The sequence below is a fragment of the Bufo bufo genome, chromosome 5 (genome assembly GCF_905171765.1).
Source record: "Bufo bufo chromosome 5, aBufBuf1.1, whole genome shotgun sequence".
Taxonomy (NCBI): domain Eukaryota; kingdom Metazoa; phylum Chordata; class Amphibia; order Anura; family Bufonidae; genus Bufo; species Bufo bufo.
The window spans coordinates 261,076,006-261,148,094 of NC_053393.1; the positions used below are offsets into that span (position 1 = coordinate 261,076,006).

The 72,089-nt window shown below is 44.8% G+C and overlaps 1 long non-coding RNA gene across 1 annotated transcript; it reads left to right on the forward strand.

The window, feature by feature from the left end:
- Positions 1–26,381: 26,381 nt before the first annotated feature.
- Positions 26,382–47,113, forward strand: LOC121002059. The gene is made up of 3 exons (XR_005779205.1): positions 26,382–26,569; positions 33,416–33,421; positions 47,101–47,113. It is a non-coding gene; the product is annotated as an uncharacterized LOC121002059 (long non-coding RNA).
- The last annotated feature ends 24,976 nt before the right edge of the window (positions 47,114–72,089 follow it).

A 72,089-nucleotide genomic window follows, 5' to 3' on the forward strand; every position in this document is an offset into this window, starting at 1 on the left:
GCAGTGTAGGTGGAAGCGGCGGTGGATGAGGAGGAGGTAGCCTACACTGCTTTTAGGTTTCAAATTTATTTTTTTAATTAGGGTACACCCCAAAAAATTGGGAAATATAACCTGTGATAACCCCCTCCAGTCGTGCTAAACACACGTTCAGACAATACACTGGCTGCAAGGCAGGCCAGCACCTCCAAGGCGTAAAGGACAGGCTCAGGTCAAGTGCCCAATTTGGAGCCCCAGAAGTTGCAGGGGGCAGAACCATCAGTCAGTTCGTGTAGGCGTGTGCAAACATACTGCCCCACCATGTCGCACATCCCAGTGATGATCACGATCCAATTGGATATCTGCTCTATCAACTTTTGATGTTCTTTTCTGCGCCTACCATGTTGATCACGGTTAGCGGCGAATCAGGGTTCCACCCCGGAGAGGGAGCGTGAGAAAGAGAGACCACATCCAAGGGAGATCAATAGATGAAATTGAATTGTGATCAAGCGGAAATGTGGGAGAAGCTATTAAAACTGAAGAATTGAAGGAAAGGAGGGGGCGCGCGGCAATTACCCACTCCCGACTCGGGGAGGTAGTGACAATAAATAACAATACAGGACTCTTAAAATGCCCTGTTATTTGAATGATTAATTAAAAATTACAGGAAATGTCACTGTATTTTGGATTAGGAAACATTAGACAGGAGAGGCCCTGCTGCCGCTTTGTTGACTTTAGATTACTTCTGCCTGATCGCACATCCCTTTGATGTCCACCATCCATTTGGATATCTTCTCTATCAACTTTCGATGTTCTTTTCTGAGCCTACCATGTTGATCGCGGTAGAGGGAGCTGTCACGACCATGGTCATGGTCGCGACTCCTTGAGCCGCATGCAGTTGCCCGCGGTCTGCTCTTGTTCTCAACCACAGGTGAGGGCTGTTAGTATGTTGCCTCACGTGTAGTTGCCATTGGGAACATGAGGTTGTTGGCAGTGGAGCAGCCTGAGCTGGTTGCTAGGCGGTCCGCTGTCTATGCATGCAGTTGCATCAGGCAACGTGTGTTTGTATGTGTGCACTTTCTTTGTTTGGTATTCACGGGATTAAGTTGTATGTGCACTTCCCCTTTAAGTGGCTACCTTACCTTGTCTGGTGTTGGAAGGGTTAACTCCCTTCCTAGTGTGTGTCTGTGTGGGTGTGGCTACTTGGGCTATTTAGCTTCTGCTGGATGCCTGAAGCAGAGGGGTACTCCAGCCATGCTGTATGCTGGAGTCATCCTCCTGGTCTTCTTATGCCATCTATCCAGTGAGGGCCACCCTTGTGGTCATAGACGTTAAGATGTTAAGAATATGTTAAGATGTTAACTTTATGCTCTTGTGGTGTCTCACCTTTTGAAGCTATGGTTTCCTGGGTTCCTGTGTGAAGTGTGCTGTGTCCTTTTATGTTGGTGTGGACATAAGCACTTGTGCAAGGGTTCCAGGCTGTGTCTGTGGCAGCTAGGTGTGGTACTAGTTTCACTTACCTGCCATTGCCATATGCTGTATATGTTCCTGTTTCCTTGCAGCTTGGCCAGTGAGACTCCTGTTCGTCCGTGTCTAGGAGGAACAGGTTGTCTTACCCTGCTCCTAGTCCATGGATCTCCTGAGGGCTAGTAGGGACCCGAGGTTACGGAGTATGAGCCCTCCTACCATCTGGGTTGGCTTATACGGTTAGGAGTCAGGGTCAGAGTTAGGGATGCATTAGGAGGTGACCTGCTCCCTGATTCCTGTCCTGGCCTAGCAGCTTCCCACTATCCCTTTAACATTGCACGGCGGGGAGTTTCCCCAACTCCCCGCCATGACAGGAGCATGAGAAAGTGAGACCTCATCCAAGGGAGGTCAATGGCTGCAATGGGATGAAGCGGAAATGTGGAACAAATTATTAAAGCAGTAGGATCGAAGGAAAGGGCCAATTAAAGACGAATTTTAGAAATTTAGGTCCTTGTCACCTATGCAGAGTAGGGGTTTTTCATCGCCATAAATGGGTTTATGTCACCCACCAATGGAACAGATTATTTTAAAGAATTTTGGTCCCTGTCACCTATGCAGAGCAGGGGTTTATCGACGTCAAAAATTGTAAAATGTCAACCCAAGAATGTAACAGAAAAATTTGTGAAATTTATTAACCTGTTTACTAGGTAGAGCAGGGATCTATCACAGCCAAAAATGTATGAATTTCACGCAAAAATTTAACAGACAAATTAGTGATTTTTTTTTTACCTGTCTACTAGGTAAAGCAGTGGTATATCGCACCCAAAAATTGGTGAATTTCACCCAAAAATGTAACAGACAAATTAGGGACATGACATAAAATAAAATACGTACAAATTAAAAAAACTAATAATTGATTTATGAGGTAGAGGTACATATGGAGTAGGAGTTTGAGGAGGCGGTGGACGTAGCGGTGTAGGTGTCAGAACAGAGGGGAAAAAGGAGCTCAAAAAGCCAAATAAATAAATATAACAGATATTTTATTGAGACATAAATAAACATAAAAGATACATACAAAAAATGCACTGGGACAGGGAACAAAAAAGGAGCAGGGGAAGGAGAAAACGGCACCACCCTGGAAGGAACACTCCGGTCAGAAGTAATAGTGTGTACAGTCAGCAGGAAAAATACATAATAAAAGAATAATTCAACTGCGAATACACAAAGGATATAATGGGAGCGGTGAGTCCAAAACATGAGCATATATGCCCGGCCTACAGGTGAATACCTGACAATAAATAAAGAACCAAATAGAGGGAGGCCGGGATAGGGAAAATTGGGACAAGACTCACCGGAAATCAGACCAGGAGGGAACCAACCAGGATGGCGCTACCTCAACGCGCGTTTTGGCGTGCCTTCGTCAGGGGGTAACGCCATCACTGCAGATCAGACATTTTAAAATCAATACCAGCCAATCACACACCAGCACTTACTTGTCCCCAGGTGCGTATGTCTCTGGGCGCGCAATCACTCCGGAACTCAACCACATCCGGACGCCCCGAACCCGGCGTCAGGTCAAACATCCGCCCACTCACGTGACAAAGCACATGATCGGGCGGGGATGACGTATAGACGCACAGGCTAGGGGTGCCGGAGGCGGCGCCAGATGACGCGCGCACGCATCGCACCGGGGAGGAACAACAGACGGCCGTCTGACAGAATCAAAATCAAAACTCAGGACACCAAAAATAATAAGGCGGGAGGGTAGAAAGAGCGGGAGGAACGAGAAAAATAATACATATAGATAAATAAATACCATAATAATAAAACCGCATATATCTATATTGACCCATATGGGTGACCTCCACATATTTTATCCAGCTCAAATATACAGGGAAACCATGTGGTCAAATACATAGAATAAGTATCCAAATAAATAAATAAATATAATATAATACAACAAATAAATACATATATCCATACATCCGATAATTTGTACATGTGTATATAACCGTGTATAAAAATACAATATAATAAATAGGTAAAAAATACAAAGTATACAATACATAAAATACAAATGCATATATGTATACACACAGTGCGCCAAATAATTTATAAAATAGGCTACAAAATTAATTGATGTATATGAGCACAATGTCAGAATCCCCTATATGCAAGAAACATATACATCAAAGAGTGCATAATTAATTGTAGGCAACCAGTAAAGAAGGATAATAGAAAAAATAATAATGATAATGAATAGAGAAATGGCAATAAAGGAGAAAACACTGAGACTAATGAATGAAAGAAAGAAAATGAATATGAAAATAATAATGATAACAATGAAAAAATTAGTATAATAATATAATAATATATAAATAAAATGGTAATAATGATAATGATAATGATGATGATAAAAATGAACATAAAAAATAATAATGATGAATGAAAGAATAAACAATCAAACAAGCTACAGGGTATATGTGAATAAGTGTAAGTGCACTTGTGTTAAAGGGGAAGGAAGTTGTGTAAAAGTGAGGTCTGTTAGAAAAGACAGTGATAACACTGTCAAGAATGATGAGATGCTAGAATAAGGACATCAATTGTGATGGTTGCAGGATGAGCCTGCATGTACGTAAGAAACATAAGTGTAAGACCCTCAATGGGGAAAAGGGAGGGGAGAAAAAGGAGAAAGAAGGGGGAAGGAAGAGATCTAGTGTGACCAGGAGGTGTTACCAACCTGAGAAGGAATATGTAAAAATGTGAGAAAAAAGTGAAAAATGTGCACGCCCTCTAGATGGAGGGTGTAGGTGGAAGCAGGAGGAGGACGAGGAAGCCAACACTGGTTTTTGTTTTAAATTATTTTTTATTTTTTATTAGGGTACACTCCAAAAGAGTGTGAAATATCCAAAATACAAAAGTAAGCAATTGCTCTGTAGTATAACAATGGCTGGTTAAGGGCGGTATACATGTCTATTCTGCACAAGGTACGGACAAGTCCTGTGGGATCCATCCCTGGTTCATTTTAATTGGCTGTGGACAGGCGGCTGCGCTTGTCTGTGCTAACGCCCCCAGCCGTGCTAAACACACGTTCAGATAATGCACATACTGCTCCACCATGTTGGTGAAATGCTGCCTCCCGCTAAGACGATCCATATAAGCTGGTGGTGCTGGTTGTTGTGGTGTGCTGACAAAGCTTTTCCACATTTCGGCCATGCTAACCCTGCCTTCTGAGGTGCTGGCACTGTGCCCCCGCTGTCAGGTGGGAATGCCACCAGCAGCGTGTCTACTAGCGTGTGCTTGTACTCTCGCATCTTTTGATCACGCTCTAGTGACGGAATTTAGGATGATACGTTGTCCTTGTAACGGGGATCCAGCAGCGTGGCCACCCAGTAATCAGCACAAGTTAGAATGTGGGCAACTCTGCGGTCGTTGCGGAGACACTGCAGCATGTAATTGCTCATGTGTGCCAGGCTGCCCAGAGGCAACGAAAAGCTGTCCTCTGTGGGAGGTGTATCGTCTGTGTCCTCTGTATTCCCCCCCAGCCACCAGTGATGGCCATGAGCTGGTCTGGGTGGCACCCTGCTGTTAACAAGGTTCCTCCTAGTTCTCCATCTCCTCCTCCTCATCCTCCACCTCTTCATCCTCCATAACTGTGCCCTGGCTGGACAATTGTGTACCTGGCGTTTGTGGGTGCAGGAACCCACCCTCGGAGCCACTTGTGAATGACTGGCCGGAAACCCTACGAAATGATCCCTCTTCCCCCTCCTCCTCCTCCTGTGCCACATCCTTTTCCATCATCGTCAGCAAAGTTTTTTCAAGGAGGCATAGAAGTGGGAGTGTAACGCTGAGAACGGCGTTATTGGCACTGGCCATGTTGGTGGAGTACTCGAAACAGTGCAACAAGGAACACAGGTCTAGCATGGAGGCCCAGTCATTGGTGGTAAAGTGGAGCTGTTCCGCAGAGCGACTCACCCGTGCGTGCTGCAGCTGAAACTCCACTATCGCCTGCTGCTGCCTGCTCCCTAGGCAAGGGATGTGCTTCAAACCGGCTAGTCCCAGAGCTGCTATGAGATTTCGCCCATTATCGCACACCACCAGGCCGGGCTTGAGGCTCACTGGCACCAACCACTCATTGGTCTGTTGTTCAAGGCCTGTCCACAACTCCTGCGAGGTGTGGGGTTTGTCCCCCAAACAAATGCATTTTAAAACTGCCTGCTGTCATTTACCCCTGGCTGTGCTGAAGTTGGTGGTGAAGGTGTTACGCTGACCGGATGAGGAGCCGGTAGAGGATGAGGAAGTGGAGTAGGAGGAGGAAGCAACAGGAGGCAAAGAGAGGTGCCCTGCAATCCTCTGTGGTGGAAGGAGATGCGCCAAACTGTTATCCGCCTCAGGCCCAGCCGCCACTGTATTTACCCAGTGTGCTGTTATGGAGATAGAACGGCCCTGACCGTGCTTACTGGTCCACGTAATCGTAGTGAGGTACACCTTGCAACAGATGGTGTTGCGCAGTGCACACCTGATTTTGTCCCCCACTTGTTTGTGCAGGGAAGGGATGGCACGCCTGGAAAAGTAGTGGCGGCTGGGCACGACGTACTGTGGGACAGCCACTGCCATAAGGCTTTTAAAACTCTCCGTCTCTACCAGACGGAGTGACAGCATTTCAAAGGACAGTAATTTTGAAAAGCTGGCATTCAAGGCCAGGGATCGCAGGTGGGTAGATGGGTACTTCCTCTTCCGTTCCAGTGTTTGGGAGATAGAGAGCTGAACGCTTCCGTGGGACATTGTGGAGATACTTGGTGACCCAGGTGGTGGTGTTGCTGGCAGATCCTCTGTTTGCGGGTGGCAGGTCGCACTGTCACTCCAGAGGTGGATGAAGAGGCCGAGACTGCAGCAGAAGAGGAAGCAGGAGGAGCCAAAGACCTTTCTTGGTTTTTGAGGTGTCTACTCCACTGCAGCTCGTGCTTTGCACTTGGGTGCCTGGTCATGCAGGTTGTGTTCAGGTTGAGAACGTTTATGCCTCGCTTCAAGCTTGCACAGCGTGCAAACCACTTGTCATCAGCACATTGTCTGAAGAACTGCCACGCCAGGGAACTCTTTGGAGCTGGCTTTGGTGTGCTCGGTCCCTTGCTGTGATTGGCCGTAGCAGGCATACTGTCTAGGGGACGGCCACTCCGCTTTTGCACCCTGCTCCCTTTTCTGCTGTGCTGGTGGCTCTGTGCGACCACCGCCTCTTCCTCCGAACTACACAGGTCACTCGCATGACCTTGATTCCATGTGGGGTCGAGGACCTCATCGTCCTCCAGATCATCTTTCACCCAGTCTTCACCCCTGCCCTCCTTGTCAGTCTGCACACTTTCGAAAGCCCCAGCAGTTGGCACCTGTGTTTCATCATCATCCGACACATGCTGCGATGGTCCTCCCATGTACTCATCTTGAAAGATAAGTGGTTGGGCAGCGGTGCACTCAATCTCTTCCACTTCTGGGGCAGGGCTAGGTGGATGGACCTGGGAAACCCTGCTAACAGAGTCATCAAAAAGCAGAAGAGACTGCTGCGTGACTTGGGGCTCAGACTGCTTGGCTGATTTGCAAGGGGGTGAGATGAAAGACTCACAGATGCATCAAGGGCTGCAATATTAAGTATTTTGCCAAAAAAGGGTGTTTTTTTACTAACAGAATTTGAAAGCTGTATATAACGCTTGAATTTCACGCGTGCAGATGCAGCAAGGGCTGTAAAATTGTGTATTTTGCCAAAAAAGGGTGTTTTTAAAAACCCAGAAAATGGTAGCTGTATTTCTAGCTTAAATTGCACACTGACTAATCCTGCAAAGGCACCAGATGTTGGATATTGCCAAAAATGGGCGTTTTTTTTAAAACCAGATTATTATTGCAGTATTTCAAGCTTGGATTTGAATGTCACAAAAGCACAGATGCTGTGCTGGTGCACTAAGCTTGCATAAAATGGCCGCCGCTGCCCACCTAACTAACAGACGGATAAAAGTTATTTTTCTCTGTCACTGGGCTCAGGGCAGGGTAAAAAAATTGTGCACTGCACCCACACAACTAAATCTATGTAGATCGCTGAGTTCAATTTGAGTTCTAATAACAGATTCTGTCCTATTCTTTCCCTCACAGCAGCATCCTCTCCCTACACTAAGCACAGCAGAGTGACGTGCAGCGCTACGTGACTCCAGCTTATATAGAGGCTGGGTCACATGCTGCACTGGCCTATCACAGCCATGCCATTAGTAGGCATGGCTGTGATGGCTTCTAAGGTCACACAGTTAAACTCTTGTTGATTGGCTGCTCTGCAGCCTTTTAAGAAGCGCTAAGAAATCACAGAACCCAAACTTTTACTGAAATGTTCGGGTTCGGGGTCCAAAAATCCTAAAGTTCGGTACGAGTCCGAACTTTACAGTTCGGGTTTGCTCAATCCTAGTCATAAGGTGTTTTTAAGGAACCTCACTGTATGGTTCTTACGGGACACCCTGGGAGTAGATCCACTGCCGACCTCATCTCTTGTAGATTCTTGCTAATTCTATGGGGCAGACAGGCTAATCAGAGGTGCACGATTCGCTGGAGTGCCACACCTCCAGCGCTGTAAATCTGCAAAAAAAGGGAGTTAGTCAGCACATCCCAATGCGCAGGTGCAAGCTAGAAACTTAGAGAAAGAAGACAATGCAACAGCACTCTGCAAACCAGATAAAGTATAATACTGCCATAGTCTCAAAAAACATTCAAGTGCTAATGCTACGCTTATTTATAAAGTGAGATGCTTGGCAAATGCATTTTGTACAAAACTATTTGAGCCCGTCTGCCAAACGTCAAGGCGATCTATGGAAGACGAAAACCTAACACTAAATACTACCTGTTATAGTTTTGTCTTTGAGAACCAGGAGGAGTGGTCCTCGTTTATTTCCCTGGCAGAGTTTGCCATAAACAATCGTAGACAGGAGTCCACTTGTAAGTCACCATTTTTTGAGGCATATGGGTTTCAACCACAATTTGGCACATTCTCTGGTTCGGATTCTTCCGTTATCCCTGAGGAGAAACGTTTTTCGTCATCATTGTCTTCTATATGGCAGAAAATTCACAATAACTTGATGAATATGGGCAACAAGTATAAACGTGTGGCTGACAGTAAACATATGAATGGTCTGGACCTAAGTGTGGGTGATTTTGTGTGGCTGTCTACAAAAAATATTAAGTTGAAGGATCCTTCTTGGAAGTTGGGTCCAAGGTTTATTGGTCCATACAAGATCACTGCCATTATTAATTCTGTAGCTTTTCGTCTTTAACTTCCTCAGGCTCTTAAAATTCATAATGTGTTTCACAAATCTTTGTTGAAGAGATATGTTGAGCCTTTGGAGTCATCCCCCTTGCACCCACTCCTGTCATGGTGGACGGCAGTTTGGAATTCCAGATCTATTATTATTGACTCTCAAGTTCTCCACAGATTTCTTCAGTATCTTGTTCAATAGAAGGGTTATGGACCAGAGGAGAGGATGTGGGTACCAGCATCTGACGTGAATGCCAGTTGTTTAGTGAAAGTCTTTTACAGGTCTCATCCGGATAAGGTTGGCCCTGGGTGTCAGCAGGTCACCCGTGAAAGGTACTGTCACAGACGTTCCCGCTAGAGGTGGCAGGAGATCGGTGAGACTGGCAACACATGGTTTGATTTGACATGTTTTCCGTTTGGATCAAATGATGTCTGTGTTGTTTCTGGTGCATGCCACACCTTCTTTCCCCAGGTGTGTCTCTTATGGTCATTAACCTTCTCTATTTATTGTTTCTCCCACTATGCTATGCGGTTTATAGTTTCAGTTTGAGTTGTGGATAGCTGATGTGTGGATCTCGGCTGAGTTCCTGGTTCTGCCATAGCCACTTGAAGTTAAGAGTTTTCTTTCCCTTTTTGTATTTTGTTTGGTTATTTTGTGTGCTGCATTTCCCTGTAATTTGCATTAAGGCCTGAGGGAGACTTCTGTTTGTCCTTCCTTTTGGAGGAACAGGTTGTATCAGTCCTGACATTAGTACCAGGGTCCTATAGGGTGAGTTAGAACACTAGCTATTCCTGTGTAAGAACTCACCTACCTGGCGTCGGTTCATACTGGTAGTTAGTCAGGACTTTGGGTGGCAGCATCAGAATAGTAGCTGAAGCAGGTAGCCAGAAGAAAGAGGTCTCTTTTGTCAAAGTATAGGTGTGGCACCATGGCTGATCTAGACTGATGCATCAGGCACTGGTGTTTGAAAATCCTCGCTGATCCACGCCTGATTCATCTTCACAAAGGTCAGTTTCTTCACATTTTGGGTGGACAGGCAAGTTTTCATTGGGGTAACTAAGCACCCACTCTGATGCCACACTGCTGGCTGGGTAGGAAAGCTAGTCCAGGGCAAACTTGGCCAGTTGCAGCCACAAATCGAGTTTGGCCTCCCAGTAGTCCAGTAGATATTCAATGTGACTCGGAGGGAATCCCTGCTTCTATCTCCACTGCATACTTCCACGGTGTGTCTAAGTCATCTGCCTCATCTTCCTCATCGCCCTATAGCTCCTCTAGCTGCTCCTCCTCCTACTACTTCTCCTCCTCTCCTGTCACTTGTGTAGAAAAAACACCCATTCCTCTACTCATTGCTTGTGCTCGAATGTCCTCCTCCTCTAGTTCAGCCCCGACAGGGCTCATGTGGCCATAAGTTGTAGTCGTCACGTCCTCTGTCACCTGGTGAGCCAGATTTAGCAGCATCTGCTCCAGGACATGAATCAGTGGAATGACGTTCATCTCGTAGTCCTGGCGACTTACAAATAAAGTGGTCTACTCAAAGGAACCAAGCAAACGGCAAGTGTCACACATGAGCAGCCTCTAACATCAAGAAATCATTTATGGCCTTTCTCTGTTCATATAATCGGTTTTACAAATTGATGGGGGGAAACGTCGCGTATATGCCTATGTTGGGGGACGCCATTCTGCAGCTCAAGAAGGGTGTGCTTTGCATTGTACGAGTGGCTGAAGTGCATGCAAATACATTTTCAGGATGTCTTGCAGATGGGGCGAAGACTGCAGGAACCTCTTTACTACTAGATTGAACATGTGCGCCGTGCAGGGTGCATGGCTCAGCCCTCCTTGATGCAGCACCGACACCATGGTCTTCCCATTATTGGTCACCATGGTTCCGATTTTGAGTTGTCGAGGAGAAAGACAGGATTCAATTTCTTGATATAGGACACGGAGCAGTTCCTCCCCTGTGTGATTCCGCTCTCCCAGGCAAACTAGGTGCAGAACAGCGTGACACCGCTATGCCCTGCTTATGTGAAACATAGAAACATAGAATGTGTCGGCAGATAAGAACCATTTGGCCCATCTAGTCTGCCCAATATACCGAATACTATGGATAGCCCCCGGCCCTATCTTATATGAAGGATGGCCTTATGCCTATCCCATGCATGCTTAAACCCCTTCACTGTATTTGCAGCTACCACTTCTGCAGGAAGGCTATTCCATGCATCCACTACTCTCTCAGTAAAGTAATACTTCCTTATATTACTTTTAAACCTTTGCCCCTCTAATTTAAAACTGTGTCCTCTTGTGGTAGTTTTTCTTCTTTTAAATATGCTCTCTTCCTTTACCGAGTTGATTCCCTTTATGTATTTAAAAGTTTCTATCATATCCCCTCTGTCTCTTCTTTCTTCCAAGCTATACATATTAAGGTCCTTTAACCTTTCCTGGTAAGTTTTATCCTGCAATCCATGTACTAGTTTAGTAGCTCTTCTCTGAACTCTCTCTAGAGTATCTATATCCTTCTGGAGATATGGCCTCCAGTACTGCGCACAGTACTCCAAGTGAGGTCTCACCAGTGTTCTGTACAGCGGCATAAGCACTTCACTCTTTCTACTGCTTATACCTCTCCCTATACATCCAAGCATTCTGCTGGCATTTCGTGCTGCTCTATTACATTGTCTTCCCACCTTTAAGTCTTCTGAAATAATTACTCCTAAATCCCTTTCCTCAGATACTGAGGTCAGGACTGTGTCAAATATTCTATATTCTGCCCTTGGGTTTTTACGCCCCAGGTGCATTATCTTGCACTTATCCACATTAAATTTCAGTTTCCAGAGTTCTGACCATTCTTCTAGTTTTCCTAAATCCTTTTCCATTTGGCGTTTCCCTCCAGGAACATCAACCCTGTTACATATCTTTGTGTCATCAGCAAAAAGACAAACCTTACCAGCGAGGCCTTTTGCAATATCACTTATGAAGATATTAAACAAAATCGGTCCCAGTACAGATCCCTGTGGAACCCCACTGGTAACATGACCTTGTTTTGAATGTTCTCCATTGACTACAACCCTCTGTTGTCTGTCACTCAGCCACTGCCTAATCCACTCAACAATATGGGAGTCCATGCTCAATGACTGCAGTTTATTGATAAGTCTTCTATGTGGGACAGTGTCAAAAGCCTTACTAAAATCTAGATATGCGATGTCTACTGCACCTCCACCGTCTATTATTTTATTCACCCAGTCAAAAAAATCCATAAGATTTGTTTGACATGATCTCCCTGAAGTAAACCCATGTTGTTTTTCATCTTGCAATCCATGGGATTTTAGATGTTCCACAATCCTATCCTTTAATACGGTTTCCATTAATTTGCCTACTATTGATGTCAGACTCGCTGGTCTATAGTTGCTCGATTCCTCCCTACTACCTTTCTTGTGAATGGGCACGACATTTGCCAATTTCCAATCTTCCGGGACGACTCCTGTTACTAATGATTGGTTAAATAAATCTGTTAACGGTTTTGCCAGCTCACCACTAAGCTCTTTTAATAATTTTGGGTGTATCTCATCAGGCCCCTGTGACTTATTTGTCTTCACCTTAGACAGCAAACTTAGAACATCTTCCTCTGTAAAGATACATGCATCAAACGATTTATTAGTCATTCTTTCTAGTGGAGGTCCTTCTCCTTTTTCTTTTGTAAAAACTGAACAGAAGTATTCATTAAGGCAGTCGGCTAGCCCTTTATTCTCTTCTACATACCTTCCGTCCTTTGTTTTTAATTTAGTTATTCCTTGTTTTAATTTCCTTTTTTCATTTATATATCTGAAGAATGTCTTATCCCCTTTTTTCATAGACTGAGCTAGTTTTTCTTCTGCCTGCGCTTTAGAAGTTCTTATAACTTGCTTGGCCTCTCTCTGCCTAATCTTGTAGATTTCCTTATCTTCATTGCTCTGTTTTTTTTTATAATTACAAAATGCTAGCTTTTTATTTTTAATGATTTGGGCCACTTCTGCTGAGTACCACAGTGGTCTCCTCCTTTTTTTGCTTTTACTGACAAGTCTAATGCAATTTTCTGTTGCCTTCAATAATGCACCTTTTAAGTAGTCCCATTTCTCCTGGACTCCATGTAATCCGTTCCAGTCTGATAAGGACTCATTTATGACTAATTTCATTTTTGAAAAGTCTGTTTTTCTAAAATCTAAAACTTTTGTTTTTGTGTGGTGGGACTCTTTCACAGTTCTTATATTAAACCACACTGACTGGTGATCACTAGATCCCAAGGTTTCGCCTACAATGACATCATATACCGAATCCCCGTTTGTGAATACCAAATCCAAAATGGCCTCCCTCCGGGTTGGCTCCTCAACCACTTGTTGTAGAGATAACCCCAGTAGGGAATTTAGAATATCTGTACTCCTGGTAGAACTTGCTATTTTGGTTTTCCAGTTTATATCTGGAAGATTGAAATCTCCCATAATGATAACTTCTCCTTTCATTGTCATTTTAGCTATTTCTTCAACTAGTAGATCATCTGGTATGCTGGAGGAGCACTGTGAATTGTTCCTGCAGTGGAGGCTAAGGACACGGTGGAGGATGAGGAGGCAGAGGCGGACATTGTCGCAGGATCAATGCCGTGAGAACCTGGAGGCGGAAGTGGCATCATCTGGCCAAGTTGCTGATGTGGCTGGGCAGGAACCACATTTACCCAGTGGCCTGTAAAAAGGACATATATTGTCGGTGCTGCCGTGCACTTTGGCAGACACCAACAGGCTCAAGGACTGGCCCACTTTCTGTTCTACATATGTCTGCAGGGCTGGTACTGCCTTTTTGGCAAAGAAATTATGGCTTGGGACTCTCCACCTCTGCTCGGCACAAGCCATCAGTTCTCTGAAAGGTACAGAGTCCACTACTTGGAAAGGGAGGGACTGCAGCACCAGCAACTTGGCCAGGATTGCATTCAGCTTGTGTGCATGCATACCGTTGTCTCCTGGCAATCGCTTTGGTGATCAATTGCTGACTAAATGACTGACGATGAGTAGGTGGACGAGGAGCAGGAGCATCAGGACCAGTAGATGATGGGAAGGACAGACAGCTCCCTTTGGCACAGTTGGCGGAGCCTTGTCTGCCTGAAATTGGGTGCGTGCCACTGGGTGATGCAGCATTTGCTGCGGCAGGCTTGACCACCAAATTGGAGCCACAGTTCTCCCAGGCCACTTTATGGTGAAGCTGCATGGGTTGACACAGGGCGGTGGTGCCAACATTGGCACCCTGGCCACCCTTCACCTACTGCCAACAGTAGTCTGCAAATCACCTACTGTCTGCAAATCACTAATGTCCCCCTCAATGGCCTCAGGGCCAGGAGCCTGACCGCTCGCAACATCTGCTTCCACGCCACTCTCATCATCACTACTTGCCCGCCTACCAGAGGAATCGGTGGATCTCTCTTACAGATCTTTGCTGGGCAGTAGCTGCTGACTGTCCTCTAGTAGCTCGTCCTTGCTGAAAAGTGTAGCCGAGCCTACGGCATATAATACTTCTCACATTAAGGGAACAGAAAATGACAGAGGCAGGTTGACGACAGGTGGGGGCACAGGGCCTGCTCCCGGGCCATGGCAACTAATCATTGTGTCAGAGGAACCAACTGACTCTTGGCTGGGAGTGTCTGATGTCACTTGCAATGACGTCGATGGCTGGGTCAACCATTCAAGCACCGCTGGGTTGCTGGTCAAGACATGACCGATAGATGACACTGGGAGCTCAGTCCTCTCGCTGCGACTCCTGCTGCCACCCCCCCCCCTTCTGCTGCTACTTCTGCCTGTTACAAACATTTTGGCCACTGCCCGTTCCTTTTGAAGGGCCTGTCACTTGTCTGTCTGACATACTGTATAATAAAATAATTAAATGTAAAATTAAAATAATGCACCCCAAAAAAGGCTGTAGTTTAATGTTACTTCACCGCAGAACGGCAATTAAGACATATTCTTTTTCCTATTACTACACCCCTCACAAAAAGTATAACAATCAACACTCACTGCAGAACATCTAATAGGATGTATGCATCTTTCCTATCAATACACCCCGTAAATGGCTGTAGTACAATGTAACTTCACTGCAGAACGGCAATTAAAACGTATTCTTTTTCCTATTAATACACCCCGTAAATGGCTGTATCACACAGCACTTGCACCCCAATAACAAGCAAGGATTGCTGGAATTACTGAGCTATTATTTAGTGCAATTTGGATCCCCAGTTAAATGGCTGTAGTACAATGTAATTTCACTGCAGAACGACAATTAAGACCTATTCTTCTTCCTGTTAATACACCTCCCCCAAAAAAATCTGACAATGAAAATTCACCTAAGAATGGCTAATAGGACGTATGTATTTTTCCTAATAATATACCCCGTAAAAGGCTGTAGTACAATGTAACTTTACCGCCAGTGGCGTACCTACCATATAGGCAGACCACGCAGCTGCTATTGGGCCCGTGAGAAAGAGGGGCCCGAAGTGGAGGAGAGGCCCCGCCCCCTAATTGCTCCTGTTTATCTTTCTAAAGCTAAAGGACCTTTGATGATGTCATCAGAGGTCCTGTAAGGGAACTGCACAGTGTAAAGTGTAGTTCCCAGGTTAGAACAGTGCATCTGCCAGGACCTGTGATGACATCATCTTCAACATCACAGGTCCTGCAGAATCTAGCAAAGGAACTGCACCAAAAATTGTGAAGTTCCTAGGTTTCAAAGGTATATCTGCCAGGACCTGTGATGACATCATCACAGGTCCTTCAACCCCTAACAGCAAGTATTAGAAGTTCACAAGCAGCTCTGCATTGATCCATACAGACTGGAATGGAGTGGTAAGAGGAGGTCCTCCACTTTTCATCATTTACACCCCCTCCATGCCCTGTTTTTACTCATTGCTCACTCATGTATAATACTTCAGACAGTTACAGTGACCACTACCTCATGTACCTCACACACACAGTGACCATAATGTATAACTGACCACATATTTCTGTAAACACTGCATCTACAGTATTATACCTTCTATGTCTCACATCAATACACTGCTCTGTGTGTATGTGTGTGTATATATATATATATATATATATATATATACACACTGCATATATTACACAGTATTATACATGCAATATGTACAGATATATAGTATATACCGCAGTGCACTGATATGTGAGGTACAAGGTATAATAGATGCAGTGTGTACAGATATATAGTATATACAGCAGTGTACTGATATGTGAGGTACGAGGTATAATAGATGCAGTGTGTACAGATATATAGTATATACAGCGGTGTACTGATATGTGAGGTACGAGGTGTCAATACACTGCTGTATTTACTATATACCTGTACACACTGCATCTATTATACCTCGTACCTCACATATTACACTACTGTATATCTGTATACACTGCATATATTATACCCCGTACCTCACATATCAGTACACTGCTGTATATACTATATACCTGTACACACTGCATATATTATACCCTGTACCTCACATATCAGAACACTAGGGAATATACTATATATCTGTACACACTGCATCTATTATACCTCTTTTGTGTGCCAGGGCTGTTTTGTAATCCCAATCCGGCCCTGATGGCATAAATTATAAAACGCAGCAGCAAGAATAGTTAATGGAACAAAAGGAGGGGCTATAAAAGGGGAATGGGGGCCCAATTTAGATTCCTGCTATGGGGCCCAGTGATTTTTATGTACGCCCCTGTTTACCGCAGAACTACAATTAAGACGTATTCTTTTTCCTATTACTACACGCCCCCTCAATAAAATATAACAATCAAAATTCACCACAGAATGGGTAATAAGACTTACATATATTTCCTATTAATACACCCCGTAAATGGCTGTATCACACAGCACTTGCACTCTAATAACATGCAAGGTATGCTGGATTTACCGAGCTATCTAGTGTAATTTGGATCCCCAGTTAGTGCAGCAAGGTGTAAAAGAATCGCTCATATTAACCATGCTGTACACTCCCTTATTGGACCCTGTTATCCTTTTTTATAGTGTAGATAATGCCTACCTATCCTTTCCCTACGGAATTAATAATCTTTCCTTGAACTTATAAATAGTTTTTTTTTAGCACAATAAACTCTTTCCTACACTGGAAAATGGAAGCCACAGGGGCTGGTTGGCTGCTGATTGGCTGCATGCATGGCATTGTGGGTGTTCCCTTATTCCCAGAGTTTTTTGCTCCATGTCCTAACATGTGCAGCAGCCATTTTAGGAAAAAAAATTGATTCGTTACCATGAAGCATGAGGAAATTCGGCTTCGGTGAGAATCAAATTTTTCCTGAAATTCGGATCAAATTCCACTTCGTCAACCTCGATTCGCTCATCTCTATTTACGACCACCCTGCAATCCATCAATGGTGCTCATGCTTTCACACTATAGGAAAAAATGTTGGCCTCTCTGGTGACCGGGACCGTGGGAGCTCACATAGGCTGGTGTTTTTTTATAGTATGCAATCACAACTACCACTGATGGATTGCATGGTGGCCATAACCATGGAAACAAGCAGTGTGTAATGTGATAGAAAAATTAATTTAGCCAGCAAAGGAAGCAATATGGATATACAGTCAGGTCCATAAATATTGGGACATCAACACAATTCTAAAATTTCTGGCTTTATACACCACCACAATGGATTTGAAATGAAACAAACTAGATGTGCTTTAACTGCAGACTGACAGCTTTAATTTGAGGGTATTTACATTCAAATCAGGTGATCGGTGTAGGAATTACAACAGTTTGCATATGTGCCTCCCACTTGTTAAGTGACCAAAAGTAATGGGACAATTGGCTTCTCAGCTGTTCCATGGCTGGGTGGGTGTTATTCCCTCATTATCCCAATTACAATGAGCAGATAAAAGGTCCAGAGTTCATTTCAAGTGTGCTATTTGCATTTGGAATCTGTTGCTGTCAACTCTCAAGATGAGATCCAAAGAGCTGTCACTATCAGTGAATCAAGCCATCACATTAGGCTGAAAAAACACAACAAACCCATCAGAGATAGCAGAAACATTAGGCGCGGCCAAAACAACAGTGGAAAATTCTCAAAAAGAAGGAACGCACCGGTGAGCTCAGCAACACCAAAAGACCCGGAAGACCACGGAAAACAACTGTGGTGGATGCCCAAAGAATTCTTTCCCTGGTGAAGAAAACACCCTTCACAACAGTTGGCCAAATGAAGAACACTCTCCAAGAGGTAGGTGTATGTGTGTCAAAGTCAACAATCAAGAGATGACTTCACCAGAGTGAATACAGAGGGTTCACCACAAGATGTAAACCATTGGTGAGCCTCAAAAACAGGAAGGCCAGATTAGAGTTTGCCAAACGACATTTAAAAAAGCCTTCACAGTTCTGGAACAACATCCTATGGACAGATGAGACCAAGATCAACTTGTACCAGAGTGATGGGAAGAGAAGAGTATGGAGAAGGAAAGAAACTGCTCATGATCCTAAGCATACCACCTCATCAGTGAAGCATGGTGGTGGTAGTGTCATGGCGTGGGCATGTATGGCTGCCAATGGAACTGGTTCTCTTGTATTTATTGATGATGTGACTCCTGACAAAAGCAGCAGGATGAATTCTGAAGTGTTTCGGGCAATATTATCTGCTCATATTCAGCCAAATGCTTCAGAACTCATTGGACGGCGCTTCACAGTGCAGATGGACAATGACCCAAAGCATACTGCAAAAGCAACCAGAGAGTTTTTTAAGGGAAAGAAGTGGAATGTTATGCAAGTCAATCACCTGACCTGAATCTGATTGAGCATGCATTTCACTTGCTGAAGACAAAACTGAAGGGAAAATGCCCCAAGAACAAGCAGGAACTGAAGACAGTTGAAGTAGAGGCCTGGCAGAGCATCACCAGGGATGAAACCCACCGTCTGGTGATGTCTATGCGTTCCAGACTTCAGGCTCTAATTGACTGCAAAGGATTTGCAACCAATTATTAAAAAGTGAAAGTTTGATTTATGATTATTATTCTGTCCCATTACTTTTGGTCCCTTAACAAGTGGGAGGCACATATGCAAACTGTTGTAATTCCTACACCGTTCACCTGATTTGGATGTAAATACCCTCAAAATAAAGCTGTCAGTCTGCAGTTAAAGCACATCTAGTTTGTTTCATTTCAAATCCATTGTGGTCGTGTATAGAGCCAAACATTTTAGAATTGTGTCGATGTCCCAATATTTATGGACCTGACTGTATATACCGTATTTATAATAAAATACAACATTAGTAAGTGTATTGTATTAACTTTCTCTACATTATAAATGCTATTTGCTGAAGTGACAGACCCCATTTAAGGTGGATTTAGATGGGACAATTTTGCAGCCAATTCATGGTTTCTGAGCAGCATATCGCTGATTAGACCATGCAATCTGCTGCCCAGAAACTATGATCAGTGGTGCCTGCATGAACGACAGGATCACTCGATCAATCGATCAATAAGCTTTTCACTTGTTCATCGGGTGATCGGCAGCACATTTACATGAGCAGATTAGCAGAAATGGTCATTCCCGATAATCTGGATGATTATTGGCTCATGTAAATGCAGCTTTAGTGGTATATCTATACCTTTTTATCAGATTATGTACCTTGTTCCCTCTAATGACAGAGCTACAATCTTAACATTATAGAAATGTGACTATTAAAAATTGGCATGTAACAATTGGTTGGCTGAAGATTTACCTTTTTATATGCAACAAGCCCAGGAGCGGAGAAGAGTGATAGTAGCAAAAATAGTGGTTGTAGTTACTCACTCTGAAAGTCCTCTGGGTCATGCAGAGATAGGAAGGATGCAACTTTCTTCCCTTTGGAGCACACCCTGGTTCTGAGGTTTTTCATACCTGATGGTGGTCTGGGGTACCCTTGGTGATGTTGAATTTTGAGGTGCAAGACAGGTTTCCCTGTAGTGTTGGAGTAGGCTATGATGAGGTTGATTTAACAGTAGAGCATTTGTTTAATGGCAGCGCAAGTTCAAGTGCGAGAGTACAGTTCTTAGCATGCATGAAATTGCAATTCTTGCACCAAGATACAATATGCACAGGTCTCACAGGTTTATGGCTGCAGTGCAGAGTTAACAGGCACTTCTCTTTCTCACACTTGAGCATCCAGAAATAGAGGGTGCAACACATATTTTTCATTCAACAACCATGGGGGGCCCCCAAGGTCAGACTAAGTTTTGCACCTTTTTCACAGGTTGCCTGCTCACAGGTGGTGCTACGGATTTCCACAGTGGGATATAGTATAGTGGGCATATCTGGATTCTGCCTTTTTAAGTCAGTCTAGGTGCTGGAGCCTTTCACCTTCTGGACAATATCTGGTATGAAGTATATACGTTTCTTTAGGCACAGGGCTGTGTGCTTCTGTATATTCTCACTTTACAGTTGAGACATCCACTGTCTCACACTACTTTTCTTCTCTGATTTTTTCCCCTCCCTATGGGGAAGGTACTGTAGCCACCTAGTTAAGGCTTCTAAGGCCCATTAAATTGGTTAGCAGAATACATAAATGAAATGCAGATGTCGCCTTAAAACATTTTTAACCCCTTTTTGGAGTGTACCACTACCATAATTGTGGGACATTCTATATTCACAGACCTTGAGGTGATATTAATATTTGGGATCCCAAGCTAACATATCCTAATACTTCCCGAATACCTGTTGAATCATATTAAAATGAAGATAATAATGTATGTGCGAACTGGCAAAGTTTTCACATCTGTTTTATGTGGATTTTATCAATTCTTGAAGCTATACCTTTTAGAATCCGATCCCTTGAATATACACATTGGACAAATCTTTATAAAATATTCCCAAGAATTGCCAAAAATTATCCAGGCCCTTGAAAATTGGCCTTAACAGATCCCTTTATAAATCTGTGTGACATGATAGCTGTCATGTTTCAATATAACTATGTAACTATGTACATCTTTCATAATCACCACATCAAAATAATGAAAAGTAATAGCATATTTCTCTATGCAAACTTAAATCACTGATTTATATGTACAATTAATTGTTGAACTAGCTAAATGTTCTTCTGGAACAGAATAGGTTTAACAAATCTGGTACATTCATTTCATTTATTTAAGACATCAGTGATCTCTAGGTGTTCAAACAAATTAAATATGTTAGATGTAATTTCAAAGGTGAATTTTCGCAAACTTCTTAAAGACCTGGGTATTTCATCAGCTGCAGGGCATTTATCCTATTTCAGATTATAGAAACACAATCTCAACCTTAAAGAGGACCTATCACCTCTCTTGACTGACTTGTTTTAGTAGCTACTTGCATTTCCCATGCAATGACAATCCTGGAGAGTTGTTTCTTATGACACTGTGTTGTGCCGTTTTTCTCTTATTTCTGCTATTAATTTATTGATAAAGGTACAGATGGGTGGTATTAGTTGGGTGTGTGTCCCTGCGCAGTCTTTCACTGGCAGCACTGATTGGACAGTTCCATACTGTGCAGGGACACTCCTCCAACTGAAAATTCCTATCTGTACCTTTATCCATAAAATTCTAGCATTATTTACTAAAACAGACATGTCAGGAGAAATGACAGGCCGTCTTTAACCACCTAAAAGTTTTACCTGAGCTCAGATCGGGCAGTGGGAAAAGTACTTAACTGTTCTAGATCTGCCCGAGCTGGACTTGGGCAGAAAGTGTGTGTGTGTGTGTGTGTGTGTGTGGGGGGGGGGGGGGGGGGGGGGTGCTGCTTTAGATGCTGCTTTCTTCTGAATGGTAGAAGCTAGAAATATGCAACTGGTGTTGTTTGAAAGCTGACCTTCCAGGTTGGCATTCCAAAATGACAGCTAAAGTGTATGCAACAGAGGAGAAATCACTGTTAAGTGTCCTCTACAGATCCCCCTGTAAGTGTCCTCTACAGATCCCCCTGTAAGTGTCCTCTACAGATCCCCCTGTAAGTGTCCTCTACAGATCCCCCTGTAAGTGTCCTCTACAGATCCCCCATAAGAGTGCGCCATCCACAGACCTCCCATTAGTTCAAAACCCACCAAAAGAATACATTTTGGTTCAAAATATTTTATTTTCTTAATTTCCTCCACAAAAACCTAGGTGTGTCTTATCAGGTGCATCTTATAAAGCAAAAAATATGGTAGCTGGTACAAAACCACAGATATGAGCAGTTAAAGCAGAACCCCCCCCCCCTTCCTGTCAGTCTGGAGGAGAATGAGGGAGCAGCTGCAGAGCTGATGTTGTAGTAAAAATATTAATAGTTGTAATCCACTCGCATCAAAGTTTGTGTAAGGAAAAAGGTGAATCCCCTCTCTCAGCCCCAGTCCGAGACAAATCCAGGCATTACCATCTTGATTGAAAATTCTGAGCAACTCCTCCTTCCTCCTCAGTCTGCTCACCTTTATTTACTAACAAAAGGTGTAAAAGGGGCTGGCCCAAGACAAGGGAACAGGAAGTGATGACATAGGAAGACAAAACACCATCATTTAGAATAACCTAGCTAACAAACACATGTATACTATAATCTACCATTACCACTGGAGCTAATTTTATCCAGCCTTGCTCAGTGATCAATGCCAGATAAAATTACTATGATCCTCATGCATGTTTATTTACAGGACAATGTCATTATCTCCAGCGGCTGATCAGGCGCACTAGAGACAACAAACGCACGTTCCTTTCGTTATATTGTTCTCTTAACAAATGCATCCACGCCAACAAAACACTGCTCTGCTGAACATATCAGTCTCCCCCGGCCCACAGCCCAGTGCTTAGCACATGGACCATTCGCCGACGGAGACCTCTGCGCCCAGCAGCTGTGACAGGACATACACGGGAAGATATCCACTCCAATGGTTTACCCTGACACTGAGAGACATGATAACAATACACAATATATTAAATACACATCCTAATAAAATTTCCACAACAGTCCCTCCTCTTTGTCATATGCTCCCCAGTGTCTCTCGACGAATCTCAATCTTCTTCTTTGAAAAAAACAGTCTTGTCTACGAAAAGTCCTGAATCCATAAAACAAAACAGATGATGGAAAACAGAAAGTCAATCTTGACACGTAGCTTAAAACAAATCTTGACTCGGAGATTTGTCTTTTCTTCGAGAGCTGACTCAGGAGGTGGTGTTTCGCGCTGGTCGCCGGCTGGTTTGGAATCCTCTGCATCTGGTCCTTGGTCTTCAGGGTATCTTGTCTGTTCGGGTTTAGACATCAGGAACATCTCACTCCGGTGTATAGAAGGAAAGGAAACAAAAAACATAAGTACATGTCCTATTTCCTTTTGCCCGGATCCAATGGAAAACCAGTGAGCCCCAAGACCTCCCAAAGCTTTAAAAAGGATTCCAACCCTCACTAGTCATAGCTCTGCCTCTGCCCTGCTCCTGTCAGTATGGGCCTGACCCTTGTCAATGGTGTCTGCAAGCCAGGCATAACAGTCATCTAATTCACAGAAACCCTCCTCTGGACGCTCTACTGATGTTTCTCGGTGATCTCTCTCACGGCCTCAACGGTTTCTTTGAACATCTCATCCACTATGGACGAGAAATTGTTCAATCGCTTCATAAGTCCAACTCCCCATCCCGTCCAGCCAGAAAACAAATCCCTTCCAGCTCTACCTGCCCTTCTTACCTCCTTCCACACCATCAGTTTCTCCCAATTGGCTGCAACGTAAGATGCAGGGACAAGCTTCACCAGGACACATGAACCTCTGGCATTAGGGGGAATTACATTATAAGCGGCTAAACCGCATAGGAAATAGTACGGACCCGTCAACTCCACACAAGAACTTCTGACGGTCATGGGCTTCCAGTAATAACTGAATATACTGAGAGATCGCTCCCTGAGTCTGAACGTCACACTCTTCTTTCCAGCAGATATAATCTGGTCTATGGGTGTTATTAAAGAGATCGAGGGTTTCATTAGTAAGGTTGTCCGTTATACCTTCCTCACAACTGGAGGATCCCACAAACTTATGCCCTTTACCACATCTACGGGCCGCCTAGCTGCCCGGGCACCCATACAGGATTAACAAGCGAGGAGCCAGAGCCAGAGCTAATATTAAACCTATAGCTGATATTACGCTATAGGAATGTAAAACCAGTGCTATCAACAAATTTCTCCTTATGGCCTTTGCTAGTTTGAGGTGCGTTTCCCTCCCTAAACAAATAAACAAAAGTGATACTCTTCATTCTTTGACGTAGTTGAGCAGCTTCTTGCAGTGACCCGTGTTGATCCAGTTGTCTCGTCCCTCTAACTTCAGAGAGGTTGGCATCATCAGCAGCACCTGGAATGGCCCAAGATATCTCGGCTCTAGTCCCATCCTCGGATGTTTCTTTAGCATGACCCAATCACCTGGTTGACTAGAATGAACACTGGTTATTGAGTCTGGGTCCGGGAGAGAGTCCCGAACCCGGTGGTGGACATCGGGTGATAACCCGTGGGGCTGCCTGTGGGCATACCTGATGGAATAAAGGGTTACAGCTAAACATTCAGGCCATGGATCGGCCATGATTTTTACCTTCTTTGCAAAAATCTGACCCAAGTACCGTCAAAGAAAAGGCAGTTGTGATGGTTCTCGACGTAATTCTCTACTAGGTTAGAAAAATTATTGACATTTGAGAGGTTAGAAAGTTTGAAGATCGTTGTTTTCTGCACCACTTTCCCCCCTTCTCATCGTCCTTAAAACCAGGATGAAGAGAAGTTGGATTAAACATGGTGCATCGTCTCAAGGTTAGATAGAGGGATGAGGGAGGGATGAGAGAGAGAGAGAGAGATAGAGAAAGAGAAAAGCGACCCTTTCAGTTGTGGAGGTGGAAGTGACAGTTAGGAACTCACTTACCTCGGGTACTGTTTGTTTCAGTAGGCCCGGGTTTAGTGGATCCGGCCTGTTTCAGCAAAGTCAGCCCAGACAGAGCCTCCTCTGCTTCCTGCATCGGATCCCTAAACTCAGTTTACCCCTCAGGCCAGGCGTACATCACTCGGTTCTTCCGGATTAAAACTGGGTTCTGTACATCCTGCTTAATTACCATGATTGACTTTTGCAGCCACAATTGCGCTACCTAACTTCCAGAGGGATACTTCAATTAGTTTCCTTGGACCACCTACTCCATTCTTTAAGGGGCTTTGTGGCCTTCACCACATAACTAGATCTCATGTACTGAGCAGCCGTCTGACCCCACGAGGGGAACTATGTTTTCCCCCCCGAAAATGGATCTACCACAACCCATCCTTGGTTAACCAAGCCTTACCAGTGTTGCCTACGTCCAGGGACACGCTTTTGACCATACATGGAGGGTACCGCCCGGCTCATTCTTACGGTACGTCTGTCCAACCCCGACTTTTACACAGCCTATGTCGGACAGCTAGAAATCTCTTGCACTGAAGGCGGCCTATTGCTACTCTCAATGCTATTTCCACTCCCACAGGGCATTTAAGCCAAAGCTCCTCCTAAAGGGCTATACACACAGCTGAGCTACGCCTGCGTTTGGTCAGCAACAACTAGCCAATAATTGAGACCCGCTTTTCTCCAGCTCAATGTGTCTCCTCCAGTCAATCTCCGGCTGATAAAGTAAAAATAAATACGGGGTTAACCTCTGGTTGTTAAAGAGAGAAGAGTCCTGGAGTGTAGAACCGTTACTTGGAAAAGAGTAATGGAAGGAAAAAAGTATGCTAAGATTGAGTATAGAACTGCAGAAACTGAAAAAAACTTGATTACATCAATAAAAACCTAAAAAATTAAAATGGATTAAAAAGGAAAAAAATAATTATCAATAGACTAGAAATAAAAATGGGTTGGTAAATAAGGAAAAACTGAAAGAAACTTCAATAAAAACCTAAAAAATAAAAATGGATTAGTAAAAGAAGAAAAATGTAAATTAATCAAAGAAATACCCAAACGAAAATAGACAAAAATAACTGAAAAATAAAAAAGGAAAAAACTTGATTACAACAATAAAACCTAAAAATAAAAATGGATTCATAGAAGACCACCTGTAAACAGGAGAGAAAAACAAACATAGCAAACTTCAGTTACAGACAGTCCTGCTATATACATGGAGATTCAGTAAAAAGTTAATTTTAAATTAAAACCCAAAACTCATACAAAAACTAAACCCTTAGGAACACATACAATTGTGTAGGACTGAATTAACAAATCAATGTCTTGGAGGGTTCCCCTGAAACCGTACAGGAGAATTTCTACCCACCCAGCCATTGAAATGTTAATTTGCTCAGCTCCAAACAGCTTCAGATTAATTTTACCAGAGAAGCAGGATTTAACATTTCAATGTCCCAAAACCGGTTTTTCCTAGGGGAAGGGGTTCTATTCAAAATTCCAGGAACCGATCTCTTTCCTCTCTGAGCTTCACATTTTCACATCTTAACCGTTCATATTGTGATTTAAAATCTGCTTCATTGATCAATGACCTTGGCTGTCCCTTTGCAAAGAACCATGTCTGGGACCATTACCCCACCTTGCTGAATAAACCACTTCACTTCTAGGTGTGGTTCTGGGGTACTTAACATGCCTGTGTCTGTTGCCAATAGCAACGTCACAATATCGTGCAATGTGCCCAGATTTCCTGCATGCAAAACAACGAATAGCTTGTCTCCCTGCATAATACCTTGTCTGGGCACATGGTGATTTGACTTGGCGCACAACATTAACCATCCCAGCATGACTAGATCCCACACTACTATCTGTATTGAGTCCACTTACCACGGACTCATTTGAGGAAACTTCTGGCATTGTGTTAACACTTCCAACTCCAGGGTCAGACACATTGTCCATCTCCATCCCTGAGTCGGTTCCCCTATCTGAACCACAGTCCTCAGATGTCCATGCTTACAGCTCATACATTGCCTCTAACCCCAGACACATTACTCTCCAACGGTTGTTTCAATAACTCTGGCAATTCCCTTACAGCACCCTGTGCATGCGTCAGGCTTTCAGACAACCATTCATTTTCCTTGCGCAGCTCAGTATTACACCTCACAGTACATTCATAATCATTCATTCTGAGCCTGCAACCATGGATCAGTAGATCCCTGCATAGCCTGAAGAATGGCCGCCGTGTCCTTCAATTTTGCTACTTCTTTAAAAATACTTTCCATTGCACAAAAAAACAAACACCACAATGGTTGCTACAAAAAACAAAACACTAGTACCAATTTCTAGGAGTTGTCCCAATACTTTTGGCACAGAACCTTTCTACACTGTAGTACCCGTATTAATTATGCCAAACAAGTCTACAATTCAGTGTAACAGCCACAGATATACAAACATTAAGCAGAATCATCAACTATAGGATGATTTCACCACTAAACTGCCACTAATGCTCACACAGTGATTCCTGTATCAGACTGGTCACTGAGCTATACCATAACCGAACAATCAACCGATATCCAGCACAAAACTTACCAAAACAATATCAAACTGTACATAGAAAGGTTACAAAAAAACAAGATAATTATTTGTCAAAACTAACATTTCAGGCAAAAACAATCAATCGCTTTCCATAGTAAACTGACTAAGATGGCCGACATACTTAAGGATGGCCGACAAGCACATGGTCATAAAGATGGTCGACAAGCACATGGTCATAAAGATGGCCGACAAGCACATGGTCATAAAGATGGCCGACAAGCACATGGTCATCACACAGAGGAAATCAAGATAGTGTCTACAAAATCCAGCAATAAAAACTGTTTCTATATTTCCTGTTCCCTACCGCCGAAACCAGAGCAAAACCTCCAATCTGTGGGTGATTTACAGGTTAACAATATAAAAATACTCTCTAAATGCTGTCTCTAATGTACAAACACTAAAACCAATTGCTGCCTCTATAAACCTCTATAAAATTGCCTCTTACAAAATCAAAGTAACATAAAAGTTAAGAAGTTACAAAAAACACAATACCCTGTACTACTCATCATACAATCTCATTATACAACCTCTGTACAATCAACTCAGATCCATCAAAAATTACACAAGGGAAAAGATTCCCACCTTATCCTTAACACAAATAGAGCGAAAAATGTTCTTTTAACAAGCAGAAATTTTCTCTGACACAGCAGACAAAACTACAGTTTACTATTCCCCTCCCTTTTACCTGCTGTGCAGAGAAAAAAATCAGTTGAATCCTTCCTAGCCATCTGTTGTAGTAAAAATATTAATAGTTGTAATCCACTCGCATCAAAGTTTGTGTAAGGAAAAAGGTGAATCCCCTCTCTCTGCCCCAGTCAGAGACAAACCCAGGCGTTACCATCTTGATTGAAAAAAAGACAAGGGAACAGGAAGTGATGACATAGGAAGACAAGACACCATCATTTAGAATAACCTAGCTAACAAACACATGTATACTATAATCTACCATTACCACTGGAGCTAATTTTATCCAGCCTTGCTCAGTGATCAATGCCAGATAAAATTACTATGATCCTCATGCATGTTTATTTACAGGACAACGTCATTATCTCCAGCGGCTGATCAACAAACGCACGTTCCTTTCGTTATATTGTTCTCTTAACAAATGCATCCACGCCAACAAAAAACTGCTCTGCTGAACACATCAGTCTACCCCGGCCCACAGCCCAGTGCTTAGCACATGGACCATTCGCCGATGGAGACCTCTGCGCCCAGCAGCTGTGACAGGACATACACGGGAAGATATCCACTCCAATGGTTTACCCTGACACTGAGAGACATGATGACAATACACAATATATTAAATACACATCCTAATAAAATTTCCACAACACTGACAGGCTGCAGGAGGATAGACAAAACAGTAAAAATATATAGAAATGTGACATTATCATCACTGTATGGACCCACTTAATAAAATGATGTTGTTTTTACCACACAGTGAATGCCATTAAAAAAATCCACAAAATGTAAAAATTGCAGTTTTTTTTTCTTTCCCCCTAAAAATAGTTATTTAATAGTCTATAAATATATTATTTTTAGTTAATCTATATATACCCCAAAATGGTTCCTAAAAACCTGCAACTAATCCAGAAAAGTTATAACTGCTAGAACACAATGGGGAAAAATATTATTGGTCCTTAAGGCCAATTAATGATGTCACTAAGGGGTTAAAATGCAATAGTGTCCCCTGAGTTGTACGCCAAAAAGATTTACTGCAGACACACATTAAAAATCTACAATACAAAAAGTTACATTTTTGGGAAGGTTTTCCCAATTTTAACGTGACAGTTAAAGGGAACCTGTCACCAGGATTTTGTGCATAGAGCTGGGGACATGGGCTGCTAGATGGCCGCTAGCACATCTGCAATACCCAGTCCCCATAGCTCTCTGCTCTTTTATTGTGTTAAAAAACCTTTTTGATCAATATGCAAATGACCTGATATGTGTCCTGTGTCCGGAGATGAGTCAAGCGGAAAGGAGCCCAGCACCGCCCCACGTCCTCCGAATCTCCTCCTTGCTGGCTGACGTCACAGAGCTGGAGCGCCGAAATCTCGCGCATGCGTAGTTCGTTCCCTGTGCTGATGCCAGCACAGGGAATGAACATGATGCCGACACTGCGCATGCGCTAGCTCGCGCATCGCGAGATTTCGGCGCTCCAGCTCTGTGACGTCAGCCAGCAAGGAGGAGATTCGGAGGACGCGGGGCGGTGCTGGGCTCCTTTCCGCTTGACTCATCTCCGGACACAGGACTCATATCAGGTCATTTGCATATTGATCAAAAAAGTTTTTTAACACAATAAAAGAGCAGAGAGCTGTGGGGACTGGGTATTGCAGATGTGCTAGCGGCCATCTAGCAGTCCACATGTCCCCAGCTCTATGCACAAAATCCTGGTGACAGGTTTCCTTTAACCCCTTAAGGACACAGCCTTTTTACACCTTAGGACCAGGCCATTTTTTGAAAATCTGACCAGAGTCCCTTTAAGTACTGATAACTTTAAAACGGTTTGACTTATCCAGGCCGTTCTGAGATTGTTTTTTCGTCACATATTGTACTTCATGACACTGGTAAAATGGAGTCAAAAAAAAAATTTTTTTTGCACCAAAAAATACCTAATTTAACAAAAATTTGAAAAAAATTAGCAAATTTCAAAGTTTCAGTTTCTCTACTTCTGTAATACATAGTAATACCCCCAAAAATTGTGATGACTTTACATTCCCCATATGTCTACTTCATGTTTGAATTGTTTTGGGAATGATATTTTATTTTTTGGGGATGTTATAAGGCTTAGAAGTTTAGAAGCAAATCTTGAAATTTTTCCGAAATTTACAAAAACTCAATTTCTAGGGACCAGTTCAGGTCTCAAGTCACTTTGCGAGGCTTACATTATAGAAACCACCCAAAAATGACCCCATCTAAGAAACTACACCCCTCAAGGTATTCAAAACTGATTTTGCATACGTTGTTAACCCTTTAGGTGTTGCACAAGAGTTATTGGCAAATAGGGAGGAAATTTGAGAATTTCATTTTTTTGTCTAATTTTATTCTAACCCATTTAATCTAATTCATTTTAACCCATTTTTTCCACTAACAAACCAAGGGTTAACAGCCAAACAAGACTGTATCTTTATTGCCCTGACTCTGCCATTTACAGAAACACCCAATATGTGGCCGTAAACTACTGTACGGCCACACAGCGGGGCGTAGAGTGAAAGGTGCGCCGTTTGGTTTTTGGAAGGCTGATTTTTATGGACTGGTTTATTTACACCATGTCCCATTTGAAGCCCCCTGATGCACCCCTAGAGGAGAAACTCCCTAAAAGTGACCCCATCTAAGAAACTACACCCCTCAAGGTATTCAAAACTGATTTTACATACGTCGTTAACCCTTTAGGTGTTGCACAAGAGTTATTGGCAAATGGCGATGAAATTTGAGAATTTCATTTTTTTGCCTAATTTTCCATTTTAACCCATTTTTTCCACTAACAAAGCAAGGGTTAACAGCCAAACAAGACTGTATCTTTATTGCCCTGACTCTGCTGTTTACAGAAACACCCCATATGTGGCCGTAAACTACTGTACGGGCACACAGCGGGGCGTAGAGTGAAAGGTGCGCCGTTTGGTTTTTGGAGGGCTGATTTTGCTGGACTGTTTTTTTGGCACCATGTCCCATTTGAAGCCCCCCTGATGCACCCCTAGATTATAAACTCCATAAAAGTGACCCCATCTAAGAAACTACACCCCTCAAGGTATTCAAAACTGATTTTACAAACTTTGTTAACCCTTTAGGTGTTGCACAAGATTTAATGGAAAATAGAGATACAATTTCAAAATTTCACTTTTTTGGCAGATTTTCCATTTTAATATTTTTTTTCCAGTTACAAAGCAAGGGTTAACAGCCAAACAAAACTCATTATTTATGGCCCTAATTCTGTAGTTTACAGAAACACCTCATATGTGGTCGTAAACAGCTGTACGGGCACACGGCAGGGTGCAGAAGGAAAGGAACACCATATGGTTTTTGGAAGGCATATTTTGCTGGACTGGTTTTTTTGACACCATGTCCCATTTGAAGCCCCCCTGATGCACCCCTAGAGTAGAAACTCCAAAAAAGTGACCCCATTTTAGAAACTACGGGATAGGGTGGCAGTTTTGTTGGTACTAGTTTAGGGTACATATGATTTTTGGTTGCTCTATATTACACTTTTTGTGCGGCAAGGTAACAAGAAATAGCTTTTTTGGCACCGTTTTTTTTTTGTTATTTACAACATTCATCTGACAGGTTAGATCATGTGGTAATTTTATAGAGCAGGTTGTCACGGACGCGGAGATACCTAATATGTATACAATTTTTTTTATTTATGTAAGTTTTACACAATGATTTCATTTTTAAAACCAAAAAAATGTTTTAGTGTCTCCATAGTCTAAGAGCCATAGTTTTTTCAGTTTTTGGGCGATTATCTTAAGTAGGGTCTTATTTTTTGCGGGATGAGATGACGGTTTGATTGGCATCTATTTTGGGGTGCATATGACTTTTTGATTGCTTGCTATTACACTTTTTGTGACGTAAGATGACAAAAAATGGCTTTTTTTACACCGTTTTTATTTTTATTTTTTTACGGTGGTCATCTGAGGGGTTAGATCATGTGATATTTTTATAGAGCCGGGCGATACGGACGCGGCGATACCTAATATGTATACTTTTTATTTATTTATGTAAGTTTTACACAATGATTTCATTTTTGAAACAAAAAAAATCATGTTTTAGTGTTTCCATAGTCTAAGAGCCATAGTTTTTTCAGTTTTTGGGCGATTATCTTGGGTAGGGTATGATTTTTGCGGGATGAGATGACGGTTTGATTGTTACAATTTTGGCGTACATGCGACTTTTTTGATCACTTTTATTACCTTTTTTGGGAAGTAAGGTGGGCAAAATTTCAATTTCATCATAGTTTTTTATTTTTTATTTTTATGGTGTTCACCGTTTGGGTAAAGTAACATGACCGTTTTATAGATCATGTCGTTACGGACGCGGCGATACCAAACATGTGTAGGGAATTTTATTTTTTTCATTTTTTATCAGTGATAAATGGGTTTTTTGATTTTTACTTTTTTTTCACTTTTATTCACTTTTTTTTGACCCAGACCCACTTGGTTCTTGAAGATCCAGTGGGTCTGATGTCTGTATAATACAGTACAGTACAATATATATTGTTCTGTACTGTATTTTACTTACACTGAACAGATCTATGCCTTTCAGCACAGATCTGTTCAGCACCATGGACAGCAGGACGCCTGAGAGGCGTCCTGTTGCCATGGGAACCTTCCCCGTCTGCTCAGTACTGCTCAGAACTTCGCAGACGGGGAAGGGTAAGGAGGGGATCTCTCGGGGGGCTCTCTGGGGGCTCTCTCCCTCCCCATTGGGGGGCTGCAAAGGCACAGCAGCCCCCCGATGGGAGAGGGAGGGAGCTCCCTGCGCTGTTAACCTTTTCCATACAGCGGTCCGTACGGACCGCTGTATGGAAAGGGTTAAACGGCTGACATCGCATCGCAGATGTCAGCCGTTTATACCAGGGTGCCAGCAATGTGCTGGCACCCTGGTATCCCCACTAGACACCAACGATTATACAAGGGGAGGCGGGCGGGGGATCGCGATCCCGCCTGCCGCACCGCCCGCCTCCCGCACCGCCCACACCGCCCGCAACCCTCCCCCTGCACCTCCCGCCACCATAAAAATCATTCGGGGGTGCAGGGGGGGGTAAATAAAACTTTTTTTTTGGCATATAAAGTTTCTGATCCCCGCGGTCAGGGACTGCGTGGACCAGAAACTTCAGAAATCGCAGCAAACCGCAGGTCTGAATTGACCTGCGGTTTGCCGCGATCGCCGACATGGGGGGGTCACGGGACCCCCCCGCGCATTTAGCCTAGGTGCCTGCTCAATGATTTGAGCAGGCACCGGGTTCCGATCACTGCCAGCCGCACGGCAGTGATCGAAAATACACAGGGCGTACATGTACGCCCTGTGTCCTTAAGTACCAGGGCACAAGGGCGTACCTGTACGCCCTATGTCCTTAAGAGGTTAAGAGGTTAAGCTCCTAAAAAAGTGAAAAAGTCAGTTGTAAATTTTCAAAGTTACAGACACAGTCACAGTGCACGCGCAGGGTTCATGATAAAGATGCAGGGCTCAGGATACAGGCTCTAGTTTCAGAGTTCAGACACAGAGTTCAGAGTATACCCCATCAACAGGCCCAAAGGGTTTCAGACAGACACCAGGTTTCTGGCACAAAATCAAGGACCAGTTCAGATTTACAATCCAGCCAGAGATCAAGCCATTGGTGCACACAACAAAACAGGGAGTGGTCCTGAAGCCAGTATGCAAGTGATTCAAATACCTCACCCACCAGTCTCATTGGAGGGTGAGGTTAAAGGAATGTGTTATTAAATAACTACTTATAGTTAAAATCACATTTTTATGTTAAACATATATTTTTTGAATTTTTGGTGAGATTTTTTATTTATTTTCCATGCCACTACCATGCCACTAGAGCATTAAATAATAGGTCATAATTTCCTGTTCTGTACAGGTAATTTTTTAGTAATCATTATCATCACAGGTAGAATTGCAATGACAAGTAATACGTCTGTATGGATACACACAGGATCTGAAAATACAGGAAGTCTGAACATATTTTAGGCCTAGTGGTAAGTGTGAGAACTGCAGGATTTTAATAAAAATAAATTTAAATATAGGTAGTGACATGGAAAATAAATAAAAAAAATCCCCCCAAAAAAGTGTTTAGTGTAGGAGTTGCAATTACAGAGCATTTTCCTTCTTGGAAGGGGGGTCCTATAGGTCAGACCCCTATATGATGCCCATATCTATGTAGAGATGTCCCGAACTATTCGCCGGCGAATAGTTCCCGGCGAACATAGCTTGTTCGTGTTCGCCGCGGCGGGCGAACATATGCGATGTTCGGTCCGCCCCCTATTCATCATCATTGTGTAAACTTTGACCCTGTACCTCACAGTCAGCAAACACATTCCTGCCAATCAGCAGCAGACCCTCCCTCCCAGACCTTCCCACCTCCTGGACAGCATCCATTTTAGATTCATTCGGAAGCTGCATTCTTAGTGAGAGGAGGGACAGTGTAGTTGCTGCTGATTTAATAGGGAAATCGATAGCTAGGCTAGTGTATTCAGTGTCCACTACAGTCCTGAAGGACTCATCTGATCTCTGCTGTAAGGACAGCACCCCAAAAAGCCCTTTTTAGGGCTAGAACATTATTCTGCTTTTTTTTTTCCCTGTGTAATCTAATTGCAGTTGCCTACCTGCCAGCGTTTGTGTCAGGCTCACAGCGTATACTGTGCCCACTTGCCCAGGGCCACCACTCATATCTGGTGGCACAGTAGCTTGCATTTAATAAAAAACTGTAATATAATAGCAGTCAGTTGCCGGCACGCGCGTGTGTTTCATGCCCTGCAAGTGCATAGTGTCACTTCAGCGCCATTCATTTCTGGTGTCACATTCGATTACATTTAAAGAAAAACAACAATTTTGACTGTGAATAAATAGCAGTCAGTTGCACACACGTGTTTGTGTGTTTAAGGCCCAGCTCCCAGTGCATAGTGTCACTTCAGCGCAACTCATATCTGGTGTCACATTCGATTACATTTAAAGAAAAACAACAATTTTGACTGTGAATAAATAGCAGTCAGTTGCACACACGTGTTTGTGTGTTTAAGGCCCAGCTGCAAGTCCATAGTGTCACTTCAGCGCAACTCATATCTGGTGTCACATTCGATTACATTTAAAGAAAAACAACAATTTTGACTGTGAATAAATAGCAGTCAGTTGCACACATGTGTTTGTGTGTTTAAGGCCCAGCTGCCAGTGCATAGAGTCACTTCAGCGACATTCATTTCTGGTGTTACATTTAAAGTATAACTGTCGTATATAATTTTTTTGGAGTATTGGATTGTGGTGATTAATATCTCCTTGGTGGCCCTATTTCAACTTTTCACTGTGTATTCAATTACCTCTTAATTCCACATTTTTGTCCCCTGTACTGCCTACTTTTACCTGTGCTTAAAATAGGGTTAGGCTAGGCATGGTCCGTCCTCTGTTGAAGGACTGAGGACGCAGAAGCAGGCTGCGAGCAAGGTCAGATTACTGACATCCAGGGACTGTAAGTAAATGATTAAAGCCAGGTCCTCCCCAGCAGCTGATAACAGTGCCTGGGCTGTGTGCACTTTTCCCTGTCCCTGCGCTTGGCAGACGCTCCCTCACTCAGCAGAGCTGGAGAAGTAGAGTTGAATCAGCGCAGACCAGGGAAGGGAGATCTACCATCTGCTCAATGTATAAATGAAAGCAACATGTGGTAAGAGGACCCCTTTGTGCTGCAGGAGATTAACCCTTTAGGGGGGAGGTCTCTGGTTACTTTTGGGGGGCTATTGTTATTGGCTAGTGAGGGCAGGCGGGATTAGCCTCAGGGTGAGGGCAGTGGCGGCCATCTTAACTGAATAGTGAAATTGCAGTTTTATGCAGACTGGTTGCTAAGGGCTGAATCTTATTAAATATGGGGTAAGTCAGTCTAATAGTAACTGATTCTGGAATATCATGTTATTAGTAACTACATATATGAAAATTTAAATTGGGGTCTAAGTGTGACAGTTATCCTTTAAAGAAAAACAACAATTTTGACTGTGAATAAATAGCAGTCAGTTGCACACACGTGTTTGTGTGTTTAAGGCCCAGCTGAAAGTCCATAGTGTCACTTCAGCGCAACTCATATCTGGTGTCACAGTAGCTTGCACGCATAGTACAACTTAACTAATCTAAAAAAAATGACAGAGGCAGAGGCAGGCCACCCCGCAGGGGCCATCGTGGTCGTAGTGCTGTGATTCCCTTTGGCCCTAGAATAATGCCCAGTGTTCAGAGGCCACGTACCCTGAACTCGAAAAGTTCTGAGGACATAGTTGACTGGCTAATACAGGACAACCAATCTTCTACAGCTTCAGCTTGGAACCTTGACGCACCATCCTCCTCCAGCTCAGCTTTGGGCACCTCTCAAGTTACCACTCACCCGCCTGCCGCCACCACCAACACTAGCACCACAGCCGCTTCACTTGATCTGTCAGAGGAATTATTTACACATCAGTTGGAAGAAATGAGTGATGCGCAACTATTATTGCCAGAGGATGTAGATAACAGGGATATGTCTCAGTCAGGCAGCATTACACACATGGACGTACGGTGTGATGATGATGATGTTGTACCCGCTGCTGCTTCCTTTGCTGAGTTGTCAGATACAAGTGAAGCGGTTGATGATGACGATGTGTCCGTGGATGTCACGTGGGTCCCTGCTCGAAGAGAAGAAGAACAGGGGGAAAGTTCAGATGGGGAGACAGAGAGGAGGAGGAGACAAGTTGGAAGCAGGGGGAGGTCGTCGCAAGGAGCTAGTGGCACAGTCAGACAGCATGCATCGGCACCCGGGGTCAGCCAGACAGCACGCCAATCAACGCATGCTGTTGCCACCACCAGAATGCCGTCATTGCAGAGCTCAGCAGTGTGGTATTTTTTTTGTGTGTCTGCCTCTGACAACAGCAATGCCATTTGCAACCTGTGCCAATAGAAACTGAGTCGTGGGAAGTCCAACACCCACCTAGGTACAACTGCTTTGTGAAGGCACATGATCGCACATCACAAACGCCTATGGGATCAACACATGAGTACAAGCAGCACACAAACTCAAAGCCGCCATTCTCCTCCTGGTCCAGCATCTTCAGCCACGTCAACCACTGCTGTCCTCCTTGCCCCCTCTCAACCATCCGCCACTCCGTCTCTCGTCTTGAGCAGTTCCTGCTCATCTGCCCACAGTCAGGTGTCTGTCATAGACATGTTTGAGCATAAGAAGCCAATGTCACAAAGTCACCCCCTTGCCCGGCGTCTGACAGCTGGCTTGTCTGAACTCTTAGCCTGCCAGCTTTTACCATACAAGATGGTGGATTGTGAGGCCTTCAAAAAAATTTTAGCTATTGGGACACCGCAGTGGAAGGTACCCGGCCAAAATTTCTTTGCACAAAAGGCAATCCCCAACCTGTACTCAATTGTGCAAAAGGAAGTAATGGCATGTCTGGCACACAGTGTTGGGGCAAGGGTCCATCTGACCACTGATACCTGGTCTGAAAAGCACGGTCAGGGCAGGTATATCACCTACACTGCGCATTGGGTAAACCTGCTGACGGCTGCCAAGCATGGAATGCGTGGCTCTGCAGAGGAGTTGGTGACACCGCCACGACTTGCAAGCAGGCCTGCTGCCACCTCCTCTACTCCTCCTACTCCATCCTCTTCCATAACCTCCTCGGCTGAGTCCTCTTCTGCTGCTGCATCTTGCTCCACATCAACGGCACCCCCCCAGCTCCCCAGGGGCTATTCCACATCCCGTATATGACAGTGTCACGCCGTCTTGGGGTTGACTTGCCTAAAAGCAGAGATTCACACCGGACCAGCACTCCTGTCCGCCCTGAACGCACAGGTGGATCAGTGGCTGACTCCGCACCAACTGGAGATCGGCAAAGTGGTGTGTGACAACGGAAGCAATTTGTTGGCGGCATTGAATTTTGGCAAGTTGACACATGTGCCGTGCATGGCACATGTGTTAAATCTGATCGTACAACGCTTTGTGCATAAGTACCCAGGCTTACAGGACATCCTCAAGCAGGCCAGGAAGGTGTGTGGCCATTTCAGGCGTTCCTAAACGGCCATGGCGCACTTTTCAGATATCCAACGGTGAAACAACATGCCAGTGAGGCGCTTGATTTGCGACAGCCCGACACATTGGAATTCAACACTCCTAATGTTCGACCGCCTGCTCCAACAAGAAAAAGCCGTCAACAAGTATTTGTATGACCGGGGTGCTAGGGCAGCCTCTGCGGAGCTGGGAATTTTTTTGCCACGTTACTGGACGATCATGCGCAATGCCTGTAGGCTCATGCGTCCTTTTGAAGAGGTGACAAACCTAGTCAGTCGCACCGAAGGCACCATCAGCGACATCATCCCATTTGTTTTCTTCCTGGAGCGTGCCCTGCGAAGAGTGCTGGATCAGGCCGTAGATGAGCGTGAAGAGGAAGAGTTGTGGTCACCATCACCACCAGAAACAGCCTTATCAGCATTGCTTGCTGGACCTGCGGCAACGCTGGAAGAGGAGTGTGAGGAAGAGGAGTCAGAAGAGGAATGTGGGTTTGAGGAGGAGGAGGAAGACCAACCACAACAGGCATCCCAGGGTGCTCGTTGTCATCTATCTGGTACCCGTGGTGTTGTACGTGGCCACGCTACTAGACCCCCGGTATAAGCAGAAAGTGCCTGAAATGTTACCGAATTACCGGAAGTCGGAAAGGATGCAGCAGTTACAAAATAAATTAAAAAGTATGCAAAAACGTAACAAAAAAAAAAGGCACATACATGTGTCAATTCCCCTTCGTGATCGTTACCTTGTTGTGGTGAAGGGGCTTGTGTATCACAATGAAGCGATCAACACACGCTGCTGTATTTTATCTTTGAATGCCGGATGACTTGCGTGACTTATCCGCCACCAACTAGGGTTCAAGCCACAATGTTTTAGGGCACTTTCTGCCTGGAAAACATCAATTTTTCTGGCTGCTGCTACAGCAGCGCCTGCAACAATACCTAATTTTTCAGGCATGTGTACATGCCTAATCTTTCTGGCCTCTGGTGCTGCACTGTGGCTTCAAAAACCAAACAAAAAAAAAGGGCACATACATGTGTCAATTCCCCTTCGTGATTTTTACCTTGTTGTGGTGAAGGGGCTTGCGTATCACAATGAAGCGATCACCTCTATGAGTGTGTTGGCAATGTTGGCACACCCCAGATGATAAGGTCGTTGCTTCATTGTGAACAGAGCAAAAGCGATCGGCTGGATAATTTTGCATAGAAAAAACATTAATTTTCTTTGTGATCATCTAAGGTGATCATTAAAGCCTACTAGGCCAACAATGGGCCCACACTGCAGAATCATTGTTTTCTGGGTCACTTAACTGTCACTGAACTACCTCAGCACGACTATAGGCTTTGAAAAAACCCATCGCCTGCAATCTCCCAAACGTGCGCACGAGCACAGTCATCATAGAGGTATTGACGCATAGAGGTATAAAATTTATGTCATGAGTGTGTCAACTATATTGACAACTCTTTGCGGTTGTCTAAAATCTATTCCATGCACGTCCCCTGATAGGGGACGTAACAGGGATTAAACTGATAGGAATAGTACTACTTAACACACCTTATTATTATAATAATAATAATAATAATAATAATAATAATACTTGTGGACGTAACAGGGATTAAACTGATAAGAATAGTACTACTTAACACACCGTTCCTATCTGGTGGCACAGTAGATTGCACGCACAGTGCCCCAAATTGGAAGTAGGAGGACCGACCAAGCATCTTTTTCCATCTCCCGGTTCCTAAAATCGATTCCATATAACAGGGATTAAACTGATAGGAATAGTACTACTTAACACACCTTATAATAACACAGAGAGAGGCAACGCAGAGAGAGGAGTCTGAAGAAGAGGAGTCAGAGGAGGAAGGTGGCTTTGAGGAGGTGGAAGACCAACCACAGCAGGCGTCCCAGGGGGCTTGTTGTCACCTTTCGGGGACCCTTGGTGTTGTAAGTGGCTGGGTGGAGGAAGAGACCTTCAATGACGTCAGTGAGGACAAGGAACGGGACATGGCTAGCTTGGTATCCAACCTTGTGCAAATGGGGAGTTTGTGGTTGTGCAAATGGACTGTTTGCGGTGCGTTAAACGGGGAGTTTGGTCTGTCACTGTGAAGCGGGCGTAACCCATCATACCTGATGTTTTAAAGCACGTTATTCCAAACAATTTCGGAATGTTAGGTGATTTATCCTCTTTATGGATTAAAACCAGACTGTGCGTCAACAATGTAATTTTCCATGGGAGTTTTGCCATGGATCCCCCTCCGGCATGCCACAGTCCAGGTGTTAGTCCCCTTGAAACAACTTTTCCATCACTATTGTGGCCAGAAAGAGTCCCTGTGGGTTTTAAAATTCGCCTGCCTATTGAAGTCTATGGCGGTTTGCCCAGTTCGCCCGTTCACGAACATTTGCGAAAATTCGCATTCACCGTTTGCGAACGGAAAATTTTATGTTCGCGACATCTCTAAATCCATGTAGACAGGTTTTTATGGTGAGACAACTGCCTTAAAATATTATACCTGTGTCAAATGGATTCATCTCATGCAGGATGTCTAATGCTCTTTTGTATGGGTTTGGGGAGACACGGGGACCTTTACTAAGCATGTTGAGCTAGAATTATGGAGTAAAGTGAACCAAAAAGAATGGTGTTTTAATTTGCACCATATATATCAACTGTTTTCTCCTTAATTTTCACCTTAAAGAACGCATTACTCCAGAAATAAGTCATTAATGTCAGAGTGGGTGGGGCCATCAAATTGGCGCATATTACAATCCTTTATCATCCTCTTATGGGCATACATGGCTCAAATTGTTGCAGACAATTAAGACAGCTTATGTGGTGGTGTTTTGTCTAAAAAGTCACATTTATGGCAGAAAGGTGTGGCTTTTTGTCAAAAAGTCGCATTTCTGAAAAGAAAAACTGACCTGTTGTGGGAACAAGTGATAGGAAAATATTTATACATGATGATATGAATGAGCTAAACAGCAGAGTTTTGTCAGTAAATTGTCATTCTTAATCTCTTGCCGCACACGTAACGCCGAAAGGCGTCATTGCGGCGGCTCTCCCAGGCTACACTAACGCCGATTGGCGTCATCTCGCGTAAGCCGAGATTTCCTGTGAACGCGGGCACACAGGCGCGCGAGTTCACAGGATCAGAAGGTAAGCGAGTGGATCTCCAGCCTGGCAGCGGCGATCGTTCGCTGGCAGGCTGGAGATGCGATTTTTTTAACCCCTAACAGGTATATTAGACACTGTTTTGATAACAGCATCTAATACACCTGCTACCTGGTCCTCTGGTGGTCCCTTTTGTTTGGATTGACCACCAGAGGACACAGGTAGCTCAGTAATATGTAGCACCAAGCACCACACTACACTACACCCCCCGTCACTTATTAACCCCTTATTCACCCCTGATCACCCCTGATCACCCCATATAGACTCCCTGATAACCCCCCTGTCATTGATCACCCCCTTGTAAGGCTCCATTCAGACGTCCGTATGATTTTTACGGATCCACTGATATATGGATCGTATCCGCAAAACACATACGGACGTCTGAATGGAGCCTTACAGGGGGGTGATCAATGACGGGGGTGATCACCCCATATAGACTCCCTGATCACCCCCCTGTCATTGATCACCCCCTTGTAAGGCTCCATTAGGACGTCCGTATGATTTTTACGGATCCACTGATACATGGATCGGATCCGCAAAACACATACGGACGTCTGAATGGAGCCTTACAGAGGGGTGATCAATGACGGGGGTGATCACCCCATATAGACTCCCAGATCACCCCCCTGTCATTGATCACCCCCCTGTCATTGATCACCCCCCTGTAAGGCTCCATTCCGACGTCCGTATGATTTTTACGGATCCACTGATACATGGATCGGATCCGCAAAACACATACGGACATCTGAATGGAGCCTTACAGGGGGGTGATCAATGACAGGGGGGTGATCACCCCATATAGACTCCCTGATCACCCCCCTGTCATTGATCACGCCCCTGTAAGGCTCCATTCAGACATTGTTTTGGCCCAAGTTAGCGGAAATTTTTTCTTTTATTTTTTTCTTACAAAGTCTCATAGTCCACTAACTTGTGTCAAAAAATAAAATCTCACATGAACTCACCATACCCCTCACGGAATCCAAATGCGTAAAAATTTTTTGACATTTATATTCCAGACCTCTTCTCACGCTTTAGGGCCCCTAAAATGCCAGGGCAGTATAAATACCCCACATGTGACCCCATTTCGGAAAGAAGACACCCCAAGGTATTCGCTGAGGGGAATATTGAGTCCATGAAAGATTGAAATTTTTGTCCCAAGTTAGCGGAAATGGAGACTTTGTGAGAAAAAACAAAAGAAAATCAATTTCCGCTAACTTGTGGCAAAAAAAAAATAATTCTATGAACTCGCCATGCCCCTCATTGAATACCTTGGGGTGTCTTCTTTCCAAAATGGGGTCACATGTGGGGTATTTATACTGCCCTGGCATTTTAGGGGCCCTAAAGCGTGAGAAGAAGTCTGGGATCCAAATGTCTAAAAATGCCCTTCTAAAAGGAATGTGGGCCCCTTTGCGCATCTAGGCTGCAAAAAAGTGTCACACATCTGGTATCGCCGTACTCAGGAGAAGTTGGGAAATGTGTTTTGGGGTGTCATTTTACATATACCCATGCTGGGTGAGAGAAATATCTCGGTCAAATGCCAACTTTGTATAAAAAAATTGGAAAAGTTGTCTTTTGCCGAGATATTTATCTCACCCAGCATGGGTATATGTAAAATGACACCCCAAAACACATTGCCCAACTTCTCCTGAGTACGGCAATACCACATGTGTGACACTTTATTGCAGCCTAGGTGGGCAAAGGGGCCCACATTCCAAAGAGCACCTTTCGGATTTCACCGGCCATTTTTTACAGATTTTGATTTCAAACTACTTCTCACGCATTCGGGCCCCTAAAATGCCAGGGCAGTATAACTACCCCACAAGTGACCCCATTTTGGAAAGAAGACACCCCAAGGTATTTCGTGATGGGCATAGTGAGTTCATGGAAGTTTTTATTTTTTGTCACAAGTTAGTGGAATATGAGACTTTGTAAGGAAAAGAAAAAAATCATCATTTTCCGCTAACTTGTGACAAAAAATAAAAAGTTCTATGAACTCACTATGCCCATCAGCGAATACCTTAGGGTGTCTACTTTCCGAAATGGGGTCATTTGTGGGGTGTTTGTACTGTCTGGCCATTGTAGAACCTCAGGAAACATGACAGGTGCTCAGAAAGTCAGAGCTGCTTCAAAAAGCGGAAATTCACATTTTTGTACCATAGTTTGTAAACGCTATAGCTTTTACCCAAACCATTTTTTTTTATCAAAGACATGTAGAACAATAAATTTAGCGAAAAATTTATATATGGATGTCGTTTTTTTTGCAATTTTTTTTGCAAAAATCTGTAAATTTCGATTAATAACAAAAAAAGTAAAAATGTCAGCAGCAATGAAATACCACCAAATGAAAGCTCTATTAGTGAGAAGAAAAGGAGGTAAAATTCATTTGGGTGGTAAGTTGCATGACCGAGCAATAAACCGCTAAAGTTGTGGAGTGCCGATTTGTAAAAAAGGGCCTGGTCACTAGGGGGGTATAAACCTGTGGTCCTTAAATGGTTAAAAAACAAAACAATAACAAAAACATACCGAGTCTGAGACAGAAGTCACAATTTACCACTGGAAGTGTTGCAAATATGTTTCAAAAGTAGTAAGTGTGGTCTGGACAGTGGTGGCTGAAATGGCGCTTTTCAGTTTAAAAAAGTCCCATTTTAATAAGTAACATAGTATATAAGGCTGAAAAAAGACATCTGTCCATCCAGTTCGGCCTGTCATCCTGCAAGTTGATGCAGAGGAAGGAAAAAAAAGAAGGTAGAAGCCAATTTTCCCCACTTAAGGAAAAAATAAATTCCTTCCCGACTCCAATCAGGCAATCAGAATAACTCCTTGGATCAACGACCCCTCTCTAGTAGCTATAGCCTGTAATATTATTACACTCCAGAAATATATCCAGGCCCCTCTAGAATGCTTTTAGTGAACTCACCATCACCACCTCCTCAGAGAGTTCCATAGTCTCACTGCTCTTACCATAAAGAATCCTCTTCTAGGTTTGTGTACAAACCGTCTCTCCTCCAGATACAGAGGATGTCCCCTCATCACAGTCACAGTCCTGGGGATAAATAGATGATAGAAGAGATCTCTGTACTGACCCCTGATATATTTATACATAGGGTATATTTCCACTGGACCGGGGGTCGAGTTGAGAGGTGGACAGTACGCGTAGGTGGACCGTAGGCGGACCGTAGGCGCAAAAACGCAACAAGAGGATTTTTTTTTTACAGCATCTGGACGCCACACGTGCCAGGAGCTGGGAACAGCGCTCTCTCCACCAGCGGTATCATCCACCGACTTGAAAAAGGGGTCCGCAGAACCTCGAAACGCGTTGTCACGATAACAATAGAAAAACCTATTGGTTTGTAAAAAAAACTCTGGTTGCGTTTTTGCGCCTACGGTCCACCTCTCCACTCGACCCCCGGGTCCAGTGGAAATATACCCTATTCATTGACCCAGACGGCGGCTTGGCCCCCGCTAAAGGGGAACGTGGACGGAATCGGCAGCACCAATCAGTGAAGCGTAATCACTCTTAAACAGCATCTGGACGCCACACGTGCCAGGATCTGGGAACAGCGCTCTCTCCACCAGCGGTATCATCCACCGACTTGAAAAAGGGTTCCGCAGAACCCCGAAACGCGTTGTCACGATAACAATAAAACAAACTATTGGTTTGTAAAAAAAACTCTGGTTGCGTTTTTGCGCCTACGGTCCACCTCTCCACTCGACCCCCGGTCCAGAGGAAATATACCATATTCATTGACCCAGACGGCGGCTTGGCCCCCGCCAAAGGGGAAGGCGGACGGAATCTGCAGCACCAACCAGCAAGACGTAATCACTTATTCACCTCCATTTCAGTTGCACCGAACAATAGGTGCAACAACAACAGGTGAGCAGTACCACTCTTCCTGTTTCTTAGGAGGCTCGTCTTTTAACTTATTTACCCTATGAGCGCCTTTTTCTTTCCTTGGCCACATTTTACTACATTTATACATAGTAATTAGATCTCCCCTCAGTTGTCTTTTTTTCTAGAGTGAATAACCCAAATTTTGATCATCTTTCAGGGTACTGTAGTTCCCTCATTGTTAAAATGTTTAAATCAGGAGAAATTGGTGGATAATCAGGCAGATATTTAAAAAAGTTTTACAAGCACCTTGCGCCTTTTGATATGAGGTGAAACAAATCACCACTTTTGATTTGTGTGCTTTTATTTAGCTTTTTTTTAATTTTAAACTTTTTTATGTTTATCCACTATTAAAGTTGAAGGTAGTAGGATGAACATGTGTGTACAAGAGTAGTAAAGTATTCACTGTGTATAGTGTATGATATACATACAGCGCAGGCCCTATGAAGACATAGCTCATGCCGGTACTGATAAATCAGTCACAGTATATTGTGATTCCATATAGCAGTAGTGATGTGATGCAGGTATCATCCCCAAACAGAGGCTATATGTTCTACATGTTGTAGCAGGTTATTCTTGTTTGACTCTGGAAATCATTTAAGCACATGCATATGGATTGGCTTCTCAAGTGATGTTATAGCATATCTATAGCACAGGGTTTCAACAACATGCTGTAGACCCTAGCTGCCATGTAACTTCTCCCATTGTCCTCTATTTTGCTCCATAGGTACATATTTGCTTAATAGTCGTAAGTGCAGTATGATTAACTTAAAAGTATAGAGATTTCTCCAGTAATCTTGTTATACCTAGGTTTGTAACAATGATAAGAGTGAACAAAAATCTGTTCAAGGTTAAGGGTAAACTAAAGTGCAAAAAAGAAAAATATGACTATGAGCCATTTCCCCTAGGTTCATTTCCCTTTATAGCCCTATAAGACTTGGCATTTATTAATACTTTTAAAACTGAAATCCCATAAAAAAATTAATTAAAACATATACAGTATACTCTAAGCACAGATATTTTATTACTGACCCTAGGGCTTAAATTTCCTTGTTAAATTATGTAGTTTTGGAGCGTCTGCAGTCCACCCCACTTACTACTATTAGATATTGTATATTGCAGTGTTACTATATAACATTTCCAGGAGCCCATTAGTACTTTGAGATTGCAGTGCTAAAAATTGTTTCTGGCAACGATAGACTATCTACAATACTTGTATAATATCTTACATTTACTACTACCCAGTAGAAATAAAAACAAATCCTCATGTAGCAATGATAGATCTAAGCTGTCACTATTGTGCCTTCCTAAGTGTGATAACACTACTGCCATGATGCAATGGATCATGAGTAGTAGTGATTGACACATTTAAATTGTCATTATTGTACCTTCCTAATTGTGATAATGTAATGGATTATGACAGAACTAATGGAATTCCAGGTTCTGTCTTTACTACTATTTCTGCAATATGGTGACATTCACCCCGAGATGATACAAGGTAGAGCTGAAATCCATATGCATGCTCAGAACAAAGGGGTGATGCTGAATATATCACATTATACACTGCTCATATCCAGGGGTTACGACCACCCTGTAATCCAGTAGCAGTGGCCATGCTTGCACACTATAGGAAAAGGCGCCGGCCTCTCTGGTGGGAGTGTACATAAGTGATTTTTCCTATAGTGTGCAAGCACGACCAACTCTGCTGGATTGCACGGTAGTCATAACCCCTGGATACGAACATTGTATAATGTCATGGAAAAATTAATCCAGCCAGCAAAGGAGGCAATATGGACAATCACAGTACATTAGTAGGTGCTTTGTTTTAACTTTTTATAATTGATAAATGCCATTTGCTAATGTGAGAAAACCTCTTTAAAGCTCCTGAAGACGTATTGTTTAGGTGTGCCAATACTTTCATCTATACATTATATAAAATTTGCAAAATGGAAAGATCAGTGGCCTTAATCCAAGCATGTTATACATCTTATGAGCTTACGTCCGAAAATTAGCCATCTCTATGTGGAAGTTACTTTGATCCATTACACCAACATAAACATTGTTGAATCCCATCGAGCATATGTGGAATTTGCTGGACAAACAAGTCCACCATGCAACTTACAGGACTTTAAGTAACTGCTGCCAACATCCTTATGGCAGATACCACAGATTCACAGGTTTTGTAGAGTCCATACCTTGACAGGTCAGTGCTGTTATGGTGGCACACGGGGTTTCCACATTATTAGGCAGGTGGTCCTAATGTAACAGCTAATAAGTGCATATGTACTGGAGTGCTGAGAATGTGTAAATGATTAAGGAATTTATTCTGAGTCAGGAAGAAATTTCCCACCTGCTATAATATGAAGGCAATGGCAGCTGCATCATCGGTATTTTTGACTTGCTCTGTAGCAACACTGCAGCATTATAGATGGAACATGACAATTGTGTTTATTTTTAACCATGCCAGTTATGTTACTATTTAAGGAACACATTAGTGGATAGCAAAAGTATTATATCATACTTCATATATAATGTGTAGAAGAAACAAAAGTTCGGCACTTACCATTAAGCAGTAGAAGGGTTTGTTCAGCAAAGGGCATATGTGGACAAGGCAGTCTGCTGCTGTTTTGCTTGTACTTGCATTTACTTAGAGGGGTTTCCAGGATTTTACTATTATGACCGATTCTCAGAAAACCCATGGCAATTAGCTGTTTTGGGGTAGCTTCATAAGGAGAAGCATTTCAGTAACTATACAGTGGACAAAGCTGTATAGATCCAGCACCAAAGCTACTGGACAACAGCTGATCATTAGAAGTGCTGGGTGTCGGACCCCTGTTGATCCAGTATTGATGGCCTATCCTGAGGATAGTCCATAATTAGTAAAATCTGGACAACCCCTATTAAGCCATAGGCCATCTTGTCTACATCCTATACCATTTGTTTCACAATGGTGAGTGCCATAGATTTCTTTCTTCATGACATTGTACATGGAATCTTTGAACACCACATGGGCACTGTTGAAGGAATTCTCAGTTGGCCAGTGTATGAGGTCTACACATTACTTGTTTTTTGTTTGCTGGACATAGCATTGCTAGTCTAAATGCTCGTTTTACACACTAAATAAGGGATTTCCAATATTATTGTGGAAAAGGAAGTCATGGCATGTCTGGCACATAGTGTTGGGGCAAGGGTCCATCTGACCACTGATGCCTGGTCTGCAAAGCATGGTCAGGGCAGGTATATCACGTACACTGCGCATTGGGTAAACCTGCTGACGGCTGCCAAGCATGGAATGCTCTGCAGAGGAGTTGGTGACACCGCCACGACTTGCAGGCAGGCTTGCTGCCACCTCCTCTACTCCTCCTACTCCATCCTCTTCGCTAACCTCCTCGGCTGAGTCCTCTTCTTCTGCTGCGTCTTGCTCCACATCAACTGCACCCCCCCAGCTCCCCAGGGGCTATTCCACATCCCGGATACGACAGTGTCACGCCGTCTTGGGGTTGACTTGCCTGAAAGCAGAGAGTCACACCGGACCAGCACTCCTGTCCGCCGTGAACGCACAGGTGGATCAGTGGCTGACTCCGCACCAACTGGAGATCGGCAAAGTGGTGTGTGACAACGGAAGCAATTTGTTGGCGACATTGAATTTGGGCAAGTTGACACATGTGCCGTGCATGGCACATGTGTGTAATCTGATCGTACTAGCTTTATGCATAAGTACCCAGGCTTACAGGACGTCCTCAAGCAGGCCAGGAAGGTGTGTGGCCATTTCAGGCGTTCCTACACGGCCATGGCGCACTTTTCAGATATTCAGCGGCAAAACAACATGCCAGTGAGGCGCTTGATTTGCGACAGCCCAACACGTTGAAATTCAACACTCCTAATGTTCGACCGCCCACTCCAACAAGTATATTTGTATGACCGGGGTGCTAGGACAGCCTCTGCGGAGCTGGGTATTTTTTTGCCACGTTACTGGACGCTCATGCGCAATGCCTGTAGGCTCATGCGTCCTTTTTCGGAGGTAAAAAACCTAGTCAGTCACACTGAAGGCACCATCAGCGACATCATCCCATTTGTTTTCTTCCTGGAGCGTGCCCTGCGAAGAGTGCTGGATTAGGTCGTAGATGAGCGTGAAGAGGAAGAGGAAGAGTTGTGGTCACCATCACCACCAGAAACAGCCTTATCAGCATCGTTTGCAGGACATGCGGCAATGCTGGAAGAGGAGTCTGAGGAAGAGGAGTCAGAGGAGGAATGTGGCTTTGAGGAGGAGGAAGACCAACCACAGCAGGCATCCCATGGTGCTCGTTGTCACCTATCTGGTACCCGTGGTGTTGTACGTGGCTGGGGGGAAGAACAGACCTTCAGTGAGATCAGTGAGGACAAGGAACGGGACATGAGTAGCTCGGCATCCAACCTTGTGCAAATGGGGTCTTTCATGCTGTCGTGCCTGTTGAGAGACACTCGTATAAAAAGGCTGAAGGAGAACGACCTGTACTGGGTGGCCACGCTACTAGACCCCCGGTATAAGCAGAAAGTGGCTGAAATGTTACCGAATTACCGGAAGTCGGAAAGGATGCAGCAGTTCCAAAACAAGTTAAAAAGTATGCTTTACACAGCGTATAAGGGGGATGTCACAGCACAACGGGAATCTAACAGGGGAAGAGGTGAAAAAAATCCTCCTCCTACCACGACGACCACGCCGGCAAGGACAGGACGCTTTACAGACGTGTTGTTGATGGAGGACATGCAGAGCTTTTTAAGTCCTACGCATCGCCACAGCCCTTCGGGGTCCACCCTCAGAGAACGACTCGACCGACAGGTAGCAGACTACCTCGCCTTAACTGCAGATATCGACACTCTGAGGAGCGATGAACCCCTTGATTACTGGGTGTGCAGGCTTAACCTGTGGCCTGAGCTATCCCAATTTGCGATAGAACTTCTGGCCTGCCCCGCTTCAAGTGTCCAGTCAGAAAGGACCTTCAGTGCAGCAGGAGGTATTGTCACTGAGAAGAGAAGTCGCCTAGGTCAAAAAAGTCTAGATTACCTCACCTTTACTAAGATGAATGAGGCATAGATCCCGAAGGGACTGACAGTGGGCGATACATTTGACTAAAAAAGGCCTGGTGATGAGATGAGCTGCCTTGGGCTAAAAATGGTCCACATGCTGCTGTATTTAATCTCTGCATGCCGGATGACTTGCGTGACTTCTCCGCCACTAACTAGGGTTCAAGCCAAAATGTTTAGTGCACTTTCTGCCTGGAAAACATCAATTTTTTCGGCCACTGCTACAGCAGCGGCTGCAACAATGCCTGGTTTTTCAGGCATATGTACATGCCAAATTTTTCTGGCCTCTGGTGCTGCACTGTAGCTGCAAAAACATAACAAAAAAAAGGCACATACATGTGTCAATTCCCCTTCGTGATCGTTACCTTGTTGTGGTGAAGGGGCTTGTGTATCACAATGAAGCGATCACCTCTATGAGTGTGTTGGCAATGGCAATGTTGGCACACCCCAGATGAGATAAGGTCGTTGCTTCATTGTGAACAGACCAAAAGCGATCGGCTGGATAATTTTGCATAGAAAAAACATTAATTTTCTTTGTGATCATCTAAGGTGATCATTAAAGCCTACTAGGCCAACAATGGGCCCACACTGCAGAATCATTGTTTTCTGGGTCACTTAACTGTCACTGAACTACCTCAGCACGACCATAGGCTTTGAAAAACCGCCATCGCCTGCAATCTGCCAAACGTGCACACGAGCACAGTCATCACTACACCAAGATTGATGCATAGAGGAATAAAATTTGTCATGAGTGTGTCAACTCTTTGCGGTTGTCTAAACTCTATTCCATACACGTCCCCTGATAGGGGACGTAACAGGGATTAAACTGATAGGAATAGTACTACTTAACATACCACTCATATTGGGATTGCATAGTACATTGCACGGCGCATGCGCAGTGCCCCAAATTAGAAGTAAGAGGACCAACCAAGCATCTTTTTCCATCTCCCGGTTCCTAAAATCTATTCCATACACCGGCCCCTGATAGGGGACGTAACAGGAATTAAACTGATAGGAATAGTACTACTTAACATACCCCTCATATCTGGTAGCACAGTAAATTGCACGGCGCATGCGCAGTGCCCCAAGTTGAAAGTAAGAGGACCGACCAAGCATCTTTTTCCATCTCCCAGTTCCTAAAATCTATTCCATACACCGGCCCCTGATAGGGGACGTAACAGGGATTAAACTGATAGGAATAGTACTACTTAACATACCACTCATATTGGGATTGCATAGTACATTGCACGGCGCACGCGCAGTGCCCCAAATTGGAAGTAAGAGGACCGACCAAGCATCTTTTTCCATCTCCCGGTTCCTAAAATCTATTCCATACACCACACCAGCCCCTGATAGGGGACAAAACAGAGATTAAACTGGTAAGAACAGATTTTTTTAATAAAAAAAAAAAGAGGACAGCCTCTGCGGAGCTGGGTATTTTTTGGCCGCGTTACTGAACGCTCATGCACAATGGCTGTAGGCTCATGCGTCCTTTTGCGGAGGTGACAAACCTGGTCAGTCAAACCCAAGGCAACATTATCGACCTCATCCCATATGCGTTTTTTCTGGAGCGTGCCCTGTGAAGAGTGCTGGATCAGGGCGTAGATGAGCATGAAGAGGAAGAGTTGTAGTCACCATCACCACCAGAAGCAGCCTTGTCGTCGTCGATTGCTGGACCTGCGGCAACGCAGAGAGAGGAGTCTGAAGAAGAGGAGTCAGAGGAGGAAGGTGGCTTTTAGGAGGTGGAAGACCAACCACAGGAGGCGTCCCAGGGGGCTTGTTGTCACCTTTCGGGGACCCTTGGTGTTGTACGTGGCTATGTGGAGGAAGAGACCTTCAATGGCGTCAGTGAGGACAAGGAATGGGACATGGCTAGCTTGGTATCGAACCTTGTGCAAATGGGGAGTTTGCGGTTGTGAAAATGGACTGTTTGCGGTGTGTTAAATGTGGAGTTTGGTCTGTCACTGTAAAGTGGGCGTGACCCTTACACTACCTGATCGATTCAACATCATACCTGATGTTTTAAAGTACGTTATTCCAAACAATTTAGGAATGCTAGGTGATTTATGCCCTTTACGGATTAAAACCCGACTCTGCGTCAACTACGTAATTTTCCATGGGAGTTTTGCCATGGATCCCCCTCCAGCATGCCACAGTCCAGGTGTTAGTCCCCTTGAAACAACTTTTCCATCACTATTGTGGCCAGAAAGAGTCCCTGTGGGTTTTAAAATTCGCCTGCCTATTGAAGTCTATGGCGGTTCGCCCGGTTCGCCTGTTCGCGAACATTCGTGGAAATTCGCGTTCGCCGTTCACGAACTGAAAATTTTATGTTCGCGACATCTCTAATTATATGCTTGCATTTTTATCTTGCAGCCGGTGTCGGGGCGGGGATATGACCACACCCGGTCACACGCTGAGAATCAGTGGATTGTACGGGAGCTGGCATTTGAGATCTGGCACCAAACGTGTGTAAAACACCGACGTCTAGCCATCATTAAAAAATGGTCAGACATGAAGCGAAGACACCCCCGGTTTATAAGAAGAATCCGGGACGAAAAATGCCCAGGTAGATGCGTAAATAAATTTTGTATGTTATTTGCCAACACTCTGTAATGTATACAGTGCTAAGCAAAAGTGACTTGACTTCGTTCTTTTTTTTGTTGCTTCACAAATTAAATGATGCAAATCCTCAAACAATCCATGTTAAATCCAGGGATTGTTTGAGGATTTGCATCATTTAATTTGTAGAACAATTTAGACCTTTTTTAAAATTGGTTAATTGTAAACCATACAACAAATAGGACAAAATAACAGAAAAGGTCAATGTGCATAACTATTCACCCCCTAAAGTCAATAATTTGTAGAGCCACCTTTTGCGGCAATCATAGGTCCAAGTCGCTTTGGATAAGTCTCTATGAGCAGTTGCCACATCTTACGACTGGGATTTTTGCCCATTCCTCCTTGCAAAACTGATTCAGCTCCTTCCAATTGGATGGTTTGCGCTTGTGAACAGCAATCTTTAAGTCTGACCACAGATTTTTTATTGGATTGAGATCTGGGCTTTGACTAGGCCATTCCAAAACATTTACATGTTTCCCCTTAAACCACTTAAGTGTTGCTTTAGCAATGTGTTTGGGGGCATTGTCTTGCTGGAAGGTAAACCTCCATCCTAGCCTCAAATCACGCACAGAGTGGGACAGGTTTTGCTCAAGAATATCCCTGTATTTAGCACCATCCATCTTTCCCTCAACTCTGACCAGTTTCCCAGTCCCGGCTGCTGAAAAACATCCCCACAGCATGATGCTGCCACCACCATGTTTTATTGTGGGGATGGTGTTCTTTGGGTGATGTGATGTGTTGGGTTTGTGCCATCACTGAACCATCACTATGTCTGCAGTAGAAGCCTGAGGGCTAGCCTCCTTGCTGCAGGCTATAGACCCAGGACTATGGAGACCCCCACTCTGACCTATTTGGGTTAGAGGGAACTATAAACCATGATTTTTTGGTTGAGTTTATAGGCCACATCTTTCCTATTCCCCATTAAAGTTGCATGGTGTGCATCCATAAACATAATAAGGGTTAACTCTGCTCTGAGACTCCCAATGAATGTGTTAGTTTATTTGTCCCTTTGTTCTATTGTGTTAGTGGTGGGATTAAGAAGTAGCCGACTCTGGTGTAGAGAAGTAGATCATCCTATGATACACTCAAGAAATAATTCCATCACATGGGTCTCTTCTCGCCCGATTTTTTCATCAAGACACTGTGGAGAGGATGTCTTTTTGCATGCTGTTCATTTTTGATTGAGTTATGCGTCATAAAGTTGGCAGCCACTACAATTATATATAGATCCCTCCATATTGGAATTTATTTATATCTAATGTTTTTAAGATTTCGGAGTTGTTTATCTAAAATCTGAACATTCTGTGATCACAGAAGTTCCTATTCCCTCCATTCGGAGAAGGCGATCGGCGGAGGCCGTGGAGGTTGAGTAGGAAGAGGAGGAGGAGGCCGGACCCTCCCAGCCTATTGAGCCACCCCCACCAGATGTGGGAGAAGTGAAGGAGGTGGAGGTGGAAAGTGCTGGACCCTCCAGCACCACCCCATCTCCGGACTCGGAGGAAGAGGAGGCGATCACCAACCCCCGCCAGGAGGGTAAATATTTGCACATAGTAATATGATTATGTATCCATAACATGTACATAAACATTAAAGGGGCCAACAATGAGGGGACAACATACACTATAGTAATACAAAAAAGAACACTGGACAATTAAAACCATTAACTTAACAAATAAATTATATTAAACTCTATAGAGCTATCACTAACAAACAAAATAAAATTATACTGTACTGAAATATCACTAACTAATAAACTATATAATCATCATAAATATCACTAACTAACGTATTGAGATTTAAATCGTCAATGTGTATAAAGACTTTAAATTTTAAAAAAAGGTAAAAAAATAGACAAATAGACATATTTTGTACCGCCGTGTACATATCGACCGTCTTTATAAAAATATCCTATGATCTAACCCCTCAGGTGAACACTGTAAAAATAAAAATAAATTAACCATAAAAATAAAAATACTAATTTAGTCACCTAACATCACTAAAAGTGCAACACCAAGCTATCAAAAAAGGCATATGCCCCCAAAATAGTAACAATCGGTCATTTCATTCTGCCAAAAATGAGACCCTAACATTAGACAATCGCCAAATAAAAACAATAATATGGCTCTCAAACTATGGAGACACTAAAACATGAATTGTTTTTGGTTCAACAATGCTTTTATTGTGTAAAACAAAAATAACTAAGAAAATAGGAAACATATTAGGTCTTGCAGCATCTGTAACAACCAGCTGTATAAAAATATCATACCAACTAACCACTCAGGTGGACAACTTTCAAAACAAAAATTTAAAACTCTCCAAAAAGGCATTTTTTGACAACTTTTATCACAAAAAGGTGTAATAGCTCGCGATCATAAAGTCAGATGCACCACAAAATAAAGGTTTAATAAGAATTGCAAATAATGTTCATATTTTTTTTTTTTTTCAAGCATTACTGAAGACATTGAAGGCCAAATTGGCCAAAATGCAGAAGGAGCCCCGCCAGGATATGCGGGCCATTCAGGAGCGCATGAAGGACATGGAGGAGAGGCAAAGCCAAGATATGAAGGGGTGCAAGAGATGCTCCTGCTATTGGAAAAGATGCCATAAATTTTGGATTTTTTTTCTAATAAGTTATATAAATCATTTATATAGTTATAACGTGTATTTAGTTTTTTGTAACATTGCTCTGTTTTAGAGTAATAGCTCGGCCTAAATCAGCCAGAACTGACAGCAGCCAGTAAATACATGTCAAATACATATAGGGTGCATTCACACGTCTGTAAAATGGGTCCGCATCCGTTCCACAATTTAGCAGAATGTTTACAGACCCATTGATTTTCAATTCCAGTCAGAAAAATTAGGCATTCACAGGATAAATAAGTGTCGGCCAGTACAGGCCCCAAAAATTTGCCAACAGGCGTTCACCTGACAGCAAAGAACTTTGTATTCTGTGGCTGGAGGTACATTAGGCATTCACAGGATAACAAAGTAATTGTCAGCCACTACAGGCCCCAAAAATTAGGCATTCAACCGACATAAAAGGCCTTTTATGCCGCTGTATTTACAGGGACCATAAATTGTTATGGGTGGTGGCGGATATTTGTGGGCTGTCATGAGGAATTTGAATCAAACATGGTCTACTGGTCACATGTGTTGAATTTCTCCGAGATCCATGCCTCATTCATTTTTAGAAATGTGAGGTAGTCAACACTGTCGTGAGCTAGGCGAGTGCACTTATCGGTCACGATATCCCCTGCTGCGCTGAACGTCCTTTGAGACAGAACACTGGACAACACAGGCCAACAGTTCCATTGGAAATTGTGCAAGCTCTGGCCCGAGGTCAAACCTGCCCACCCAGTAGTCCAGGGGTTCATCACTTCTCAGAGCGTCCACATCGGCCGTTAACCCGATGTAGTCAGACACCTGTCGGTCTAGGCATTCCCTGATGCTGGATCTGAAGGACAGCTGTCGATGGGTCGGCTGAAAGAATGATCTCATATCAGAAGTGACCAGCACATCTTCAAACCGCCCTCTTCTTGCAGGCCCTGGTGGATTCTTACCCGCAACTGTTTCTCTGTGAGTGGAAATTCCTCTGCCAGCGCACGCAAAAGCAGAATGCAGCATTTCTCGAAGTAAGGCCTGGAAGTGCTGCATTCTGACAGCCCTCTGTGATGGTGCTAACATTTCTGCCATTTTGTTTTTGTACCGGGGGTCTAAGTACGTTGCCACCCAGTACTAGTCCTTGCCCTTTATGCTTTTTATACAGGGGTCCCTCTTAAAACACTGGAGCATGAAGGCCCCCATTTGCACTAAACTGGAAGCGGTGTAGTGGCCTGGCTCCTGCTCATCATCCAGGATAATGTCGTCCTTGTTCTCCTTCCACGGACAACACCAGGGATCCCAGAAACTTTTAAAGCATGCTCTTCTTGCTCCTCCTAATCTGCCCCGGCACCATCCTCCTCTGACTCCTCTTCAGACTCCTGTTGTTGACTTGTCTCAGATGGAGTAGCCCCCCCTGGGAATTCATCCTCATTCATTCCTCATCTTCCTGCTCCTCAACGGCTTGATCAATGACACAACGCAATGCACGCTCCAGAAAGAAGGCATAAGGTACGATGTCACTGATGGCGCCCTGGCTGCGACTGACCAGTTTGATGATCTCAGCAAATGGCCGCAGAAGTCTGCATGTGTCGTGCATGAGCAGCCACTGGCGCGGTGAAAAAAAAACAAGCTCCCCAGAACCTGTCCTGCCGCAGAGTTCGTACAGGTAGTTGTTAACTGCACGCTTCTGCTGGAGCAGCCTATCAAGCATATACAAGGTTGAGTTCCATCACATCGGGCAGGTGGTGTCGCCGCTGAATGTCAGCAAGGCGAGCCATGGCCGTGTAAGATCTTCTGAAATGGTCTGACAATGAATCGCTGCATGACCAAGTCCAGGACGTGTGCCATGCACGGCACGTGTGTAATTTTGCCCTGTTTCAGCGTGCTCAGCAGATTGGCACCGTTGTCGCACACCACTTTACCAACTGTCAAATTGAGCGGTGTTAGCCACTGATCGGCCTGTGAACGCAAAGCTGAAAGGAGTGCAGGACCGGTGTGGCTCTTGGCTTCAAGGCACAACAGACGCAGCACAGCATGGCAACGTCTCACCTGGCATGTCAAATAGGTTCTGGGGATCTAGGGAGTCAGCCAAGGAGGAGAGGGAGGATGCAGTAGGAGGAGAAGAAGAAGAGGCAGGCCTGCATGCAATCCATGGCGGTAAAACCAAATCTACACGGGTGCCACGGGTTACATGCTTGATGGCCATCAGAAGGTTAACCCAGTGGGCAGTAAAAGTTATATACCTTCCCTGCCCGTGTTTGCTAGACCATGTGTCTGTGGTCAGATGTATCTTCTCACCGTGTGCCAGAGATACATTCACTTGCCGCTGAACATGGCCATATAGTTCTGGGATGCCCTTCTGGGAGAAATATTTCCTTCCTGGGACCTTCCATTGCGGTGTTCCAATAGACACAAATTTACGAAAGGCCTCCGAATCCACCAGCCTATATAGCAGTAGTTGGCAGGCTATCAGTTCTGACAAGCCAGCTGTCAACCGTTGGGCAAGAGGGTTATCCAGCTTCATAATTTTTTTACGCTCGAACATTTGGGCCACGGTTGCCAGAAAAACGTGAGGATGGCACGATGGAAGGTGGAGTGGAGGACAATTGTGAGGAGAGAGAAGAAGGAGAAGGAGAAGAGGCTGGATGGTGAGTGCCTGGAGTGTGACTTTGTGGGTTCTGACAGCGTTGCTCCCACTGAGCTTGGTGATGGGAGGCCAGGTGCCTTCTTAAGGTGGTCGTCCCTAGGTGAGAGTTGGGTTTACCGCGACTTATGCATTGACTGCAAAGGCTGCAGATGGCAACACTATTGTCAGCAGTGGACACGTTAAAAAAAGCCCACACTGCGGAGCCATGTGACGGCGTCCTAGGAGCGCCAGATGTGGCTGTATATGGTTTAAGGTTCGCTCCTGATACATTGGCAGTCTGGTTTTTCCCTCCTGTGCAATGTTAGTTCTGCCTGCTTCTCCTCCCTATCTGCTGGTCCATCTCTCCCTCTGAACTCCACTCCTCTTCCATAGACACGTAATAATCGACGTCACCTTCCCCACCACTAACATTAGAGATCTCGGAGTAGGCAGCAACAGTGGGGACCAATCTCCTTGGGCTGATCTGGGTACTGTCGTCAGACTACTGAGTGGCGGCCGTTGCTACCTCCTCTTCCTGGTCCGATGCCAAGAATGGCTGCGCATCGGAAATGTCTTGTGATTGATCGGAAAATAATTCCTGTGACTCAAGCGGAGGGTATATGGTAGTGCTGGTGTTGGTGTCTTTGGGGGTGCACACAGCAGAGAGTGAAGAGGGTGCAGATAGAGAGGATGAGGAGGGTGCCAAAGTGAAAGGCTGAGTGAGCCACTCAACCAAGTCTGGTGCATCCTTTGACATAATCGAATGCACCTTCTGCAACTTCCCACTTTGGCTCGGCCTGGTGTTCCTGCCCTACACCACCACCCCTGCGGAAGGGCCTGCCTCTTCCTCTGCCTGCCATTTTTCAAATCACCCTGTGACAAAGGTCTCTAGAGAAGCGCAGTGTATGTGGAAGAAGGTATATCACACCCAGCTTCAATCTGTCGTTTTGGGGGGCCACTGGTCTCTCACACCAGTTATAATACTTTTTTCCAGTAACGTTTGTCACTGTGTGTAGCAGAGGGAACTGAGCAAAACAGGCAAAATTTCTGCAGTACTAAAATACACTATTATGAAAGTATATTGGTATATAACACCCCGCTTCAATCTGTCGTTTTGGGGGGCCACTGGTCTATCACACCAGTTGTACTTTTTTCTAATTGCTTTTGTCACTCTTTGTGGTTGTGGTATCGCTGCAGAACAGCTCACCAGTCACAATGCTGCACAATACAAATCCACTATAATATGCTTTCTATGTTAGAAAGTATATTATAAGTGTATTATACCCCTATACACTGCACACTAAACAATAGTACACCTATACCAGTCCTTTTGTGGACCTATTAGCTAGCTATTTTTGTCACTAACAGTCTGTCCCTGCTCCACACAGCAACCTCTCCCTACACTGACAAAAGACAGAATGTAAAATGGCAGCCAGATCAGGTCTATTTATAAGGTAGGGGGTATGTCCATGTGCTAAAATGTCTCAATTGGCTGTCCTGTACCACCTGTGTCATGGGTCAAAGTTCTTCACAATGTAAAAGAATATGGCGGGCGCGAATATCGCCATATTTTCGCATGTTCGGCGAACAAAGCAAAGTTCGCTGCGAACCGCAAGGCCTGTTGTGTAAAAGTAGAAAAAAATGAGGGCCTAATTGCTGTTCAGCGGTGCAGTGATATATTTTACAGCCCTGTTTGACGTGCATTAGTTGTGAAATAAAAATATATATGCCTTCCAGCGTTGCACTTATCTGTTGAAAATCCTTTTGTGTAGTGTAAAAATTGAAAAAAATGAGGACCTGATTGCCCTTGTGCGGTGCAGTGATATACTCTAAAGCCCAGTTTGCCGTGTATTAGTGGCGAAATAAAAATATATTCGCCTTCCAGCGTTGCACTTATCTGTTGAAAAGCCTTTTGTGTAGTGTAAAAATAGAAAGAAAATTAGAGCCTAATTGCCATTCAGTGGTGCAGTGATATATTCTACAGCCCTGTTTGCTGTGTATTAGTGGCGAAATAAAAATGTATTCGCCGTCCAGCATTGCACTTATCTGTTGAAAAGCCTGTTGTGTTCTGTAAAAGTTGAAAAAAATTAGGGCCTATTTGTCGTTTAGCGGTGCAGTGATATATTCTAAAGTCCTGTTTGCTATATATGAGTGGCGAAATTAAAAATATTAGATCTAACATTTGGTTATTTGATCTAACTGTATGTCAGACAGAGAAGTGCCAGGTCCTGCACATGGGAGTGGTAGAGGCCTAAATGTTTCTGGCGCAGGCATAGGTCGCAGCAGAGCAAGAGACATTGGCAGCAGGGGTCACTTCGAGAGGCCTGAGCTTCCAGTGTCAGCTAGCGGTCATGTTGTGACCAGTAACCCAGCGGTTCTTGAATAGTTGACTCGTCGCAAGTGACATCAGACACCCCCAGCCAAGAGTGGGTTCGTCAGACACAACCCTTAGTTGGCATGGCCCGGGAGCAGGCCCTCTGCCCTCACCTGTCCTCAACCTGCCTCTGTCCTTTTCTGTGCCCTCACCACAAGAACTATTATATGCTGTAGGCTCGGCTCCACTTTTCAGCGAGGAAGAGCTACTAGAGAACAGTCAGCAGCTACTGCCCAGCCAAGATGTGGCTTCATCATCATTGGGAGAAGAGGGTGACAGCTTGCCCGTGAGCCAGTCGCAGAGCCAACAAGTCGCTAGTGTGGCTGGGAGTCAGAGGGTGGCAGCAGTGGGAGGTCGGTAGCCAAATGCCTATCTGGGAGGTCGGTAGCCTATCTGCCCGGAAAGTAGCGGTGCAGGGGTTCAAGGATGCAGTGGCGGTAGCAGTCAGTCAGTGCGCAGTGTTGGCGGTGTGGCAGTTTTTTTTTTAAGCCGCCGGAGGAGGTGAACGTGGCCATATGTAGAATCTGTGGGCAGAGGGTGAAGCGTGGCCAGGGTGCCAATGTTGGCACTACGGCCCTGCTTCAACATATGCAGTGTCGCCATAAAGTGGCCTGGGAGAACCGTGGCTCTGATGTGGTGGTCCAGCCTGCTGCAACACCGACTGGCGTGCACCCGGTTTCTGGCAGTCAAGGCTCCACCACCTTAGCCAAAGGGAGCTGTATGTCCTTCCCACCATCTGCCGGTCCTGATGCTCCTACTGCTCCTCCTCCTTGTCACACATTCCGTCAGCAATCGATCACCGAAGCAATTGCCAAGAGACAACAGTATGCGTGCACTCATCCAATGACACATAAGTTGAACGTGCTCCTGGCCAAGTTGCTGTGGCTGCAGTTCCTCCCTTTCCAAGTGGTGGACTCTGCACCTTTCAGAGAACTGATGGCTTGTGCCGAGCCGATGTGGAGAGTCCCAAGCCGTCATTTCTTTGCCAAAAAGACAGTACCAGCCCTGCACAAATATATAGAACAGAAGGTGGGCCAGTCCTTGAGCCTACCGTTGTCTGCCAAAGTGCACAGCAGCGCCGACGTGTGGAGCTGTAACTACGGTCACGGACAGTAAATGTCCTTTACGGCCCACTGGGTGAATGTGGTTCCTGCACAGCCACACCAGCAACTTGGCCAGGTGACGCCGCTTCAGCCTCCACGTTGCCACGCCGTTGGTCCAGAGACAATGTCCGCCTCTGCCTCCTCCACCATGTCCTCGGCCTCCACTGCAGGAACAATGCACAGTGCCCCTCCAGCATACCACACTTTCAGGGCACAGTGGTGTCATGCTGTTCTGCACCTCGTTTGCCTGGGAAAACTGAGTCACACAGGGGAGGAACTGCTCCATATCCTTAAGCAGGAAATCGAATCCTGGCTTTCTCCGTGACAACTCAAAATCGGAACCATGGTGACCAACAACGGGAAGAACATTATGTTAGCGCTGCGTCGAGGAGGGCTGAACCATGCGCCCTGCATGGCACACATGTTTAATCCTGGTTGTCAAGCGGTTTCTGAAGTCTTCCACCCATCTGCAAGACATCCTAAAAAGGGCCAGAAAACTTTGCATGCAGTTCAGCCACTCGTACACCGCAAAGCACACCCTCCTCGAGCTGCAGCGTCAGAACGGCATCCCCCAATATAGGCTGATATGCGACGTTTCCACCCGTTGGAATTCCACCCTCCATATGTTGAACCGACTGTACGAACAGAGAAAGGCCATAAATGATTTCTTGATGATCCAAGCGGACAGGAATACTCCCTTGTGTAACTTCGATGTCAGCCAGTGGCAGCTCATGAGTGACACCTGCCGTTTGCTCAGGCCCTTAGAGGAGACCACAGTTTTTGTTAGTCGCCACGACTACGAGATGAACAACGTCATTCCTGGAACAGATGCTGGTAAATATGGTTGGTCAGGGGACTGGAGACGTGGTGCCTAGATCTCATGGCAACATGAGCCCTGTGGGGTCTGAACTGGGAGGAGGAGGAGGACATTGGAGCATAAGCAATGTGTACCAAATGGGTGGTTTTTCTACACAGGTGACAGGAGAGGAGGAGCAGGAGCAGCCAGAGGAGCTACAGGGCGATGAGGAAGAGGAGGCAGAGAACTCAGACACAATGTGGGAGTATGCAGTGGAGATGGAGGCAGAGAGTCCCTCCGAGTTACTTGCACAAATGGCCCACTGCATGCTCACTTGCTTGGGTAGTGACAGCCAAATTGTCACCATTCGGCACAGAGATGGACCCTTGCTACCTGTCCAAAATGGGGGCCTTTTTTACACCCGCTGAGAGGGAGGACAAACTGAACTACCAGGACAAACTGAAATACTATAGAGACATCCTGTGTAGTGAGTTGGCCGCTGCCTATCTGCGCCATCGTCCATCCTCTGGCATGTCTGACCGGGGAAGCCCTCTGCGCTCACGTTCCACTGCCATGGCTGCTGGGGAGGGGTGAGGTGGCAGGAGCAGCACCATCAGTAGTAGCCTGAGTCTAGAGTCGCTGATGAGCAGCTTTCTTCATCCGCATAGTGAAGAAACTACTCACCAGCAGTTAGACGTAGAGCAGAACCTGAAGCAGCAGGTGGTGGCACACTTGAAGAGCACCCTGCCAGTCGTCATTGAAAATCCGCTGGACTACTTAGCATCCAAACTGCCTGGCCTGTAGTGTAGCTTTAGAGTGGGTGTCTAGTGCGGCGGGGTCCATAGTTACCACAAGGAGAACTTGACTGTCCACTGAAAATGTGGAGAGACTGACCTTTTATCAAGATGAATCCGGCATGGATCAACAAGGATTTCCACCCACCAATTCCTGATGCATCAGATGAGATCATCCAAGAGACCGTTTTTTTTTCTGGCTACCTGCTTAATCTACTATTCTGATGCTGCCACCTGCCTGATGCCACACATCTGATGCCAAGTGCTCCTTCTTTCACCTGTCATCTTCAGCGGGTACTGGTATTGAAACCCACCTCCACACTGTCACCTTGCCACTCTGTGGTCTCCACATGCTGCTGCCACATCCACACTGTCACCTTGCCACTCTGTGGCCTCCTGATGTTGCCATGATCTCCACACTGTCACCTAGCCACTCTGTGGCCTCCTGATGCTGCCGCCACCTCCACACTGTTTCATTGTGCCACTCTGTGGCCTCCTGATGCTGCCGCCACCTCCACACTCTTTCATTGTGCCACTCTGTGGCCTCCTGATGCTGCCGCCACCTCGAAACTATGTCACCTTGCCACTCTGTGGTCTCCTTATTCTGTTGCCACCTACACACTGTCATTGTGTCACTCTGTGGCCTCCTGATGCTGCTGCCACCTCCAAACTACGTCACCTTCCCACTCTGTGATCTCATCATGCTGCTGCCACCTTCAAACTATGTCACCTTGCCAGTATGTGGTCTCCTCATGCTGCTGCCACCTCCACACTGTCAACTTACCAGTCTGTGTCCTCCTGATGCTGCCGCCACCTCCAAACTACTGTATGTTACCTTGCCACTCTGTGGCCTCCTGATTCTGCTGCAACCTCCACACTCTTTAATTGTGCCACTCTGTGGCCTCCTGATACTGCCGCCACCTCCACTCTGTCACCTTCCACTATGTGGTCTTCTGATGCTGCCGCCACCTCCATACTCTATCATTGTGCCACTCTGTGGCCTCCTGATGCTGCAGCCACCTCCACACTCTTTCATTGTGCCACTTTGTGGTCTCCTGATGCTGCCGGCCTGCCGCCACCTTCAAACTATGTTACCTTCCCACTCTGTGGCCTCCTGATGCTGCCGCCACCTCCACACTATGTCACCTAGACAATCTCTGGCCTCCTGATGCTGCCGCCACCTCCACTCTATGTCACCTACACTCTCTGTGGCATTCTGATGCAGCCGTCACCTCCACACTTTGCCAGTGTGCCACTCTTTGGCCAGCTGATGCTGCCGGCACCTCCAAACTATGTCACATTGCCACTCCGTGGCCTCCTGATGCTGCCGCCACCTCCACACTTTGCCATTGTGCCACTCTGTGGTCTCCTTATGCTGTTGCCACCTATACACTGTCATTGTGCCACTCTGTGGCCTCCTGATGCTGCTGCCACCTCCACACTATGTCACCTACACACTCTGTGGCCTCCTGATGCTGCTGCCACCTTCAAACTATGTCAACTTCCCACTCTGTGATCTCCTCATGCTGCTGCCACCTTCAAACTATGTCACCTTGCCAGTCTGTGGTCTCCTCATGCTGCTGCCACCTCCACACTGTCACCTTACCAGTTTGTGGCCTCCTGATGCTGCCGCCACCTCCAAACTACTGTATGTCACCTTGCCACTCCGTGGCCTCCTGATGCTGCTGCCACCTCCACACTATGTTACCTTACCACTCTGTGGCCTCCTGATGCTGCTGCCACCTCCACACTATGTCACCTAGACACTCTGTGGCCTCCTGATGCTGCCGTCACCTCCACACTTTGCCAGTGTGCCACTCTTTGGCCAGCTGATGCTGCCGGCACCTCCAAACTATGTCACGCTGCCACTCTGTGGCCTCCTGATGCTGCCACCACCTCCACACTTTGCCATTGTGCCACTCTGTGGTCTCCTTATGCTGTTGCCACCTACACACTGTCATTGTGCCACTCTGTGGCCTCCTGATGCTGCTGCCACCTCCAAACTATGTCACCTTCCCACTCTGTGATCTCCTCATGCTGCTGCCACCTTCAAACTATGTCACCTTGCCAGTCTGTGGTCTCCTCATGCTGCTGCCACCTCCACACTGTCACTTACCACCTTACCAAACTACTGTGTCCCCTTGCCACTCTGTGGCCTCCTGATACTGCCGCCACCTCCACTCTGTCACCTTCCACTCTGTGGTCTTTTGATGCTGCCGCCACTTCCAAACTGCTGTATGTCACCTTGCCACTTGGTGGCCTCCTGATTCTGCCGCAACCTCCACATTCTTTCATTGCGCCACTCTGTGGCCTCTTGATGCTGCCGCCACCTCCACATTCTTTCATTGTGCCACTCTGTGGCCTCCTGATGCTGCAGCCACCTCCACACTCTTTCATTGTTCCACTTTGTGGTCTCCTGATGCTGCCAGCCTGCCGCCACCTTCAAACTATGTTACCTTCCCACTCTGCGGCCTCCTGATGCTGCCGTCACCTCCACACTTTGCCAGTGTGCAACTCTTTGGCCAGCTGATGCTGCCGGCACCTCTAAACTATGTCAGATTGCCACTCTGTGGCCTCCTGATGCTGCCACCACCTCCACACTTTGCTATTGTGCCACTCTGTGGCCTACTGATGCTGCCGCCACCTCAACACTCTGTTGTTGTGCCACTCTTTGGCTACCTGATGCTGCTGCCACCTCCAAACTATGTTACCTTCCCACTCTGTGATCTCCTCATGCTGCTGCCACCTTTAAACTATGTCGCCTTGCCAGTCTGTGGTCTCTTCATGCTGCTGCCACCTCCACACTGTCACCTTACCAGTTTGTGGCCTCCTGATGCTGCCGCCACCTCCAAACTACTGTGTCCCCTTGCCACTCTGTAGCCTCCTGATACTGCCGCCACCTCCACTCTGTCACCTTCCACTCTGTGGTCTTCTGATGCTGCCGCCACCTCCAAACTACTGTATGTCACCTTGCCACTTGGTGGCCTCCTGATTCTGCCGCAACCTCCACACTCTTTCATTGCACCACTCTGTGGCCTCTTGATGCTGCCGCCACCTCTATACTCTGTCATTTTGCCACTCTGTGGCCTCCTGATGCTTCAGCCACCTCCACACTCTTTCATAACTATGTCAGGTTGCCACTCCGTGGATACCTGATACTGCCGCCACCTCCAAACTATGTCACCTTCCCTCTCTGTGATCTTCTCATGCTGCTGCCACCTTCAAACTTTGTCACCTTTCCAGTCTGTGGTCTCCTCATGCTGCTGCCACCTCCACAATGTCACCTTACCAGTCTGTGGCCACTTGATGCTGCCGTCACCTCCAAACTACTGTATGTCACCTTGCCACTCTGTGGCCTCCTGATTCTGCCGCAACCTCCACACTCTTTCATTGTGCCACTCTGTGGCCTCCTGATACTGCCGCAACTTCCACTCTGTCACCTTCCACTCTGTGGTTTCCTGATGCTGCCGACACCTCCAAACTACTGTATGTCACCTTGCCACTCTGTGGCCTCCTGATTCTGCCGCAACCTTCACACTCTTTCATTGTGCCACTCTGTGGCCTCTTGATGCTGTCGCCACATCCATACTCTGTCATTGTGCAACTCTGTGGCCTCCTGATGCTGCAGCTACCTCCACACTCTTTCATTGTGCCACTTTGTGGTCTCCTGATGCTGCCGGCCTGCCGCCACCTTCAAACTATGTTACCTTCCCACTCTGTGGCCTCCTGATGCTGCCGCCACCTCCAACTATGTCTCCTAGGCACTCTGTGGCCTCCTGATGCTGCCGTCACCTCCACACTTTGCCAGTGTGCCACTCTTTGGCCAGCTGATGCTTCCGGCACCTCCAAACTATGTCACCTAGACACTCTGTGGCCTCCTGGTGCTGCCGCCACCTCCACACTTTGCCATTGTGCCACTCTGTGGCCTTCTGATGCTGCCAACACCTCCACAGTCTGTTGTTGTGCCACTCTTTGGCTACCTGATACTGCCGCCACCTCCAAACTATGTCACCTTGCCACTCTGTGGTATCCAGATACTGCTCCTACCTCCACTCTGTCACCTTGCCACTCTGTGGCCCTCTGATGCTGCCGCCTACTCCACACTGTGTCACTTAGCCACTCTGTGGCCTCTTGATGCTGTCGCCACCTCCACACTTTCATTTTGCCACTCTGTGGCCTCCTGATGCTGCAGCCACCTCCACACTATGTCACCTAGCATCTCTGTGGCCTCCTGATGCTTCCGCCATCTACAGACTCTATCATTGGGCCACTCTGTGGTTTCCTCCTGCTGCTTTTATCTCACCACTGTCATAGGGACACTCTGTGGACTTCTCATGCTGTTCCCACCCTCCACACTTCATGACTGGGCTACTATTTAGCCTTTATGGCTTGGCTGACATCATCATTTATTTAACCCTTCTTCTGATCTGTCAGAAGGAAGGTAAAATGAGACGCACAACGGATCCTCTCTGTGTAGCAGCTGTAAGGCCTATTTGGTCCTATTAGAATTGGCTTATGATTTGGTAGCCAAAAGCAGGAGAGGGAACAAAACACAGAAGACTTGCAAGTACTTTGTATTCTGTTCACGTGTCATCTCTGTTTTGGATCCACTCCTTTTTATTTTTGCATTAGCAATACTGATGGATTACTGACCAAAAGTTGACAGTTTGTTTTTTGTGGGTTATTGCTTTGACAGATCAGAGGAGGGGCAAAATAATTAGTGATGTCAAGACAAACTTACTGCTGACACCCTCTCCACTCTGTCCGGGGGCTCTACTTGTATAAGCGTGTAACAGAACAGGTTGTGTAGATATCTATGTGGAATCAGCTGGTGACGTTGCAAAAGGAGTGCGCTTATTCTTGGCGCTAACATCGACCTGTAATGCTGAGTTCATACTTGATTTATTTGGTCAGTTTTGGCCTCGTGACTGCCAAAATAAGTGAAGTGTGCAGTGATTCTAAGAGCGACGCCTGTCATCTGCATGTCATACTGACTCACAGTATTATTTCACTACCAAAGCAGACTATCTATGCATGTTACTGCAAGGCACAGTGCTTTACACCACTATAAAGGCTCTTTGCAGCCAGGAAATAGCCGTTTTTTAACATAATTCGCTGCGAATAAACTCGGATCGAGAAAAAATTTTCCCCAAAAATCCGGCGAATCAAATTTTGGAAAAATTCGCTCATCTCTAATAATGATACATTGGCCTCACAAATGGACACAGTTCATGTCAACATTTCAAAATATTACTTCACATTTATCATAAAATGTATTTCTTGAACCAAGTAGAGCATTTTCATAAGTATAATCCTAATTTATATTTATAAGCCAAAGACTGGTACAACCACAGAAAGACCTGTGTAGCATATAATCACTTCTGTCAAAACAAGCTGCACAGCTGCACCTTACTAACAACTCCCATTGTGCTCCAATCACATTAATTGCATCCACTGGCCATTTGGCTGCTGTAAAGCATATTTCTTAATGCTATTAAAAAAAGTTTTGGTGGGGGCGGAGCCTGACCGCTGAGCGTGATGGAGGTCTGAGACAGAGCTCCTGCCGTCTAGATCCGTGCTAAGCAACATAGAGACACCCAAAAGCGTTTAATTATGGTCAAAATCGGGAGAGATAAACCCAGAGACCATCTGGCAACCCCTAAAAGCAAAAAGGGGCAAACGGAGATGGATCGCTTCATAAGAAAGAAGCTGGCGATTTCACCAGCGCGTTTGAACAAAATAGCGCCGCAACCCTCGGTGCCGGAATCGGAGGAAGAGGATGGAGAAGATTGTGAGGGAGCCGTGGGAGGAAGAGAGGAGACTGATGCCAGACAGCCTGAGGATAACACCCTCCTAACAAGATCTTTTCTTAAAGACTCACTGGCGCAGGCAATGGCGCCGCTGCTACAGGAGGTGAGGGACATGAGAGAAGACGTGAAATCCCTAGGTCACAGGGTCGAATCCCTGGAAGGGAACCAGGGCCTGTTAACTAATAGGGCATCAGCTGTCTCCGATCTCCTGGACGCTCAATCTAAATCGATTACCAATGCTTTATTGCTGTTAGAAGACCAGGAGAATCGGAGCAGAAGAAAAAATATTCGATTCAAAGGACTCCCAGAAACAGTAGAAACTGCGGATCTGCAGACCACTGCAGAACAGCTTTTTATCGATATATTGGGGGCAGATAAAGCTCAGGGCATAACTATTGAAAGAATTCACAGATCCTTACGCCCTGTCCCAAAGAAGGGAGAACCGTCGCGTGATGTCATTTGCGGCCTACTAAGTTTTAGAAGCACCGCAGCCCTACTCCAAGCGATGCGGGAAAAAAAGGAGCTAAGTTATGAAGGGGTAAAAATATCATTATACCAGGACATTGCTCCGTCCACACTCTTTAAAAGGAGAATCCTGAAGCCCTTAACCGATTATCTACGAGACCAGAAAATTTTATACAGGTGGCTATTCCCTTTCGGACTCACGTTCAGCAAGGATGGAAGACGCTGCACAATCCGATCCCCATCGGACTTGCCTGAAGCTTGGGACCACCTGAACATAGATCCAATTCCAGTGGACTCCTGGATGCCCTTGGATAGCTCCACTAAACAGCTTCCTCCACTCCCACGTTTGGAACCGTGGTCGACCCCTACTAGAAGCAAGAATTCCAGATCTAACAGAAGATGAGGGATGATCCGGTCACCAAAAGGAACATTCATCCACCCAGAATGCTATCAAATTTTTGATATGCGACTTCTATCCTAGGAAGACATTCTCATCTTCATGATCTGACCTTCCTGCTCCATCAAAGAGCCATAAGTCTAAGTACTCCTGCATCTTAGCCTTTTTTCGCACTCTTCTCTCCTCTCTTCTAATTATTCTTTCTTTTGTTTTGTTTTATCTGTATATCTTTCTCCTCTTTGATCCATGATCTTTGATCTGGATTGAGTATTATAGATTACTATCTATTACCCATTTTCTTTTTCAATATCTTTTACTGTCATCCTCTATTAACTTTTCATATTATGATATGAAAATGACTCATTTTCAACAACAATTTGCTATCTGATTGGTATGTCTGCACCCGGTGGACGCTGATTGCGTCTGCTGGTTGCAGTATATATTAAAATCATTGGCAAAGATACCATCGGTGTCTCTATATATATTCTTATAGCTGTAAATAAAGGGCATGTGTAAAAGAGCATTGGACTTAAGAAATACCATAACCGCTTACAGATCAGCAACTTGATTGATTACCAAATAGGTCATTTTATCAGGTAACTACTGTATCACCATTAAGATGCCATCCATCCCATTCCTCTTACCTATCCCCTTCCACTCATCCACCCTTCTTACCCCATCCCCACCCTCCCCATCCCCCCCCTCCCAACTACTCCTCCCCTGCTTTTCCCCTCCCCCCCTCCTCTCCCCACTCAAGTTTCTGTAAACCTCTAATGGTGAGATTTATAAAGCTTAAATACATATGCTCTAATGAAAGCATTTAGTTTACATGCCTCTCTCCCGTCAACACGGGTCTACGGAGCCAGATTGGGAATCACTTGTGATTCTCTGTCCCCGTGTATCTCTTCTACATGAGAAGGACGACCATCTTTTTTGGACGCCTTCTTATGTGTAGAAAAATAAGGTCCATTCTAAAATCTGATTTAAGTCTATATTTTATAAGACCTACAATTGTTGTTATGTCAGAATTAACTGACCCTTTTGCTGTTCTTTTTGTTTTTGTTCATATTTTTCACCAGGTTGTTCTCAGGAGACCTAGCTCAAAAGATGATTTACATTCCCAACTGCCAACATCATGGCAAACGTAACTACATCCTCCTTCAACGTTAGAGGCTTCAACTCACCTCAAAAGAGATCTCAGGTACTCCTCTCTTCTGAGGAAGGGCAAATCAGACATTTGCTTCCTTCAGGAGACCCACTTAAAATCTGGCAGGATCCCTTCCTTACCTCATATGTATTATAACAAATGGTTTCACTCCACATACACAAAAGCAGCGAGAGGAGTTAGCATAGCGATAGCTAAACACATCCCCTTTGAACCCATATTGACACTCTCTGATACAGAGGGAAGATACATTTTTGCTAAAGGTAAAATCGGCCATACCCTAGTATCCCTAGCAAGCATCTATGCTCCGAACAAAAAACAATACTCATGGCTTAAAGATACACTTAACAAATTTCAGACCTTTGCTGAAGGTTTGATGCTAATAGGAGGTGATTTGAATATATCCTTGAATCCAACCATGGACACTTCCAAAGGAATTTCAGCGATATCACAAAAAACATTAGGAAATATTCAAAAACTATTAACTAAAAATCATCTAATAGACACATGGAGAACTCTTAATCCCTCCACAAAAGATTACACCTACTTCTCACTAGTTCACCATTCTTTCCAAAGAATAGACTACATTTTCATTTCAGATAAATACCTAAACTCCCTTAAGAAAGCTGATATAGGATCCATAACTATTTCAGATCACGCACCAGTCTCTGCATACATGTCCTTCCCCTCTCTTCCAGTGAGAGAATGGACTTGGAGGTTAAATGAGACCTTGCTTGACTCAGATAGTTCTCTAGCTGATATTTCTAAAAAACTAGCTTTGTACTTTCAAGACAATAAACCTTCTGACACCTCCCAGACCATAGTCTGGGAAGCACATAAAGCCTTCATTAGAGGGGAGCTCATAGCATTAGGTACAAAAGTTAAGAAAGACAGACAGAAGATGTTAAACTCAATACTAACACAAATAGCTGCTCTAGAAACTATCCAAAAACAGTCAAAAGCGAGAATTATGCAAGATAACTGCGCTACGACACAAATTTAAGGACTTACTCAATATCAGATGTGCTAAAGCATATCAGTATGCACAATTCAAATACTATGCGCATGGAGACAGAGGTAGTAAGTTGACATCCCACTTAATTAATAAGAGAAAAGAGGCCCAATTTATTAAAAGCATTAAAACCCATTCTGGCATATTAACTAATGACACAAAAGACATTGCTACTGAGTTTAGCTATTTCTATAGCCAATTATATAACCTCCCTTCAGACCAACAAACAAACACAAATCAAAAGAAAATTGATGAATTCCTCTCTAAA